The 71,857-nt window shown below is 42.9% G+C and overlaps 3 protein-coding genes and 1 non-coding gene across 4 annotated transcripts; 2 read left to right on the top strand and 2 right to left on the bottom strand.

The window, feature by feature from the left end:
* Nucleotides 1-40,855: 40,855 nt before the first annotated feature.
* LOC123445063 lies at nt 40,856-44,828 on the top strand. The gene is made up of 5 exons (XM_045121989.1): nt 40,856-41,064; nt 41,373-41,745; nt 42,490-43,616; nt 43,730-43,928; nt 44,189-44,828. Exons 2-4 carry the CDS (start codon nt 41,403-41,405, stop codon nt 43,796-43,798), a joined length of 1,539 nt encoding a protein of 512 aa, XP_044977924.1. The 5' UTR covers nt 40,856-41,064; nt 41,373-41,402; the 3' UTR covers nt 43,799-43,928; nt 44,189-44,828.
* A 117-nt stretch (nt 44,829-44,945) lies between these two features.
* Nucleotides 44,946-47,951, bottom strand: LOC123445064 (ribonuclease 2-like). The gene is made up of 9 exons (XM_045121990.1): nt 47,657-47,951; nt 47,451-47,479; nt 47,273-47,346; nt 46,996-47,097; nt 46,848-46,851; nt 46,622-46,713; nt 46,218-46,379; nt 45,521-45,617; nt 44,946-45,425 (listed from the first exon to the last, which is right to left on the bottom strand). The coding sequence occupies exons 1-9, from the start codon at nt 47,857-47,859 to the stop codon at nt 45,355-45,357; spliced, it is 834 nt and encodes a 277-aa protein (XP_044977925.1). The 5' UTR covers nt 47,860-47,951; the 3' UTR covers nt 44,946-45,354.
* Nucleotides 47,952-53,038: 5,087 nt separating this feature from the next.
* On the top strand, nt 53,039-53,235 carry LOC123445890. Its single transcript, XR_006631248.1, has one exon. It is a non-coding gene; the product is annotated as a U2 spliceosomal RNA (small nuclear RNA).
* A 1,406-nt stretch (nt 53,236-54,641) lies between these two features.
* LOC123445062 (ribonuclease 2-like) lies at nt 54,642-57,132 on the bottom strand. The gene is made up of 9 exons (XM_045121988.1): nt 56,786-57,132; nt 56,652-56,680; nt 56,280-56,356; nt 56,040-56,141; nt 55,888-55,891; nt 55,682-55,773; nt 55,432-55,593; nt 55,244-55,340; nt 54,642-55,046 (listed from the first exon to the last, which is right to left on the bottom strand). The coding sequence occupies exons 1-9, from the start codon at nt 56,992-56,994 to the stop codon at nt 54,967-54,969; spliced, it is 852 nt and encodes a 283-aa protein (XP_044977923.1). The 5' UTR covers nt 56,995-57,132; the 3' UTR covers nt 54,642-54,966.
* Nucleotides 57,133-71,857: the final 14,725 nt, after the last annotated feature.

Below are 71,857 nucleotides of genomic sequence, written 5' to 3'. Positions count from 1 at the left end.
TTTCGTGAGGATAACCATTTGTGATGCTTCTCACGATAATTGGAATAGTAATTGGTGTCTTCCCGTGACCCTTGTATGGGATATGTTTGATACATTTTGACACCATATGTCTCGAGGTATGTTGAAGGACAAGCAGTTTGCAGAAAAATGGGAAGAGAATCATAGTGATTGTGAAATATTAGAAAAGAAGGATTATTCAATATAGATAACACTCAATGCAACCTTGGAGACTTACTTTGTATGGCAATGATTCATTATCCAACATCACAAGCCTACATTGTTCAAGTCAACTTGTTCTATAATCCTTAAACAAAAGCTAGACCCACAAACCCTTCTTTCTCTCTCGCTTAGGATCCTTTCATGCACTTCCATATAAATTCCCGTTTCACCGACCTAGTTTTTCTCGACACATTCAGTCACAATCCCATAAGCAGCAGGGACCATGGGTTAGCCTACTTTTTATCCATTATTATATCCTCATTTCTTTGTCTCTATGACTAAGCATGTGTCTGGTGTGAGCCATGCAGAAGGAAAAGAGGCTCCTATGTAAAAAATCACATTGCCTCACAACTATAGGGCGCGCACAATGACTTTGAGGAAACAACCTTTGTTTGTTGGTATCATAATAGTTGAAAACAAAGTGGAAAAAAATGTGTAACTAAAAGCACAATTACCCCCGAAGGTGGTCTTGGTAATTAATAACAACATATGTATCATTGAACTAATGATTCTATCCAACTATATTTCCGAAAAGTTCAAGGATGCATTGGCCAGAAACCCCTTGATGCAATGAAAGGAATAGGATTGGCCAAGCTTCAAGCAAGAGGACTCTACATTTTATATTTTGTGAGAAATCACTTTTGAGTCTGTAGGAAAGCCAATACTATTAAAAGGGGATGAGGTATTTATGATGAATTGGTTGCTCAAGTGCTTAGGTATAGCCACCAAAAATACTCAGCATTTCTCTCACAACAATCTCTGTCCAAAGCCTACACATCAAAATTGGTGCCACCAAGAATTCCATTTCGACCCTACCGATTTTTCGAGTGACAGGACCTTTCCGAAACTCTAATCTCTTGGTACCACCAACTTTCATATCGGTGCCACCGAAAAACAGTGACCAACTTTCTGGTATGTCGATTTCAAGAATCGGAAATTCTGAGTTTTGAAATCGGTCTCACCGAGAATTGGAAACTGTCCTAGGTCATCGAATCGGTACCACCGAGATTGATATATCGGTCTCACCGAGAATTCAAAATTTGCCACATTTAGTGCAACTCGGTACCACCGAGATTCGTTTCGGTGTCACCGAGTTGGGCAATAATGTTGTAACTGTTGGATTTTTAGAGATGCCTATATATACCCCTCCACCACTTATCATTCACAGAGGAAGCACTCAGAACACATATACACTTGCCAGATCCAATTTTCCTGAGAGAGAGCCACCTACTCATGTGTTGAGATCAAGATATTCCAATCCATCCATTAGAAACTTGATCTCTAGCCTCCCCAAGCTGCTTTCCACCAAATCAATCTCTCCTGCCCATGCCAAATCTATGAGAGAGTGATTGAGTGTTGAGGAGACTATCTTTTGAAGCACAAGAGCAAGGAGTTCATTGTTCTACCGCATCTATTACCTTTTGGCGGGTGGTGCCTCCTAGATTGGTTAGGTGTCGCTTGGGAGCCTCCTACTTCGTGCTGTGGAGTTGAACCAAGAAGTTTGTACGAGCAAGGAGATCGCCTACTTCGTGAAGATCTACCCTGAGTGAGGCTAGTCCTATGTGGATGCAAGCCATGGTGAAATAGAGAAGGCCGCTACTTCGTGGACCCCTTGTGGGTGGAGCCCTTCGTGGACTCTCGCAGCAGTTACCCTCTGTGGGTTGAAGTCTCCACTAACGTTGACGTACAATAGCACCTCCTATCGGAACCACGCCAAAAATCATCATGCCAACCTTTGCATGTGATCTTCCTTCCCTACCATCTAGTTACATTTGCATGTCTTTACTTTCCACTGCTATACTCTTAGATATGCATGTGTAGGGTGAACTTGACTAGTCATATTTGCTAAAACTGGCCCACAACTAAATCAATAAAAGGCTAAGTTTTTGTTAGGTCAAGTAGTCTAATCACCCCCCTCTAGACTTACTTCACATCCTACAAGTGGTATCACAGTGTTGGTCTCCATTGCATTGGTTTCACAACCTAGGAGAGTATGACGTCTAGTGAGGGAAATTACCACCGTAGAGGTCCATATTTTGATGGTACAAACTTTGCTAGTTGGAAGCATAAGATGAAAATGTATATTCTTGGTCATAACCCTGCCATTTGGGTTTTTGTTTGTGTTGGTGTGCAAGGTGATTTTTTCGGTGATGGAAGGGAAATGAATCGCGATGCAACAGTGGAAGAATTGAAGATGTTGCAATACAATGCTCAAGCCTGCGACATTCTATTCAACTACCCGTGCCCCGAAGAATTCAACAAAATTAGTCGCCTTGTGAATGCAAAGAAAATTTGGGATGCATTGGTTGATATGCACGAAGGTACAAAATCTGTCAGAGAATCTAAGTTGGATGTGCTACAAAGTCAGCTTGACAAGTTCAAGATGAAGGATGGTGAAAGAGTCGCTAAGATGTACTCTAGGCTACCTCTCATCACAAATGAGATTGCCGGCTTAGGAAGCAAAGAGATGACCGACAAATTCATCACCAAGAAGATACTTAGAGACTTGCATGGAAGATACGACATAGTGTGCACATTGGTCCAAATGATGCCAAACTACAAGGATCTCAAGCCAACGGAAGTTATTGGAAGGATTGTCGCTCATGAGATGTCACTCAAGGACAAAGATGAGCTGCACAACAAGTCAAGCGGTTCTTACAAAGCTTCAAGTGATACCCCCGCTACTTCAAATGACAACCTTGTTACCAATGAAGATATAAGCCTCATGGTCAGAAAAATCAACAAGTTCTACGAGAGTAGAGGCAAAGAGAGAAGCTCTAGCTCAAGATATGAAGAGAAACGTTCATTTAGTCATGACAGAAACTGCTACAATTGTGGAAAGCTCGAACACCATTCCAATGAGTGCTCGGCTCCCCACAAGCGAAGAGAAGAGTCACGTAGAAGATGAAGCTCAAGAGAAGAGTCACCTCGCATAGAGAGAAGGAGTAGAGAAGATCGTTATGAACGAAGACACTCCTGGAGAAGTAAGCACTACTGGAAAACAGTTTTTTGCCATCTGCCTAGTCTTTGCCGTCTGCTAGCTGATGGCAAAGAGTGTCTTTGCCGTCAGCTTCAGCAAAACAGACGGCAAAGCACGGGCTGATGGCATACAGTCTTTTTGCCATCTGTCACATCTTTGCCGTCTGCTAGCGGACGACAAAGAATCCAGAGGCAGAGGACAAAGATATAGATAGGCCCACCTGACCGCGGGGTGGCTAGGTCAAACTGGAGTCGGACCTTTGCCGTCTGCTAGCGGACGACAAAGAGTCCGGAGGCAGACGGCAAAGAGTCTAGACTCTTTGCCGTCCGCCGGCAGACGGCAATGCTCTAACACCGTTAACGGCTCCTTCCCCCCCACCCAGCCCCTCTCTCTATCTGTAACGGTCACCCCGCGTGCCCCTCTCTCTCTCCCCACCCCGCGCGCCCCTCTCTCTGTAACGGCCGCCGCCACCACCGTCGCGCCGCCGCCCCTACCGCCTTGCCGCCGCCCCTGTCGCCCCCACTGCCGCCCATGTCGCCTCTGTCGCCCCATCGCCGCCCCTCTCTCTCTCTCCCCACCTCGCCCCCGCTGCCGCTGCACCACCACCGTCACGCCGCCGCCCCTGGCGCCCCCGGCGCCGCCCCGCCACCCCCAACACCCCAGCCCCTCCACAGCCGCCCCTCTCGGTGAGCCCCCACACCCCCACCCCCACCCCCCACCCGCATTGTTTTTTAGTAGTTTTATTATTTTTTAGTAGTTTTAGTAGTTGTTATTGTTAGTAGTTTTAGTGGTAGATTTAGTTAGGTTAGTAGTTTTAGTTAGGTTAGTTAGTTAGCTTGGTTAGTTAGGTGGAGGAGGAGAAGAGGAGAAGAGGAGGAGGAGGAGGACAAGAAGAGGAGAAGAAGAAGAGGAGTAGGAGTAGGAGGAGGAGGAGAAGAAAAATAAGAAGAAGAAGAAGAGGAGAAGAAAAAAAAAGAAGGAGAAGAAGAAGAAAAAGAAGAAGAAGAGAAGAAAAAAATAAGAAGGAGAAGAAGTAAAGAAGAAGAGAAGAAGAAGAGAAGAAGAAGAGAAGAAGAGAATAAGAAAAAAATAAGAAGGAGAAGAAGAGAAAAAAGAAGAAGAAGTTGATTTTTTATTGTTTGGTATTTAGTGGTAGCTAGATTCTTTTTTAGTTACTTAGTGGTAGATTCTGTTTTTGTTATAGTGGTAGATTCTGTTTTTGTTATTTTTTTGCTGTTTAGTGCTATCTAGGTTTAGCGATAGGTTTAGTTAGCTTGGTTAGTTAGGTTAGTTAGTTAGTTAGCTTACTAGATAGAATAGGAAGAAGAAGAAGAGGAGGATGAGGAGAAGAGGAGAAGAGGAGGAGGAGGAGAAGAAGAAGAAGAAGAAGAAGAAGAATAGGAGGAGGAGAAGACAAAAAGAAGATCACATGTTTGGTATTTATATTTTGGAATTAATTAGTAGTTTTAGTGGTAGATTCTGTTAGTTAATTAGTAGATTTAGTGGTAGATTCTGTTAGTTTATTCGCCCATCATTATTGCTTAGGTTCAAGACTACTTCAAAGAAGATCACATGTTCTTTTGTTGAAATCAAGTCTGTCAAAATAATGTATCGTCTATATTTATTGGTACCGGAGCAAAACATGACAACTTAAATAATATTGTCATCCTCAAATGTAGAAAATATCGAAAAGTTTTATATAACCTAAAAAGTAGTATAGGTAACCTGGAAAGTCCTCTGGACCAAAAGGGCAACTTTTGGACCAGCGAACTTTGCGTGGTAGGTGCATGTCCATGCACGAGGGTAATTAACCCAACAATGACATAATTAGCCCATTTAGCTCCAAAATACCATAATAAGCTCAAAATGGCATAAGAACCTTGGTTAGCTCAGTAATATTATGTACTTAGCTAGTTTTCCTCTAAAATGGGATAATTAGCCCATTTAGCTCAAAAAAGACATAATTAGGTAATTTAGCTCCAACAAGAGGAGAAGAGGAGAAGAAATAGGCAAAATGAAAAGAAAGAAGAAGAAGAAGAAAAAGAAGAAGAAGAAGAAGAAGAGAAGAAGGAGAAGGAGGAGGAGGAGGAGGAGGAGAAGGCCAAGGACCTTCTATCCTTCTCCTCCTCCTCCTCCTCCTCCTCCTCCTTCTTGATTTATTTTTCTTCTCCTCCTCCTCCTCTTTCTTCTCCTCTTTCATATTATCCTTGCTTTAATTAACCCAACAATGACATAATTAGCCCATTTAGCTCCAAAATACCATAATAAGCTCAAAATGGCATAAGAACCTTGGTTAGCTCATTAATATTATATACTTAGCTTGTTTTCCTCTAAAATGGGATAATTAGCCCATTTAGCTCAAAAAAGACATAATTAGGTAATTTAGCTCCAACAAGAGGAGAAGAGGAGAAGAAATAGGCAAAATGAAAATAAAGAAGAAGAAGAAGAAGAAGAAGAAGAGAAGAAGGAGAAGGAGGAGGAGGAGGAGGAGGAGGAGGAGGAGAAGGCCAAGGACCTTCTATCCTTCTCCTCCTCCTCCTTCTCCTCCTCCTCCTCCTTCTTCTTGATTTCTTCTTCTTCTCCTCCTCCTCCTCTTTCTTCTCCTCTTTCATATTATCCTTGCTTTAATTAACCCAACAATGACATAATTAGCCCATTTAGCTCCAAAATACCATAATAAGATCAAAATGGCATAAGAACCATGGTTAGCTCATGAATATTATATACTTAGCTTGTTTTCCTCTAAAATGGGATAATTAGCCCATTTAGCTCAAAAAAGACATAATTAGGTAATTTAGCTCCAACAAGAGGAGAAGAGGAGAAGAAATAGGCAAAATTAAAGAAAGAAGAAGAAGAAGAAGAAGAAGAAGAAGAGAAGAAGGAGAAGGAGGAGGAGGAGGAGGAGAAGGCCAAGGACCTTCTATCCTTCTCCTCCTCCTCCTCCTTCTTCTTGATTTCTTTTTCTTCTCCTCTTCCTCCTCTTTCTTCTCCTCTTTCATATTATCCTTACTTTAATTAACCCAACAATGACATAATTAGCCCATTTAGCTCCAAAATACCATAATAAGCTCAAAATGGCATAAGAACCTTGGTTAGCTCATGAATATTATATACTTAGCTTGTTTTCCTCTAAAATGGGATAATTAGCCCATTTAGCTCAAAAAAGACATAATTAGGTAATTTAGCTCCAACAAGAGGAGAAGAGGAGAATAAATAGGCAAAATGAAAAGAAAGAAGAAGAAGAAGAAGAGAAGAATAAGAAGAGAAGAAGGAGAAGGAGGAGGAGGAGAAGGAGGAGGAGAAGGAGGAGGACCTTCTAGTCCTTCTCCTCCTCCTCCTCCTCCTTCTTGATTTCTTATTCTTCTCCTCCTCCTCCTCTTTCTTCTCCTCTTTCATATTATCCTTGCTTTAATTAACCCAACAATGACATAATTAGCCCATTTAGCTCCAAAATGCCATAATAACCTCAAAATGGCATAAGAACCTTGGTTAGCTCATGAATATTATATACTTAGCTTGTTTTCCTCTAAAATGGGATAATTAGCCCATTTAGCTCAAAAAAGACATAAGTAGGTAATTTAGCTCCAACAAGAGGAGAAGAGGAGAAGAAATAGGCAAAATGAAAAGAAAGAAGAAGAAGAAGAAGAGAAGAAGAAGAAGAGAAGAAGGAGAAGGAGGAGGAGGAGGAGGAGGAGAAGGCCAAGGACCTTCTAGTCCTCCTTCTCCTCCTTCTTCTTGATTTCTTATTCTTCTCCTCCTCCTCCTCTTTCTTCTCCTCTTTCATATTATCCTTGCTTTAGTTAACCCAACAATGACATAATTAGCCCATTTAGCTCCAAAATGCCATAATAACCTCAAAATGGCATAAGAACCTTGGTTAGCTCATGAATATTATATACTTAGCTTGTTTTCCTCTAAAATGGGATAATTAGCCCATTTAGCTCAAAAAAGACATAAGTAGGTAATTTAGCTCCAACAAGAGGAGAAGAGGAGAATAAATAGGCAAAATGAAAAGAAAGAAGAAGAAGAAGAAGAAGAAGAGAAGAAGAAGAAGAGAAGAAGGAGAAGGAGGAGGAGAGGAGGAGGAGGAGGAGGAGGAGGAGAAGGACTACCTTCTCCTCCTCCTTCTCCTCCTTGATTTCTTCTTATTCTCCTCCTCCTCCTCTTTCTTCTCCTCTTTCATATTATCCTTGATTTAATTAACCCAACAATGACATAATTAGCCCATTTAGCTCCAAAATACCATAATAAGCTCAAAATGGCATAAGAACCTTGGTTAGCTCATGAATATTATATACTTAGCTTGTTTTCCTCTAAAATGGGATAATTAGCCCATTTAGCTCAAAAAAGACATAATTAGGTAATTTAGCTCCAACAAGAGGAGAAGAGGAGAATAAATAGGCAAAATGAAAAGAAAGAAAAGAAGAAGAAGAGAAGAAGAAGAAGATAAGGAGGAGGAGGAGGAGGAGGAGGAGGAGAAGGCCAAGGACCTTCTAGTCCTTCTCCTCCTCCTCCTTCTCCTCCTCCCCCTCCTTCTTCTTGATTTCTTCTTCTTCTCCTCCTCCTCATCTTTCTTCTCCTCTTTCATATTATCCTTGCTTTAATTAACCCAAAAATGACATAATTATCCCATTTAGCTCCAAAATGCCATAATAACCTCAAAATGGCATAAGAACCTTGGTTAGCTCATGAATGTTATATACTTAGCTTGTTTTCCTCTAAAATGGGATAATTAGCCCATTTAGCTCAAAAAGACATAATTAGGTAATTTAGCTCCAACAAGAGGAGAAGAGGAGAAGAAATAGGCAAAATGAAAAGAAAGAAGAAGAAGAAGAAGAAGAGAAGAAGAAGAAGAGAAGAAGGAGAAGGAGGAGGAGGAGGAGGAGGAGAAGGCCAAGGACCTTCTAGTCCTTCTCCTCCTCCTCCTTCTCCTCCTTCTCCTCCTTCTTGATTTCTTCTTCTTCTCCTCCTCCTCCTATTTCTTCTCCTCTTTCATATTATCCTTGCTTTAATTAACCCAACAATGACATAATTAGCCCATTTAGCCCCAAAATGACAAAAGAACCTTGGTTAGCTCATGAATATTATATACTTAGCTTGTTTTCCTCTAAAATGGGATAATTAGCCCATTTAGCTCAAAAAAAGACATAATTAGGTAATTTAGCTCCAACAAATGATATATAGTTCACCACACATATACTTAGCTTGTTTTCCGCTAAAAATGACATAATTAGCTGAAAAACATCATATTTTGTTCTTCTTCTAACTTCTTATTCACATTTTTGCAGATTGGATACACTACATGCATGGAAGCTGGCATTCATGGAGTTGAACAATGTCGATGGATGAACTTTATATGTATATCATCTAGTTTTCATTTGAGTTGATGAACAATGTCGAACTATATGTATATGTATATATGGATAAATAGTGCAATACTTGGTATGTTGGTTCTTTGGATATATGGGGATGTACATTGGTGAATCATATATGTGTGGTGAATTATATATATGTGTTGGCAAGTATATGTGTGGTGAATTATATAAATGTGCTGTCAAATATATATATATATATGTGTGTGTGTGTGTGTGTGTGTGTGTGTGTGCTGTGAAATAATATAAAACAAAAAAAGAGGAACTATATGGGCTCTTTGCCGTCTGCCAGCTGATGGCAAAGACCTGTGCCATCAGCTGGCAGACAGCAAAGGTGCCACATGGCACCCAGCTGTGCATCCTGGGGTGTCTATGTAGTCTCTTTGCCGTCAGCCTCCAGGGTGGGCAGACGACAAAGAAGAGGGAACAGAGGAGGGGGGGAGGAGGAGGCAGACGACAAAGAGTGGAGAGAGGGGGGAGGGGAGGAGCCGGCAGACGGCAAAGATGGACGGGGAGGCAGACGGCAAGGATGGAGGGGGAGGGGAGGGGAGGAGAAGGCAGACGGCAAAGATGGACGGGGAGGCAGACGGAAAAGATGGACGGGGAGGCAGACGACAAAGCCTCCGTTAACGCCTAACGGAGGCAACGCGTGTCGGCTGCCGTCTCGAGCACTTTGTCGACTGCTCCTAAGGAAAGCTGACGGCAAAGAGCTTTGCCGTCCGCTTTGCATGGGCAGACGGCAAAGAAGGTCCTATGTCATCGTAGGCTGAAGCAGAAATTTTGCCGTCCGTGAGAATCTTTGCTGTCTGTGATATTGTCTTTGCTGTTTGTGATGGCAGACGGCAAAGAAGCTGATTCCTGTAGTGAAGGAATCAGAGAAGAAGGTCGACTACACCAAGAGCCACTCAAGAAGAAGGCATAAAGCTCATGTTGGTGAATGGGTATCTGGCTCTGAGTCCGACAACCAATCCGAGAGAAGCTACCACTCCAACTCTGACCATAGTCAAGATGAAGGTGTTTCCGGTCTTGCACTCGTTTCCTTCAACTCCTATGACATATTCGATTCACCAAATGAAGGGATTGGAAACTGTTTCGTGGCAAAAAGGCCCCAAGGTATCACACCCCGGGTACTTTTAATTTTTTAGTGATGAGGATGACTTGTTAGGAGAACATGACTTGCTCTTTGATAAAACTAGTGACAGTGGTAAAAATGAACTTGATAATAATCATGCTAGTCAAGAGGAGTCGAATGATGATGATAAGAAAGAGATTGAACGACTAGCTAAAGAATTAAACACTCTTAAGTTAGCCCATAAACTACTCTAGAAGATCATAGAGATCTTGCAAGAACTCATGAGAAGCTACACTTCGAGAAGATAAACTTAGAGCAAGAGCATGAGTTTCTAAAAGCAATCAATGATGATCTTCGAAAGAAGAGTTCTTCTTATCTAGCCAAACGATTACTCTTGTCTACTTTTGTTCCATAAGTTAAACCTAAGAACACTATTAACAAAGGCAAGAAGGTTTCTTCATCTAGTAACAACAATTCTAAAGTTAAATCAAATGATGTTGCTGCTAGTAGCTCTCTTGATTCCACTAATAATGCTCTTAGCCAAGTTATACTCGAGGAAGAAAACGATTTATTGAAAGGAATTATAGAGAGAGGTGTCTTCAATAGTCTTGCCGGAAGTAAGCAATTCTAGGAAATTGTATGCAAGCAAGGAGGACATCAAAAGAAGCAATGTGTTGGGTACTTCAATGCCAACATAGTTGAATGGGAAGAAGGTCAATACCCCATCCCGAAGTTTGTTCCCCAAAAGGAGAAGTATGATCCTACTCTCCCCAAGGGAACAAGCTCTCAATATGACCTTCCACCACAAGACCACAAGGTAATGGCAAGCTTCAAGAGGAGATTAACTCATTTGAGGAATAACTTCAAGCCAAGATCAAGTGGATTCCTGATACGTCTCCAACATATCTATAATTTTTTATTGTTCCATGCTATTATATTATCAACTTGGGATGTTTTATATGCATTTATATGCTATTTTATATCATTTTTGGGACTAACCTATTAACTCAGTGCCCAGTGCCAATTTCTGTTTTTTCGTGTTTTTGACCTTTTTTATATAAGAATATTAAACGGAGTCCAAACGGAATAAAACCTTCGGGATGATTTTTTCCATAACAGAAGGGATCCAGAAGACTTGAGAACCAAGGCAGAGGGCCACAGAGGAGGCCACGAGCCCCCTAGGCGCGCCCTAGGGGGCGCGCCTAACAGGCTCATGGGCCCCCCGTGCCTCCTTTGCCCTACCTCTTTCGCCTATAAATTCCCTAAAATCTCCAAACCAACACACAGAGACACGAAAATACTTTTCCGCCGCCGCAAACTTCTGTTTCCGCGAGATCCCATCTGGGGACCGTTCTGGTGCCCTGCCGGAGGGGGATTCGGACACGGAGGGCTTCTTCATCAACACCATTGCCTCTCCGATGATGCGTGAGTAGTTTACCGCAGACCTTCGGGTCCATAGCTAGTATCTAGATGGCTTCTTCTCTCTCTTGGATCTTCAATACAAAGTTCTCCATGATCTTCATGGAGATCTATCCGATATAACTTTCTTTTGCGGTGTGTTTGTCGAGATCCGATGAATTGTGGATTTATGATCAGATTATCTATGAATATTATTTGAGTCTCCTCTGATTTCTTATATGCATGATTTCGTATCCTTGTAATTCTCTTCGAGTTATGGGTTTCGTTTGGCCAACTTGATCTATAATTCTTGCAATGGGAGAAGTGCTTGATTTTGGGTTCATACCGTGCGGTGTCCTCACCTAGTGACAGAAGGGGTAGCGAGGCACGCATCGTGTTGTTGCCATCAAGGGTAAAAAGATGGGGTTTATATCATATTGCATGAATTTATCCCTCTACATCATGTCATCTTGCTTAAGGCGTTACTCTGTTAGTTATGAACTTAATACACTAGATGCATGCTGGATAGCGGTCGATGTGTGGAGTAATGGTAGTAGATGCAGAAACTATCGGTCTACTTGTCTCGGACGTGATACCTATATGTGTGATCATTGCCTTAGATATCGTCATGACCTTGCGCGATTCTATCAATTGCTCGACAATAATTCGTTCACCCACGTAATACTTGATATCATGAGAGAAGCCTCTAGTGAACACTATGGCCCCCAGGTCTATTTTACACATTATATATTCAGATCTACATACAAAAATACCAAAAATACATTGTTGCACTTTTATTTATTTATTTATATTTACCTATTATCACTATCAGATCTCACTTTGCAAGTAATCGTAAAGGGATTGACAACCCCTTTATCGCGTTGGGTGCAATTTTGTTTGTCTTTGCGCAGGTGCCTTGGTGCCTCATCTTGATACTCCTACTGGATTGATACCTTGGTTCTCAAACTGAGGGAAATACTTATCTCTACTTTGTTGCATCACCCTTTCCTCTTTAAGGGAAAAACCAACGCAAGCTCAAGAAGTAGGAGGAAGAATTTCTGGCGCCGTTTCCGGGGAGTATTCAAGTGAAGCATATCTACCAAGTACCTATCGCAAACTCATCTCTTGCATTTACATTATTTTCCATTTGCCTCTTGTTTTCCTCTCCCCCACTTCTAAAACAAAATTTAAAAAAATATTTGCCTTTCTTTATTTGCCTTTTTCGTTCGCCCTTTCTTTCGCTTACTTTATGTTTGCTTGTGTGGGTTAGTCTACTTATCCTTATGGCTAGTCCTATCGCTATGATCATTACTCCCGAGAGCGAGGTTCTTAACTTTAAACAAAATGAGGGAGAAAACTTAAAATATGCTTGGTATAGAATTTGCAATGCTCGGAATAGATCTACTCGTAAGCAATCTACTACCGTTTTACTTCGCAATTTTTATGTGGGTATTTCCCCTTGGAATAGGTATGTTCTTGACACCATCGTAGGCGGAAATTTCTTGGGTATCCATACCGTTGATTCTTATGGTGCTTTAGTAAATTTGGTAGGCTCACCCCCACTCATGGTTAATGGAACTACTTTAACTGTGGAACATGTGATGCGTAGGCTGGATATTATTGAAAATAAAGTTGCTACGATAGAACTCATTGAAAATTTGGATAAAAATATCCACAATCAAATCACTCAATATGGATCCAGGGTGGTAATGACTTTAAAAAAATTAAAGGAGAAGGAACCCATAGTTAACGAAAAACTAGATCATGATTCCGCTAGAATTGGCAAACTAGAGGATGTTATAACCAACTTGGGTTCCGCTTTTGCTGCTGTTCAGAACACTCCAAATTTTGCCCACAATAAGGCCACTAAGCTTGTTTATGTTCCTAAAAACAATGGTGAACCATCTAGTAAGAGAGATGAAGATCTTAAAATGTTGAGTGTTCACCCTACCAATCTTGATATCTTAAAAAAAAACCTATCATCACTAATGATTATCTTTGTTGCCTATATAGGAGTATAATTATTGATAAAATTAAAGAAATCCCTAGTAATGATGATGGTATGAGTGGTTTGAGCACTAAAGATGACAATACTTGATTCTATTGCCTTATGCCTAGCTAAGGGCGTAAACAATAGCGCTTGTTGGGAGGCAACCTAATGCTTTCTATTTCGTTGAGTTCACACCATCATGATTCTGTTATGATTATATCTTTTATGTTTTAATTAGTGTGTGTGCCAAGTAGAACCTTTAAGATTAGTTTTGGTGATAGTTGTTTAATCATGCTGAAAAAGACAGAAACTTTGTGCTCACGAAATTATTTTTAATTCCTATCCAGAAAGAGATTTTGAGTTGATTCTTTTTTATTCTGATTGATATGCAAATTTCCCTAATTTTCATAATTGTTTTAGAATTTTTGGGATAGCAGAGTTATACGAAATGTACATATTGCTACAGACTGTTCTGTTTTTGACAGATTCTGTTTTTATTGTGTTGATTGCTTATTTTGATGAAACTATGGTTAGTATCGGGGGGTACGAGCCATGGAGAAGTGAGAATACAGTAATATAACATCAATCTAAATGGAAATTAAGTTTACAACAGTACCTAAAAAGTTGGTGGTTTGTTTTCTTATGCTAATGATATCACGAGTTTCTGTTTAAGTTTTGTGTTGTCAAGTTTTCAAGTTTTGGGTGATGTTCTTATGGACAATGGAATAAAGAGTGGAAAGAGCCTAAGCTTGGGGATGCCCAAGTCATCACAATCCAAATTCAAGGACACCAAAAAGCCTAAGCTTGGGGATGCCCCGGGAAGGCATCCCCTCTTTCGTCTTCAATCCATCGGTAACGCTACTTGGAGCTATATTTTTATTTACCACATGATATGTGTTTTTCTTGGAGCGTCGTGTATTATAGGAGTCTTTGCTTTTTGTTTTATCACAGTCATCCTTGCTGCACATCTTTTGAGAGGGACATGCACTCATCGTGAATTTGTTAGAATACTCAATGAGCTTCACTTATATCTTTTGAGTTAGGCAATTTAGCTCGCATGTGCTTCACTTATATCTTTTTGAGCTAGATAATTTTGCTCCCATGAGCTTCACTTATATATTTTGAGCTAGATAATTTTTCTCTGGTGCTTCACTTAAATCTTTGTAGAGCACGGCGGTGTCATATTTTGTAGAAATAAAAACTCCTGATCTTCACTTATATCATTTTGAGAGCGCTCTCTCTAAGTAGCATGGTAATTGGCATGTGTTATGAAATTAGTCCTAAATATGATGGGCATCCGAAGAGGATATAATAAAAACTTTCATATTCAAGTGTACTGATTAGTAAGAGAAGTTTGATTCCTCACAATTAGTTTTGAGATATGGATATGGTAATATTAGAGTTATGATAGTAGGGTGTTGTGAATCTAGAAATACTTGTATTGAGGTTAGTGATTCACGTAGCATGCACGTATGGTGAACCGCTATGTTAGGAAGTCAGAGCATAATTGATTTATTTATTGTCATCCTTTGTGTGGCGGTCGAGATCGCGCGATGGTTAACTCCTACCAACCCTTCCCCTAGGAGTAAGCGTTTAGCACTTTGTTTTGATTACTAATAAAACTTTCGCAATAAGAATATGAGTTCTTCATGACTAATGTGAGTCCATGGTATAGATGCACTCTCACCCTTCCACCATTGCTAGCCTCTCTAGTGCCGCGCAACTTTTGCCGGTGCACAAAACCACCATATACCTTCCTCAAAACAGCCACCATACCTACCTATTATGGCATTTTCATAGCCATTCTGAGATATATTGCCATGCAACTTCCACCGTTCCATCTCATGACATGTGCCATCACTTTCATATTGCCATTGCATGATCGTAAGATAGCTAGCGAGATGTTTCAACGTCATACACTAAGCTAGATCGTTGCACATCCCAGTACACTGCCGGAGGCATTTCATATAGAGTCATTATTGTTCTAAGTATCGAGTTGTAAGTAAATAAAAGTGTGATGATCATCATTATTAGAGCATTGTCCCATGTGAGGAAATAATAAAAGAGGCCAGCGAAGCCCAAAAAAAAGAGGCCAAAGATGCCCACCAGAAAAAACAAAAAAAAAATGAAATGAAAAAAGGGGCCAAAGAGCCCAAACAAAAAAATGAAAGAAAAAGAGAGAAGGGACAATGCTACTATCTTTTTCCACACTTGTGCTTCAAAATAGCACCATGTTCTTCATGATAGAGAGTCTCTTGTTTTGTCACTTTCATATACTATTGGGAATTTCATTATATGACTTGGCTTGTATATTCCAATGATGGGCTTCCTCAAAATTGCCCTAGGTCTTCATGAGCAAGTGATACGTCTCCGTCGTATCTACTTTTCCGAACTCTTTTGCCCTTGTTTTGGACTCTAATTTGCATGATTTGAATGGAACTAACCCGGACTAACGCTGTTTTCAGCACAATTGCCATGGTGTTGTTTTTGTGCAGAAATAAAAGTTCTCGGAATGTCCTGAAAATTTACGGAGATGGTTTTTGGAATAAATGAAAAATACCTCCGCAAAGATCCACCGGAGGAGGTGTGCCAGTGGGCCACAAGACCAGGGGCCGCGGCCACCCACTGGTCGCGTCGTGAGGGCTTGTGGGGCCCACGTGGCACCACCGCCTCCAAACTCAGCTCTATATATTCTGTTTTGCTCGAAAAAAAATAAAGGCGAAGAATTCATCACGTTTTACGATACGGAGGCGCCGCCACCTCTTGTTCTTCATGTGGAGGGAAGATCTGGAGTCTGATACGTCCATTTTGCATCATGCTTTCATGTTGATATTTATTGCTTTATGGGCTGTTATATTACTTTGTGGTACCATATTTATGCCTTTTCTCTCTTATTTTGCAAGGTTTATTTGAAGAGGGAGAATTCAGGCAGCTGGAATTCTGGACTGGAAAAGGAGCAAATCTTAGTCCACTATTCTGCACATCTCCAAATGCCCTGAAAAGTTACATGGAATTTTTGGGACTATATAAAAAATACTAGGCGAAAGAAGTACCGGAGGGGGGCCACCAGGGCGCCACAAGCCCTACCACCGCCACCCCCTGGTGGCGGAGGGCAAGCTTGTGGGCTCCCTGACGGCCCACTAGCCCCCTCTTTTGCTATATGAAGGGTTTCCTTCTAGAAAAAATCAATCGGGAGCTTTTTCGTGGTTTCGTCGGCGCCACGAGGCGGAACTTGAGCAGATCCAATCTAGAGCTCCAGCAGGACGATCCTGCCGGGGAAACTTCCCTCCCGGAGGGGGAAATCATCGCCATCGTCATCACCAACACTCCTCTCGTCGGAGGGGAGGCATCTTCATCAACATCTTCATCAGCACCATCTCCTCTCCAATCCCTAGTTCATCTCTTGTAATCAATCTCCGTCTCACGACTCCGATTGGTACTTGTAAGGTTGCTAGTAGTGTTGATTACTCTTTGTAGTTGATGCTAGTTGGATTACTTGGTGGAAGAGTTTATGTTAAGATCCTTGATGCTATTCATTACACCTCTCATCATGATTATGATTATGCTTTGTGAGTAGTTACTTTTGTTCCTAAGGCATGGGATAAGTCATGCTGATAATAGTCATGTGAATTTGATATTCGTTCGGTATTTTGATATGTTGTATGTTGTTTTTCCTCTAGTGGTGTTATGTGAACGTCGAATACATAACACTTCACCATACTTGGGCCTAGAGGAAGGCATTGGGGAGTAGTAAGTAGATGATGGGTTGCTGGAGTGACAGAAGCTTAAACCCCAGTCTATGCGTTGCTTCGTAAGGGGCTGATTTGGATCCACTAGTTTAATGCTATGGTTAGACGTTGTCTTAATTCTTCTTTTGTAGTTGCGGATGCTTGCAGGAGAGGTTAATCATAAGTGGGATGCTTGTCCAAGTAAGGATAGTACCCAAGCACCGGTCCACCCACATATCAAACTATCAAAGTAACAAACGCGAATCATATGAACATGATGAAACTAGCATGACAGAAATTCTCATGTGTCCTCGGGAGCGTTTTTCCTCCTATAAGACTTTGTTCAGGCTTGTCCCTTGTTGCAAAAGGGATTGGGCCACTTGTTGCACCATTTCTACTACTTGTTACTTGTTACTTTTTCCTTGCTACGTTTCACCTCACTACACCATCACTTGTTACCGCTACTTTCAGTGCTTGCAGTTATTTGCTGAAAACCGTTTATCAGAGCCTTCTGCTCCTCGTTGGGTTCGACACTCTTACTTATCGAAAGGACTACGATTGATCCCCTATAATTGTGGGTCATCAAGAATATTTTCTGGCGCCGTTTCCGGGGAGTGAAGCGCCTTTGGTAAGTGGAAATTGGTAAGGAAACATTTTTATACTGTGCTGAAATTTATTGTCACTTGTCACTATGGAAATTGTTCCTTTGAGGAGTTTGTTCGGGGTATATTCACCACGAACGGAAGCACGAGGAGTTGTTCCTCAACCTGAGGTACCTACTGAAAATATCTTTTATGAAATTCCTTCGGGTATGCTTGAGAAACTGCTGGCTAATCCTTTTACAAGAGATGGATCTTCACATCCAGAGTTGCATCTGATCTTTGTAGATGAAGTTTGTGGTTTATTTAAGCTTGCAGGTTTGCCCGAGGGTGAGGTAAAGAAGAAAGTCTTTCCTTTATCTTTGAAGGATAAGGCGTTGACATGGTATAGGCTATGTGATGATATTGTATCATGGGGCTACAATCGGTTGAAATTGGAATTTCATCAAAAGTTTTATCCTAAGCATTTAGTACATCGTGATCGGAACTTTATTTATAACTTTTGACCTCGTGACAGGGAAAGCATAGCTCAAGCTCGGGGGAGGCTTAAATCAATGCTATATTCATGCCCCAATCATGACCTCTCGAGAGAAATCATCACTCAAAACTTTTATGCTCGGCTTTCTCATGAAGATCGTACCATGCTTGACACTTCTTGTCCCGGTTCTTTTATGAAGAAGGATATTGATCACAAGTGGAATTGATTGGAAAGAATCAAACGCAACTCTGAAGATTGGGAGCTGGAGGAAGGTAAGGAGTCAGGTATGAATTTCCAGTTTGATTGCGTAAAATATTTTATTGAGACAAACACTTTTAGAGATTTTAGCGCTAAGTATGGACTTGACTCTGAGATAGTAGCTTCTCTATGTGAATCTTTTGCTGCTCATGTTGATCTTCCCAAAGAGAAGTGGTTTAAATATCATCCTCCTGTAGAAAGCAACATAGCCAAAACCAATCTAGTTGCGGAGAAAATCATAGTTTTTAGTGATCCTATTGTTCCTTTTGCTTACACTGAGAAACCACCATACCCTGCTAGGATAAAGGATTATTCTAAAGCTCCAACTGTGATACGTAGGTGTTACATTAGATCACTTGCACCCCTGAGGAGATTAGAGTTGAACCTAGTGTTGCTATTATCAAAGATCTCTTAGCCGAAGACATAGAAGGGCATGTTATCAAATTCTGTGAGGACTCCGCTAGAATTGCTAAACCTCATGCGAAAGACAAACACGGACCTGTAGTTGGCCTGCCCGTTGTTTCTGTCAAGATAGGAGGTCACTGTTACCATGGTTTATGTGATATGGGAGCTAGTGTTAGTGCAATACCCCGTTCTCTATATGATGAAATCAAAGATGAGATTGCACCTGCTGAGTTAGAACCCATTGATGTCACTATTATGCTAGCTAATAGAGACACTATCTGCCCTCTGGGAATTGTGAGAGACATAGAAGTCCTGTGTGGTAAGACGAAGTATCCTACTGATTTCCTCGTCCTTGGTACTACACAAGATAGCTTTTGTCCCATCATATTTGGTAGACCCTTTCTCAACACTGTCAATGCTCACATTAATTGCATTAAGCAGACCGTCACAGTTACTTTCGAGGGTGTGTCTCATGAATTTAACTTCTCTAAGTTTGGAAGACAACCCCATGAAAGAGAGTCGTTTGGGAGAGATTAAATTATTGCTCTTGCCTCTATTGCCGTACCTCCTACGGATCCTTTAGAGCAATATCTGCTTGAGCATGAAAATGATATGCATATGGAGGAGAGAGATGAGATAGATAAAATTGTCTTAGAACAATATCCTATTCTCAAGAATAATCTGCCTGTTGAACTGCTTGGGGATCCTCCCCCGCCAAAGGGTGATCCTGTGTTCGAGCTTAATAGTTGCTGGATAATCTTAAGTATGCCTATCTTGATGGGAAGAAGATATATCCTGTCATTATTAGTGCTCTCCTCTTAGAGCGCGAAGAGAAGAAGTTACTAAAAACTCTGAGGAAGCACCGCGCTGCTATTGGATATACTCTTGATGATCTTAAGGGTATTAGTTCTACTCTATGTCAGCACAAGATTAAAACCGATCCTGACTTTAAACCAGTTGCTGATCATCAAAGGAGATTAAATCCTAAGATGAAAGAGGTTGTTAGAAAAGAAATATTAAAGCTTCTGGAAGCAGGAATCATTTATCCTGTTGCTCATAGTGATTGGGTAAGTCCAGTACATTGCGTACCTAAGAAGGGAGGTATCACCGTCGTTCCTAATGATAAGGATGAACTAATCCCACAAAGGATTATTACCGGCTATAGAATGGTGATAGACTTACGGAAACTGAACAAGGAAACCAGGAAAGATCATTATCCTTTGCCGTTCATTGACCAAATGCTAGAAAGGCTATCAAAACACACACACTTCTGCTTTCTAGACGGTTATTCAGGTTTCTCGCAAATACCTGTTGCACAATCTGATCAAGAGAAAACCACTTTCACCTGCCCTTTCGGTACCTTTGCCTATAGACGTATGCCTTTTGGCTTATGTAATGCACCTGCCACCTTCCAAAGATGTACGATGGCTATATTCTCTGACTTTTGTGAAAAGATTGTCGAGATTTTCATGGATGACTTCTCCGTTTATGGGTCTTCCTTTGATGATTGCCTCAGCAATCTTGATCAAGTCTTACAGAGATGCGAAGAAACCAACCTCGTCTTGAATTGGGAGAAGTGCCACTTTATGGTTAATGAAGGTATCGTCTTAGGACACAAAATCTTTGAAAGAGGCATTGAAGTTGATAAGGCTAAGGTTGATGCAATTGAGAAAATGCCTTGCCCCACAGATATCAGAGGTATACGAAGTTTCCTAGGTCATGCTGGTTTCTATAGAAGGTTCATTAAAGACTTCTCTAAGATTTCTAGGCCTCTTACCAACCTCTTGCAAAAGGATATTCCTTTTGTTTTTGATGAGGATTGTGAGGAAGCTTTCGAAATACTTAAGAAGGCTTTGATAACCGCACCTATTGTTCAACCACCTGACTGGAACTTGCCCTTTGAAATCATGTGTGACGCTATTGAGTATGTTGTTGGTGCTGTTCTAGGACAAATAGTTGACAAGAAGTTGGATGTCATTCACTACGCTAGTAAATCAATATATAGTCATCCGAAGGTTTTGATCTCCGTATCGCGCAGTTTTCCTTTGTTTTCGTTTCGAGCTTGTTGTATGCCGCAGATTTAGAGCAAAGATGTCTCAGGAATCTGTTGGGGAGAATAATCTTCACCAAGTTCATGAGGAAGTAGATGCTGATCTGAAAAGAGTAGAAGTCACGGAAGCCAGGGACCAAGCTAAGGAGAAAACCCAAGCTAGGGAGGAAGTTCAACCTATGTTCAACATTGAAGACGTTGAAGGAGTAGATTTTCTCCAACCCTTCCTCCACGTGTTGTCTCCATCCTTGATTGAACTCTTGAGGTTTTGCGAAACAACTCGTGCTCGCAATATTTCTCTTTCTCATGAAGTTGTTTTGCTGGAAAACCATGTCACAGATCTCAAAGGTATAAATCAAAGGTTGATAGCTCTCTCGGAATCAAAGGCGACAACAACACCACCATCACCACCAAAGGAAGACGACTAAGCATTGGTATGGGCAATCCCCTTGGCTTCTGCCAAGCTTGGGGGAGTTGCCCTGGTATCGTATCACCTTTATATCTTTTGCTTTTACCTTTGTTTTAGTTCTTTCCTTTTCAGTTTTTATTTCTTCTCTTAGAGGAATAAGTCTTTAGTTTTTAGTTTGAGTCTTTTGCTTTTCTCTCTCCCCCGATGTATTCGAGCTTACGAGCTATATAATAAAGAATGTCTTAGTCGAGGGCTTTGCTTTGTGCCATGATCAAAAAGTATGAAAAGAACGATAGCATGAAAGATCATGAGACGATCCTATGGAAAGTGATAACTTCACTTATGACACGTATGATGATTGAAACTTGTTGAGAATAAATCAACATAGAACTCAGTCATTGTTGCAATTAATAAGAAGTAATAAGGAAAGAGAGGTTCACATATAAATATATCATCTTAGACACTTTTTACAATTGTGAGCACTCACCAAACTATTACATGCCTAGGAGTAGATGTTGGACAAGGAAGACAACATAATGAATTGTGTTTTCTTGGTTCCAAACAATGTTATATGATTACAGATCCCTTAGCATGCGACGATTGCTTCCACCTCATATTAGCCAAAACTCCCGCACCAAGTAGAGATACTACTTGTGCATCCATAAACCTCCAACCGTGTTTTGCCATGAGAGTCCACCATACCTACCTATGGATTGAATACAATCCTTCAAGTAAGTTTTCATCGGTGCAAGCAATAAAAATTGCTCTCTAATATGTATGATCTATAAGTGTGTGGAAAATAAGCTTTATACGAACCTGTGATGAGGAAGACATAAAAGCGACACACTGCATAATAAAGTTCTTTATCACAGGAGGCAATATAAAGTGACGTTCCTTCGCACTAAGAGGACACGCATTCGAACCTCAAAAGCGCATGAAAACCTCTGCTTCCCTCTGCGAAGGGCCTATCTTGTACCTTTACTTTTTACCCTTGAAAGAGTCATGGTGATCTTCACCAATTCCCTTTTTGCCTTTGTCTTGGCTACCGTCACATGTTTGGGAAAGATCTATATTCATATATCAACTTGGAGTTGAGTACATTTGCTTTATTGTTGTTGACTTTACCCTTGAGGTAAATCGTTGGGAGGCAAAACTATAAGCCCCTATCTTCCTGTGTGTCCAGCTGAAACTTTGACACCATGAGTACCACGTGAGTTGTAACAATTGTGGAAAACAAAAGAGATGATTGAGTATGTGGGTTTTCCTTACAAGCTCTTATTTGACTCTTTCTGATGTTGTGATAAATTGCAATTGCTTCAATGACTATGGACTATTGTTGGTTACTTCTCGGTAAGGTTTTTGCTTCATGCTTTGCTTTGTGAAGGAATTGTTACATTCCCATAAGAATCTTTATGATGTATTGCTGTTCTATGTGTGATCATGATGCCCTCATGTCCGTATTATGTTTTATCGACACCTTCGTCCCCAAACATGTGGACATGTTTATGGAACTTGGTTTTCGCTTGAGGACAAGCGAGGTCTAAGCTTGGGGGAGTTGATACGTCCATTTTGCATCATGCTTTCATGTTGATATTTATTGCTTGTGGGCTGTTATATTATTTGTGGTACCATATTTATGCCTTTTTATCTCTTATTTTGCAAGGATTATTTGAAGAGGGAGAATTCAGGCAGCTGGAATTCTGGACTAGAAAAGGAGCAAATCCTAGTCCACTATTCTACACATCTCCAAATACCCTGAAAAGTTACGTGGATTTTTTTGGAATATATTAAAAATACTGGGCGAAAGAACTACCGGAGGGGGGCCACCAGGGCTCCACAAGCCCCCACTCCGCCACCACCCCCCTGGTGGCGCAGGGCAAGCTTGTGGGCTGCCTGGTGGCCCACTAGCCCCCTCTTTTGCTATATGAAGGGTTTTGGTGTGGAAAAAATCAATAGGGAGCTTTTTCGTGGTTTCGCCGCAGCCACGAGGCGGAACTTGAGCAGATCCAATCTAGAGCTCCGGCAGGACGATCTTGCCGGGGAAACTTCCCTCCCGGAGGGGGAAATCATCGCCATCGTCATCACCAACACTCCTCTCGTCGGAGGGGAGGCATCTTCATCAACATCTTTATCAGCGCCATCTCGTCTCCAATCCCTAGTTCATCTCTTGTAACCAATCTTCGTCTCGCAACTCCGATTGGTACTTGTAAGGTTGCTAGTAGTGTTGATTACTCTTTGTAAGTTGATGCTAGTTGGATTACTTTGTGGAAGAGTTAATATTCAGATCCTTGATGCTATTCATTACACCTCTGGTCATGATTATGATTATGTCTTGTGAGTAGTTACTTTTGTTCCTCGGGACATGGGATAAGTCATGTTAATAATAGTCATGTGAATTTGATATTTGTTCGGTATTTTGATATGTTGTATGTTGTTTTTCCTCTAGTGGTGTTATGTGAACGTCGACTACATAACACTTCACCATATTTGGGCCTAGAGGAAGGCATTGGGAAGTAGTAAGTAGATGATGGGTTGCTGGAGTGACAGAAGCTTAAACCCCGGTCTATGCGTTGCTTCGTGAGGGGCTGATTTGGATCCACTAGTTTAATCTTATGGTTAGACTTTGTCTTAATTCTTCTTTTGTAGTTGCGGATGCTTGCGAGAGAGGTTAATCATAAGTGGGATGCTTGTCCAAGTAAGGGCGGTACCCAAGCGCCGGTCCACCCACATATCAAACTATCAAAGTAACGAACGCGAATCGTATGAACATGATGAAACTAGCATGACAGAAATTCCCGTGTGTCCTGGGAAGCGTTTTTCCTCCTATAAGACTTTGTTCAGGCTTGTCCCTTGCTACAAAAGGGATTGGGCCACTTGCTGCACCGTTGCTACTACTTGTTACTTGTTAATTTTTGCTCGCTACGTTTCACCTCGCTACACAATCACTTGTTACCGCTACTTTCAGTGCTTGCAGTTATTACCTTGCTGAAATCCGCTTATCAGAGCCTTCTGCTCCTCGTTGGGTTCGACATTCTTACTTATCGAGAGGACTACGATTGATCCCCTATACTTGTGGGTCATCAGCATACCACGGTGCACTATCTGAAGTGCGGATGACATTTAATTGCTCATCAGGAAAGCTGTCATCAATAGGTAGTGGGTCATCAAGGACATTCTCTAGCCTAGACAAGTTATCTGCTACAGGATTATCAGCACCCTTTCGGTCAACGACGTGCAAATCAAATTCCTGTAGCAGGAGAACCCATCTGATCAGCCTAGGCTTAGCGTCCTTCTTCTCCATAAGGTACTTAATAGCAACATGATCAGAGTGAATAGTGATTGGAGGCAACTATATAAGATCTGAACTTTTCACATGCAAACACGAGTGCTAAAAATTCCTTCTCCGTAGTGGCATAGTTTTTTTGGGCAGTGTCTAGAGTTTTACTAGCATAGTGAATAACATTCAACTTCTTGTCAACTCTGTGTCCTAGAACAGCACCAACAACATAATCACTAGCATCGCACATGATTTCAAAGGGCAAGTTCCAGTCAGGTGGTTTAACAATAGGTGCGGTTATCAAAGCCTTCTTAAGTATTTCGAAAGCTTCCTCAAAATCCTCATCAAAAACAAAAGGAACATCCTTCTCCAAGAGGTTGGTAAGAGGCCTAGAAATCTTAGAGAAGTCTTTAATGAACCTTCTATAGAAACCAGCATGACCTAGGAAACTTCGTATACCTCTGATATCTGTGGGGCAAGGCATTTTCTCAATTGCATCAACCTTAGCCTTATCAACTTCAATGCCTCTTTCAGAGATTTTGTGTCCTAAGACGATGCCTTCATTAACCATAAAGTGGCACTTCTCCCAATACAATACGAGGTTGGTATCTTCGCATCTCTGTAAGACTCGATCAAGGTTGCTGAGGCAATCGTCAAAGGAAGACCCGTAAACGTAGAAGTCATCCATGAAAACCTTGACAATCTTTTCACAAAAGTCAGAGAATATAGCCATCATAAATCTTTGAAAGGTGGCAGGTGCATTGCATAAGCCAAAAGGCATACGTCTATAAGCAAAGGTACCGAAGGGGCAGGTGAAAGTGGTTTTCTCCTGAACAGATTGTGCAACAGGTATTTGCGAGAAACCTGAATAACCATCTAGAAAGCAGAAGTGTGTGTGTTTTGATAGCCTTTCTAGCATTTGGTCGATAAACGGCAAAGGATAATTATCTTTCCTGGTTGCCTTGTTGAGTTTCCGGAAGTCTATCACCATTCTATAGCCGGTAATAATCCTTTGTGGGATTAGTTCATCCTTATCATTAGGAACGACGGTGATGCCTCCCTTCTTAGGTACGCAATGTACTGGACTTACCCAATCACTATGAGCAACAGGATAAATGATTCCTGCTTCCAGAAGCTTTAATGTTTCTTTTCTAACAACCTCTTTCATCTTAGGATTTAATCTCCTTTGATGATCAGCAACTGGTTTAAAGTCAGGATCGGTTTTAATCTTGTGCTGACATAGAGTAGGACTAATACCCTTAAGATCATCAAGAGTATATCCAATAGCAGCACGGTGCTTCCTCAGAGTTCTTAGTAACTTCTTCTCTTTGTGCTCTGAGAGGAGAGCACTAATAATAACAGGATATATCTCCTTCTCATCAAGATAGGCATACTTAAGAGTATCAGGCAACTGTTTAAGTTTGAACACAGGATCACCCTTTGGTGGGAGAGGATCCCCAAGCACTTCAACAGGCAGATTATTCTTGAGAATAGGATATTGTTCTAAGACAATTTTATCTATCTCATCTCTCTCCTCCATATGAATATCATTTTCATGCTCAAGCAGATATTGCTCTAAAGGATCCGTAGGAGGTACGACAAATGAGGCAAGAGCAATAATTTAATCTCTCCCAAACGACTCTCTTTCATGGGGTTGTCTTCCAAACTTAGAGAAGTTAAATTCATGAGACACACCCTCGAAAGTAACTGTGACGGTCTGCTTAATGCAATTAATGTGAGCATTGACAGTGTTGAGAAAGGGTCTACCAAATATGATGGGACAAAAGCTATCTTGTGTAGTACCAAGGACGAGGAAATCAGTAGGATACTTCGTCTTACCACACAGGACTTCTATGTCTCTCACAATTCCCAGAGGGCAGATAGTGTCTCTATTAGCTAGCATAATAGTGACATCAATGGGTTCTAACTCAGCAGGTGCAATCTCATCTTTGATTTCATCATATAGAGAACGGGGTATTGCACTAACACTAGCTCCCATATCACATAAACCATGGTAACAGTGACCTCCTATCTTGACAGAAACAACGGGCAGGCCAACTACAGGTCACGAGGCCAAAAGTTATAAATAAATTTCCGATCACGATGTACTAAATGCATAGGATAGAACTTTTGATGAAATTCCAATTTCAACCGATTGTAGCCCCATGATCCAACATCATCACATAGCCTATACCATGTCAACGCCTTATCCTTCAAAGATAAAGGAAATACTTTCTTCTTTACCTCATCCTCGGGCAAACCTGCAAGCTTAAATAAACCACAAACTTCATCTACAAAGATGAGATGCAAGTCCGGATGTGAAGATCCATCTCATGTAAAAGGATTAGCTAGCAGTTTCTCAAGCATACCCGAAGGAATTTCATAAAAGATATTTTCAGTAGGTACCTCAGGTTGAGGAGCAACTCCTCGTGCTTCTGTTCATGGTGAATATACCCCGAAAAAACTCCTCAAAGGAAAAGTTTCCATAGTGACAAGTGACAATAAATTTCAGCACAGTATAAAAATGTTTCCTTACCAATTTCCACCTACCAAAGGTGCTTCACTCCCCGGTAACGGCGCCAGAAAAGAGTCTTGATGACCCAGAAGTATAGGGGATCAATCGTAGTCCTTTCGATAAGTAAGAGTGTCGAACCCAACGAGGAGCAGAAGGCTCTGATAAGTGGATTTCAGCAAGGTAATAACTGCAAGCACTGAAAGTAGCGGTAACAAGTGAGTGTGTAGCGAGGTGAAACATAGTGAGCAAAAAGTAACAAGTAGCAATGGTTCAGCAAGTGGCCATATCCCTTTTGTAGCAAGGTACAAGCCTGAACAAAGTCTTATAGGAGGAAAAACGCTCCCGAGGACACACAGGAATTTCTGTCATGCTAGTTTCATCATGTTCATATGATTCGCGTTCGTTACTTTGATAGTTTGATATGTGGGTGGACCGGCGCTTGGGTACTGGCCTTACTTGGACAAGAATCCCACTTATGATTAACCTCTCTCGCAAGCATCCACAACTACAAAAGAAGAATTAAGACAAAGTCTAACCATAGCATTATACTAGTGGATCCAAATCAGCCCCTCACGAAGCAACACATAGACTGGGGTTTAAGCTTCTGTCACTCCAGCAACCCATCATCTACTTACTACTTCCCAATTCCTTACTCTAGGCCCAAATATGGTGAAGTGTTATGTAGTCGACGTTCACATAACACCACTAGAGGAAAAACAACATACAACATATCAAAATACCAAACGAATATCAAATTCACATGATATTATTAACATGACTTATCCCATGTTCTCAGGAACAAAAGTAACTACTCACAAGACATATTCATAATCATGACCAGAGGTGTAACGAATAGCATCAAGGATCTGAACATAAACTCTTCCACCAAGTAATCCAACTAGCATCAACTTACAAAGAGTAATCAACACTACTAGCAACCTTACAAGTACCAATCGGAGTTGCGAGACGAAGATTGGTTACAAGAGATGAACTAGGGATTGGAGAGGAGATGGTGCTAATGAAGATGTTGATGAAGATGCCTCCCCTCCGACGAGAGGAGTGTTGGTGATCACGATGGCGACGATTTCCCCCTCCGGGAGGGAGGTTTCCCCGGCAGGATCGTCCTACCGGAGCTCTAGATTGGATCTGCTCAAGTTCCGCCTCGTGGCGGCGGCGAAACCACGAAAAAGCTCCCTATTGATTTTTTTCCATACCAAAACCCTTCATATAGTAAAAGAGGGGGGCTAGTGGGCCGCCAGGCAGCCCACAAGCTTGCCTTGTGCCACGAGGGGGGTGGTGGCAGAGTGGGGGCTTGTGGAGCTCTGGTGCCCCCCCCCCTCCGGTAGTTCTGCCGCCCAGTATTTTTAATATATTCCAGAAAAAATCCACGTAACTTTTCAGGGCATTTGGAGATGTGCAGAATAGTGGACTAGGATTTGCTCCTTTTCCAGTCCAGAATTCCACCTGCCTGAATTCTCCCTCTTCAAATAATCCTTGCAAAATAAGAGAGAAAAAGCCATAAATATGATACCACAAGTAATATAACAGCCCAAAAAGCAATAAATATCAACATGAAAGCATGATGCAAAATGGACGTATCATATGCCGATTATGCAAACTATATTGTAGCCAAATACATACCACCCAGTTTCACCTATCAGCAAAATAAGAAATTCTGCTTTGATTTGAGACACTACTTTTGGGATGATCCTCACCTTTATAAGGAAGGAGTAGATGGTTTTATTAGACGTTGTGTACCTGAACATGAACAGGGATAGATCTTGCAGAAGTGTCATTCCGAAGCCTACGGAGGACACCACGGTGGAGATAGAACTGCCCATAAGGTATTGCAATCGGGCTTATATTGGCCCACTCTCTTCAAGGATGCCCGTAAGTTTGTCTTGTCTTGTGACGAATGCCAAAGAATAGGGAACATCAGTAAGCGTCAGGAAATGCCTATGAACTATTCACTTGTCATTGAACCGTTCGATGTCTGGGGCTTTGATTATATGGGACCCTTCCCGAGTTCCAATGGGTACACTCACATCTTAGTTGCTGTGGATTACGTCACTAAGTGGGTAGAAGCTATCCCCACTAAAAATGCTGATCACCACACCTCTATTAAGATGCTTAAAGAAGTCATATTCCCAAGATTTGGAGTCCCTAGATAGTTGATGACTGATGGCGGTTCACACTTCATTCATGGTGTTTTTCGCAAGATGCTAGCTAAGTATGATGTCAACCATCGAGTTGTATCTCCTTATCATTCTCAGTCTAGTGGTCAAGTGGAGTTGAGTAATAGAGTTGCAAACTTGACGATGCACTATGGGCTTATAGGACTGCTTATAAGAATCCCATGGGCATGTCACCGTATAAAATGGTTTATGGTAAGGCCTGTCATTTACCTCTTGAGCTGGAACACAAAGCTTATTGGGCAATCAAAGAGCTCAACTTTGATTTCAAACTTGCCGGTGAGAAGCGGTTGTTTGATATCAGCTCATTAGATGAATGGAGAGCCCAGGCATATGAGAATGCCAAGTTGTTCAAGGAAAAGGTTAAGAGATGGCACGACAAACGAATACAGAAAAGAGATTTCAATATAGGTGATTATGTCTTGCTATACAATTCTCGTTTGAGATTCTTTGCAGGCAAGCTTCTCTCTAAATGGGAAGGTCCTTATGTTATCGAGGAAGTATATCGTTTCGGTGCCATCAAAATCAATAACACGGAAGGAAATTTTCCTAGAGTGGTAAATGGGCAAAGAATCAAGCATTACATCTGTGGTACTCCCATAAATGTTGAGACCAATATCATCAATGTCATAACTCGAGGGGAGTACATAAGGGATGTTTATCAGCCTATTCTAGACCCTGAAAACGAAGAGGTATTTGTTTAGGTAAGAAATTGGACTCCGATGCTTTTCCAATAGGAAATTTCCTCCGTTTTGGAATTTTTGGAAATTAGAAAAATAAAAAGCAGTCCGGAGAGTGCATGATACGTCTCAAACGTATCTATAATTTTGATGGTTTCACGCTGTTATCTTGTCTTCTTTGGTTGATTTATGTACCTTTTATATCTTTTTTGGGACTAACTTATTAATTCACTGCCAAGTGTCAGTTCCTGTTTTTTCCGTGTTTTTGACTCTTTTCAGATCTTATTTTGGAACGGAGTCCAAACGGAAGAGAAACCCCGAAATGATTTTTTCCTGAACGGAAGAAGGCCAGGGGGCTTTTGGGCCAAGCCAGGTGGGCTCCAGGGAGCCCACAAGCCCCCACTCCGCCACCAGGGGGAGGCGGTGGTGGGCAGGCTTGTGGCCTCCGTGGCCGCCCCCTTACCTAGATCTTTGGCCTATAAATTCCCAAATATTCCGCAAAAAATCAGGGGAGCCTCAAAAATACTTTTCCGCCGCCGCAAGCTTCCGTTTCCGCGAGATCTCATCTGGAGACCCTTCCCGGCACCCTGTCGGAGGGGACTTTGGAGTTGGAGGGCTTCTTCATCATCATCATCGCCCCTCCAATGACTCGTGAGTAGTTCACTTCAAACCCACGGGTCCGTAGTTAGTAGCTAGATGGCTTCTTCTCTCTCTTGGATCTTCAATACAAAGTTCTCCATGATCTTCATGGAGATCTATCCGATGTAATCTTGTTTGGCGGTGTGTTTGTCGAGATCCGATGAATTGTGGATTTGTGATCAGATTATCTATGATATACATTTGAGTCTTTGCTGATTTCTTATATGCATGATTTGATATCCTTGTAAGTCTCTCCGAGTCTTGGTTTTTGTTTGGCCAACTAGATATTTGATTCTTGCAATGGGAGAAGTGCTTGGTTTTGGGTTCTGCCATGTGGTGACCTTTCCCAGTGACAGTAGGGGCAGCAAGGCACACATCAAGTAGTTGCCATCAAGGGTAAAAAGATGGAGTTTTTATCATTGGTTTGAGATTATCCCTCTACATCATGTCATCTTGCTTAAGGCATTACTCTGTTCTTATGGACTTAATGCACTAGATGCATGCTGGATAGCGGTCGACGTGTGGAGTAATAGTAGTAGATGCAGACAATATCGGTCTACTTGTTTTGGACGTGATGCCTATAGAAATAATCATTCCATAGATATCGTCACGACTTTGCGCGGTTCTATCAATTGCTCGACAGTAATTTGTTCACCCACCTCTACTTGCTTTCATGAGAGAAGCCACTAGTAAACACTACGGCCCCGGGTCTATTCACATCCATCGTTTACACCTCCGCTTTTACTTTGCTTTGTTACTTTGTTGCTTTCAGTTCTCACTTGGCAAACAATCTATAAGGGATTGACAACCCCTTCATAGCGTTGGGAGCAAGTTCTAGTGTTTGTGTAGGATCTTGAGATACTCCTCCATCGGATTGATACCTTGGTTCTCAAACTGAGGGAAGTACTTACCACCGCTGTGCTACATCACCCTTTACGCTTCGTGGGAACACCAACGCAAGGCTCCAAGGCCACGGGGGAAATCCTTTGCATACTTGCCTAGGAACTCCCTTAAGGCGTAGCCGCAGCTGAAGGATTCCTGGTGCCGTCGACACGACAATTTCCGGCGCCGTTGCCGGAGATCTTTTTGAGGTAGCAGAAGTATATCTGGCGCCGTTGCAAGGGAAGCACAACTGACATCAGCGCACGAGGCGGCCACAAGCCCTGCCACCGCCTCCTACCCCCTGGTGGCGGAGGGCAAGCTTGTGGGCACCTCGTGTGCCTTCCGGACTCCGTTTTCTTGCGGAGCACTCCTTCTGGTCCAGAAAAAATCAATATATACTCGCCCGAAGGTTTTGATCTCCGTATCGTGCAGTCTTCCTCTGTTCTCGTTTCGAGCCTATTTCTACTGCAGATTTAGAGCAAAGATGTCTCAGGAATCTGTTGGGGAGAATGATCTTCACCAAGTTCATGAGGAAGTAGATGCTTATCTGAAAAGAGTAGAAGTCACGGAAGCCAGGGACCAAGCTAAGGAGAAAACCCAAGCTAGGGAGGAAGTTCAACCTATGTTCAACATTGAAGACGTTGAAGGAGTAGATTTTCTCCAACCCTTCCTCCACGTGCTGTCTCCATCCTTGATTGAACTCTTGAGGTTTTGTGAAACAACTCGTGCTCGCAATATTTCCCTTTCTCGTGACTTTGTTTTGCTGGAAAACCATGTCACAGATCTCAAAGTTATAAATCAAAGATTCATAGCTCTCTTGGAATCAAAGGCGACAACTCCACCACCATCACCACCAAAGGGAGACAACTAAGCATTGTTATGGGCAATCCCCTTGGCTTTTGCCAAGCTTGGGGGAGTTGCCCTGGTATCGTATCACCTTTATATCTTTTGCTTTTACCTTTGTTTTAGTTCTTTCCTTTTCAGTTTTTATTTCTTTTCTTAGAGGAATAAGTCTTTAGAGTTTAGTTTGAGTCTTTTGCTTTTGTCTCTCCCCCGATGTATTCGAGCTTACGAGCTATATAATAAAGAGTATCTTAGTCAAGGGCTTTGCTTTGTGCCATGATCAATAGTATGAAAAGAACAATAGCATGAAAGATCATGAGACGATCTTATGGAAAGTGATAACTTCACTTATGACACGTATGATGATTGAAACTTGTTGAGAATAAATCAACATAGACCTCAGTCATTGTTGCAATTAATAAGAAGTAATAAGGAAAGAGAGGTTCACATATAAATATATCATCTCAGACACTTTTTACAATTGTGAGCACTCACCAAACTATTACATGCTTAGGAGTAGATGTTGGACAAGGAAGACAACATAATGAATTGTGATTGCTTGGTTCCAAACAATGTTATATGATTAGAGATCCCTTAGCATGTGACGATTGCTTCCATCTCATATTAGCCAAAACTCCCGCACCAAGTAGAGATACTACTTGTGCATCCATAAACCTCCAACCCAGTTTTGCCATGAGAGTCCACCATACCTACCTATGGATTGAATAAGATCCTTCAAGTAAGTTGTCATCGGTGCAAGCAATAAAAATTGCTCTCTAATATGTTTGATCTATTAGTGTGTGGAAAATAAGCTTTGTACAAACCTGTGATGAGGAAGACATAAAAGAGACAGACTGCATAATAAAGTTCTTTATCACAGGAGGCGATATAAAGTGACGTTCCTCCGCACTAAGAGGCCACGCATTCAAACCTCAAAAGCGCATGACAACCTCTGCTTCCCTCTGCTAAGGTCCTATCTTGTACCTTTACTTTTTGCCCGTGTAAGAGTCATGGTGATCTTCACCAATTCCCTATTTTGCCTTTGTCTTGGCTACCGTCACCTGCTTGGGAAAGATCTATATTCATATATCAACTTGGAGTTGAGTACTCATGCTTTATTATTGTTGACTTTACCCTTGAGGTAAATCGTTGGGAGGAAAAACTATAAGCCCCTATCTTCCTGTGTGTCCAGCTGAAACGTTGACACCATGAGTACCACGTGAGTTGTAACAATTGTGGAAAACAAAATAGATGATTGAGTATGTGGATTTGCCTTACAAGCTCTTATTTGACTCTTTCTAATGTTGTGATAAATTGCAATTGCTTCAATGACTTTGGACTGTTGTTGGTTACTTCTCGGTAAGGTTTTTGCTTCATGCTTTGCTTTGTGAAGGAATTGTTACTTTCCCATAAGAATATTTATGATGTATTGTTGTCCTATGTGTGATCATGATGCCCTCATGTCCGTATTATGTTTTATCGACACCTTCGTCCCTCAACATGTGGACATGTTTATGGAACTTGGTTTTCGCTTGAGGACAAGCAAGGTCTAAGCTTGGGGGGGGGGGGGTTGATACGTCCATTTTGCATCATGATTTCATGTTTATATTTATTGCTTTATGGGCTGTTATATTACTTTGTGGTACCATATTTATGCCTTTTCTCTCTTATTTTGCAAGGTTTATTTGAAGAGGGAGAATTCACGCAGCTGGAATTCTGGACTCAAAAAGGAGCAAATCTTAGTCCACTATTCTGCACATCTCCAAATGCCCTGAAAAGTTACGTGGATTTTTTTGGGATTATATAAAAAATACTGGGCGAAAGAAGTACTGGAGGGGGGCCACCAGGGCGCCACAAGCCCTGCCACCGCCACCCCCTGGTGGCGGAGGGCAAGCTTGTGGGCTGCCTGACGGCCCACTAGCCCCCCTCTTTTGCTATATGAAGGCTTTCGTTCCAGAAAAAATCAAGCGGGAGATTTTTCGTGGTTTCGCCGCCGCCACGAGGCGGAACTTGAGCAGATCCAATCTTGAGCTCCGGCACGACGATCCTGTCGGGGAAACTTCCCTCCCGGAGGGGGAAATCGTCGCCATCGTCATCACCAAACACTCCTCTCGTCGGAGGGGAGGCATCTTCATCAACATCTTCATCAGCACCATCTCCTCTCCAATCCCTAGTTCATCTCTTGTAATCAATCTCCGTCTCAAGACTCCGATTGGTACTTGTAAGGTTGCTAGTAATGTTGATTACTCTTTGTAGTTGATGCTAGTTGGATTACTTGGTGGAAGAGTTTATGTTCAGATCCTTGATGCTATTCGTTACACCTCTGATCATGATTATGATTATGCTTTGTGAGTAGTTACTTTTGTTCCTGAGGACATGGGATAAGTCATGCTGATAATAGTCATGTGAATTTGATATTCGTTCGGTATTTTGATATGTTGTATGTTGTTTTTCCTCTAGTGGTGTTATGTGAACGTCGACTACATAACACTTCACCATACTTGGGCCTAGAGGAAGGCACTCGGGAGTAGTAAGTAGATGATGGGTTGCTGGAGTGACAGAATCTTAAACCCGAGTCTATGCGTTGCTTCGTAAGGGGCTGGTTTGGATCCACTAGTTTAATGCTATGGTTAGACGTTGTCTTAATTCTTCTTTTGTAGTTGAGGATGCTTGCGAGAGAGGTTAATCATAAGTGGGATGCTTCTCCAAGTAAGGGTAGTACCCAAGCGCCGGTCCACCCACATATCAAACTATCAAAGTAACGAACGCGAATCATATGAACATGATGAAACTAGCATGACAGAAATTCCCGTGTGTCCTCGGGAGCGTTTTTCCTCCTATAAGACTTTGTTCAGGCTTGTCCCTTGCTGCAAAAGGGATTGGGCCACTTGCTGCACCATTGCTACTACTTGTTTCTTGTTACTTTTCACTTGCTACGTTTCACCTCACTACACCATCACTTGTTACCGCTACTTTCAGTGCTTGCAGTTATTACCTTGCTGAAAACCGTTGATCAGAGCCTTCTGCTCCTCGTTGGGTTCGACACTCTTACTTATCGAAAGGACTACGATTGATCCCCTATACTTGTGGGTCATCAGAGTCCGTTCTGGGCTCCGGAGAGGGGAAATCGTCGTCATCGTCATCATCAACCTTCCTCCATCGATAATTCCATGATGCTCTTCACCGTTCGTGAGTAATCTCATCGTAGGCTTGTTGGACGGTGATGAGTTGGATGAGATCTATCATGTAATTGAGTTAGTTTTGACGGGGATTGATCCATAGTATCCACTATGTTCTGAGATTGATGTTGCTACTACTTTGCCATGCTTAATGCTTGTCACTAGGGCCCGAATGCCATGATTTCAGATCTGAACCTATTATGTTGTCGCCAATATATGTGTGTTTTAGATACTATATTGCAAGTTGTAGTCACCTACTATGTGTTATGACCCGGCAACCCCGTAGTGACAATAGCCGGAACCACTCCCGAGATGACCATAGTATGAGGAGTTCATGTATTCACCAAGTGTTAATGCGTTGGTCCGGTTCTTTATTAAAAGGAGAACCTTAATATCCCGTAGTTTCCATTAGGACCCCGCTGCCACGGGAGGGATGGACAATAGATGTCATGCAAGTTCTTTTCCCTAAGCACGTATGACTACATACGGAATACATGCCTACATTAGATTGACGAACGGGAGCTAGTTACTTATCTCTCCGTGTTATAGCTGTTACATGATGAATCACATCTGGCATAATCATCCATCACTGATCCAATGCCTATGAGTCTTTTACTACTGGTCCTTGCTATGTTACTCTGTTGCTACTGTTGTTACTCTGTTGCTGCTGCTGTCACTACTGCTTTTACTTTGTTGTTACCTGTTGTAAGACTTTTCTGGAGCCGCAGCTGAGGAAGCATTATTCTCAAGAATAGTCCCCCGTCAACGTGCTATTTTCTGGTGCCATTGATACAACAAGTTAGGAATAGTCTGCCGTCAACAGATCTTTTTGTGGCACCGTTGCTATCATACCACTTTGCTACTGAAACTTTGCTTGCAAACACTAATCTTTCAGGTGTGGTTGAAACTGACAAACTCAACTGCTAATACTTGAGAATATTCTTTCGCTTCCCCTTGTGTTGAATCAATAAATTTGGGTTCAATACTCTACCCTCGAAAACTGTTGCGATCCCCTACACTTGTGGGTTATCAGCAAGCAAGTTGGGTGCACACCCACTAGTTTTTATTTTTGACCTTTCATACACTTATAGCTCTAGTGCATCCGTTGCATGGCAATCCCTACTCATTCACATTGATATCTATTGATGGGCATCTCCATAACCCATTGATACGCCGAGTCGATGTGACCATCTCCTCCTTTTTGCCTCACAACCTCCACCACACTCTATTCCACCTATAGTGCTATATCCATGGCTCACACTCATGTATTGCGTGAGAGTTGAAAAAGTTTGAGAAAGTAAGAGTGCGAAAACAATTACTTGGCCAATACCGGGGTTGTGCATGATTTAAATTCGTTGTGTGGGGATGATGGAGCATAGCCAGACTATATGATTTTGTAGGGATAACTTTCTTTGGCCTTGTTATTTAAAAAGTTCATGATTACTTTGCTAGTATGCTTGAAGTATTATTGTTTTCATGTCAATATTAAACTATTGTTTTGAATCTTATGGATCTGAACATTCATGCCACAATAAAGAAGTTACAAAGAACAAATATGTTAGGTAGCATTCCACATCAAAAATTCGGTCTTTATCACTTCCTACTCGAGGACGAGCAGGAGTTAAGCTTGGAGATGCTTGATACGTCTCCAACGTATCTATAATTTTTGATTGTTCCATGCTATTATATTATCAACTTGGAATGTTTTATATGCATTTATATGTTATTTTATATCATTTTTGGGACTAACCTATTAACTCAGTGCCTAGTGCTAATTTATGTTTTTTCCGTGCTTTTGACCTTTTTCAGATAAGAATATTAAATGGAGTCCAAACGGAATAAAACTTTTGGGATGATTTTTTCCATATTAGAAGGGATCGAGAAGACTTGAGAACCAAGGCAGAGGGCCACGGAGGAGGCCACGAGCCCCCTGGGCGCGCCCCAGGGCGGCGCGCCTAGCACGCTCGTGCCCCCCTGCCTCCTTTGCCCTACCTCTTTCGCCTATAAATTCCCTAAAATCCCCAAACCAACAGAGAGAGCCACGAAAATACTTTTTCGCCGCCGCAAGCTTCTATTTCCGCGAGATCCCATCTGGGGACCGTTCTGGTGCCCTGCCGGAGGGGGATTCGGACACGGAGGGCTTCTTCATCAACACCATTGCCTCTCCGATGATGCGTGAGTAGTTCACCACAGACCTTCGGGTCCATAGCTAGTAGCTAGATGGCTTCTTCTCTCTCTTGGATCTTCAATACAAAGTTCTCCATGATCTTCATGGAGATCTATCCGATGTAACTTTCTTTTGCGGTGTGTTTGTCGAGATCCGATGAATTGTGGATTTATGATCAGATTATTTATGAATATTATTTGAGTCGCCTCTGATTTCTTATATGCATGGTTTCGTATCCTTGTAATTCTCTTCGAGTTATGGGTTTCGTTTGGCCAACTTGATCTATAATTCTTGCAATGGGAGAAGTGCTTGGTTTTGGGTTCATACCGTGCGGTGTCCTCACTAGTGACAGAAGGGGTAGCGAGGCACGCATCATGTTGTTGCCATCAAGGGTAAAAAGATGGGGTTTATATCATATTGCATGAATTTATCCCTCTACATCATGTCATCTTGCTTAAGGCGTTACTCTGTTTGCTATAAACTTAATACACTAGATGCATGGTGGATAGCGGTCGATGTGTGGAGTAATAGTAGTAGTTGCAAAAAATATCGGTCTACTTGTCTCGGACATGATGCCTATATGTATGATCATTGCCTTAGATATCGTCATGACCTTGCACGATTTTATCAATTGCTCGACAGTAATTCGTTCACCCACCTTACGGTGAGAGAAGCCTCTAGTGAACACTATGGCCCCCGGGTCTATTTTACACATTATATATTCAGATGTACATACAAAAATACCAAAAATACATTGCTGCACTTTTATTTATTTATTTATTTATATTTACCTGTTATCACTATCAGATCTCACTTTGCAAGTAATCGTAAAGGGATTGACAACCCCTTTATCGCGTTGGGTGCAAGTTTGTTTGTCTTTGCGCAGGTGCCTTGGTGCCTCATCTTGATACTCCTACTGGATTGATACCTTGGTTCTTAAACTGAGGGAAATACTTATCTCTACTTTGATGCATCACCCTTTCCTCTTCAAGGGAAAAGCCAACGCAAGCTCAAGAAGTAGCAATTCCCAAGGACACTACCAACTCTACTTCATATATTGCTACCACAACTCTAAGGATCCTTATCAAGTTGATGTGAGTCCCCAAGAAGAAGAACTAGAGAAGTTCCTGAGGGGTGGTTCCGCCAATGAAATTCACTCTTACTCATTTTGGCAATAACTATATGCAACCAACTCCAACTGTCGTGGTTTTGTCACGACAGATGTCCTCATGAAAGGACTTGGTGGTGAATCCATCGCAGCTATGTGGCGACTCAAAGGGGTTGATCGGGAACGAGAGACGAGTTTACCCAGGTTCGACCCCTCTAGTGGAGGTAAAAGCCTACGTCCTGCTTTGTGTGTATTGATGCGTCCACTAGACTGTTAGGCATTAGTTCAACAACATCTAAGAGTCATTGTTGATCGCCAAGGCCGAGTATGTGAAGATCTATAGATCGCATTGGAGATCTACCGAGAGTTATTGGCCGAAGTTTGAGAGACTTAAGATAAGGGAGAATGGGGGGAAGATAGACTTTCTTCTGTGTTCATTCACAAGTCCATCCAACCAGATGTAGCATTGTGCCAGTAGTGTGGACTGGGCGAACAATTCTTGAGTCGCCATCGGGAAATATGGTTCTTGTACTTCCTGCATTTACTTTTTGTATTTTTCCTTTGTTTTCTAAGATCTTCTCCCCCCTCGAGGGGGAGGGGGGAGGGGGTTCTCTCTATGACCAGTTCTTCAAAATTGTTAAGTGTTTACCTACTCGCTATGTTGTCCTTAGTTTTCCCTCTTGTTGTACTTCAGAATGCATGCATATGTCTATCGTATGTTTTGATAATTTTATGACTTTATCTCTATTGCATTGTTTTGTTATTTCTCTAAGTATGTAGTTGTTGCAATTCTATCTTTGTTTAGTTTCTGTATTATAGATAATTTACATTGTGGTTCTTCGATAAACTTGTTTTTCTCAAAGAAACTTTCAAATTATCCTATTCAACCCCTCCCCCTCTAGTCAATTTCTAATCATAAACCTATATACTAGTACAAAGGCACCACCATGTCAAACATATATTTCATATCAATCATACCACCTTATTTACGCCGTAAGAACAAAACGAAACTACTCATCCAATGTATAAGAGATGAAAATAGCAATCTTTATTAACATCCTCTTCGGTATCAGGTGTTTCCCACTCTCATACTGAGACATGATGGATGCGATGGTAGGGATGATGGTGCCCCTGGTTGTGCTTCGAGGCGCTGAAAGTGAGGGGAAGGAGCCACTCTTCCCTCTTCTTCTTTAGAATTATCCTCTGCATAGAATGGGTCTTTCCCCTCTCGCTACCATAGGTGTAACGCCCAACATGTGATCCTAGTCTCAATGAAGACTTCGAAATTCTTGCTAAGGCTAGAAGCGCATATTGGTCACCCCAGCATATGACTTCATAACATACACACATTGTCATATGCCGGTGAACAAAAGGTGGGATATCACAACAAGTACAATTAAACAGGAAAGAAGAGTTTGATACGAGTGAACAATAGGGCAAACATATGCCAATATGATAACATGGTTATACACCAATTAAAGGTCGCGTGGCCCAATATTACAACATGCAGCGGAAGAATGAGAACACATGTCCGAGTACAGACAAGAACCAATGTTGCCTAGAGAGGCTAGAACATAAGCACAACGTCCCATAACCAACGGGTTCCACGCTGCCGACCGGGACCCTAATCTCTACTACATGTCATTGAAAAACGTACCATGCTCTCATCCTAGAGCAAAGCGTTAACTGAACAAGTGAATATGTACCTACACCCGCGGTAGTTTGGATGATGGGATTTCCATTCCATACAGTGGCAAGATGTTTGTGGGTTTCAAGAAGGAAGGAAAGCAGATGGATGCGGAGATTCACCGCAAGTACATCTATGAAGTTCATGTTTCTAACCAGATGGACCAAGCCCTCTTCGGCTGCGCTCACTAATGGTTGAGACACCACAACCTTGGCCAGCTATTGTTGTCTACGTGCCCTGACCGATGGCCTTCCCAACCGTGTCATCCCCCTTTTACGGACGTGCCTTGGCCACCACTCTCCACCCGGCAGCTACAACATTGTTTGGGTTGCCCATGCCACTCAGCCTCGTGCCACCGCCTACGACATTGTTGGGTTGCCCATGCCACTCAGCCTCGCGCCACCGCCATAGTATAACTAGGGCTGGGATTCGAGAGTTAGAGAGAGGGTTCAAACGGGGGAGAAGGAAACTTTTCAGTCGGTCGGTCTTCTCCTCTCATTTGTTGTTGTTAACACGGATAATTTAGTGCATGGAACAAAATACCGATACTGACATGCCAAATAGACAAAAGTGTAACGGAACCGACGGAAATGCCATTCAGGGAACAAAATGTAGATGCAGTGTCAAAAATGATTTTATTTGTTTATTTATGGGCCAAATAGGGAAGCAGACTTTGGAGAAGACCAGATAAGGAATTCTTTCTAGTCTAGAAAAAAAGGGTTATGAGGATTATGAACAGCAACTCCCGACCGCCCTGACATCCCTGGCCCTCCCTCTCTCTCTCTCGCCCGGATCCTTCCCCGCTGTCTGGTTCGATACAATTCGTTCCTCCCCCCATCGCAATTTGTTGCGCCGACGGCGACGAGCCACGGCGCCCATGCCCTACTGGCGTCGGCACCGGAGCGGCGCTAATTGATTCCCTCTCATGTTGGCATAGGTAAGGAACCCTAGCTCCACTGGCTGGATTTTGGAACCATGAGCTCGCACTGTTTCTGAGGATCTCCGTTGAGGGGGCTAGGGTTCGACGCAACCGTGCTTTCTCCTCCCTTCCGTTCGTTGCCGATTAGTTTGCTCCGTGTGGGCTTCCATCGATCCATTAGGTTCCTCTCCTTGCCCTTCCAAGTTCGATCCCCAAGGGCTTAGTGATAAGTTGTGGGCGGAGCTTATTTCCCTAAAAATGTTGGGGGGTTGAACTGAACTGAACGGAAGCTCGTTCTTGACCATCGGTATACTTGTGACCTTCAGGTTGTCAGAAATCACCAGCAGGGAAACAAAATGGTTCAGCTCTTTCTTCAAGTGCCGGCAGACGAGGGCAGTGTTGATACAGATGCTGTGAGAGCGAGGAGATCTCTGCTGGACAAGGCCGAGTCTGTGATCAAGTCGGTTGTAAGGTCTGGCGGCCGGTATGAGGCTCGGATGTGGCTGTGCAGTACGGTCTCGTCGATTCATCTGCTCGATCCGCGTGACCAGCGGGACCTGTTCCTCGATCTCCTGGAGATGAAGGACTCTAGGCGCGACGTTGCCGCTCGCCTGCTGCGGATGATTTTCGACAAGAAGCCTGCCAAGGCTGGCTCTGTTTTAGCGAAAAACTGTCATATGCTGGAGAAGTTTTTCGAAGGCAGGTTCACTAACTACTTGGTTCTCTATGTGTTCTCTGCTTCTACTCACATAGGTTTTACTTTATTTTGCTCGCTGCAATTCACCAGTTTATGTATCTAGTATCCAGAACTTACTTTATGTAGTTAAATATATTTATAGATATTATGTTCATATATATCATTAGTTCATTCGTTATGGTTCAGCAAATTATCTGTTCAACTTGTTCATAATGGTTCAGCAAATTAACTAATGCCCATCGCTTGTGGGCATTGCTTCAACAAGTTAAGTGTACGTCACATTAGTAGCATATCATGGCATTACAGTAATTCACTGCCATAAACTAACAGAAAAAAATGAAATTATGTTTTCATTACATCGTTACTGTAACACCGGCCTCTCTGCCCGTTTCTACGTGCCTTTGGGTAGTGATCACTTTTCTGATGTGGTGTATTTCTATAGTTCATCAAGAAACATCTTGGAATTATTAACAGGAATTTGCATATACATATGCTCTTGCAGAAATGTAATTTTCTAACATAAATAGTATGTTATGCTCTGCCTGCCCTTCACTCAAAATCTATTTACCTTTTTGTGCTGGACGGCTTTAATAAAATCGCAATCAAATTAAAAAAAACATGTTAGGGGTTAGAGCTTAGATATAATATTGTTTTGTCTTTCATTATGCAGTACAACATAATTTAGTTCTGATGCCATTTCTTACATGTGATCTATCATTGCTTACATTATATATCATGACCTGCAGGAAACCCTGAGCGGATACTGCAATGGTTTAGCCACTTTGCTGCTACTGGGGAGTCAGCACACAAAAAGGGTGCTCGGGCACTTGCTCAGTTTGCATTTGTGAATCGTGATGTTTGCTGGGAGGAGCTTGAGTGGAAAGGCAGGCATGGTCAGTCTCCTGCTGTTGTTGCTACTAAGCCTCATTACTTTCGTGATCTTGATGTTCTCCAGACAGTGGAAAATTTCCTTGAATATGTCCCAGACTTTTGGTCTTCAGAAGAGCTTGCTGATTCTGTCAAAGATGGTGAAATACTGCAAATTGATACAGAATATTTTGTAGATCAGTTTGTCTATTTGATGTATGAGGGGAATTTCAAAGATGTGTGGCAAGTAGTTGAAGATTTTCTGATGGAGGAGCAGTTTTCCACTCTGTCTCAGTATATTCTTATTCATCTTGACGAACAAAGGCTTCTTCGTTTCTTAAAAACATTAGGGAAGTTCATCAGTCCGAATGCACAGTGCAAAAAGTTAGCATTCCCATGCTGCTGGCTTGAGGTTCTTTTGTCGGCACATATTGATCAAATATCTCTTGATGAACTTATCCTATTGAACTGTGTCATTGTCAAGGGTAGGCAACTTTGGCACCTCATGAACGACGAAGAACATGAGGAAGAACGAGGGAGGATGGACGAGGTTGTGAGGACCATGAATGACTTGACTGATGCTGATCACTTTGCTCTCATAAAGGATTTCATGGGTACAAAGTTTCCTGATGCACTTAAGTGGATAGGCATCCTGTCCTGGGTAACTTTCTGTGGTTTGTCAAAATTATGCAAATCGGCTGATTCTTGTGAATCTCTGTTCACTGGTAACAGCATAGAATTTCGCAAGGCTTATGATTACTCATTGGTTCAGAAAGATGGGCACTCAGTTCCACATACTTCAGATATTGATGAGAAGGATCCGACTAGAAGTAGCCATAAAAGAAGGAAGAGAGATAAAAAGAGAAGACGACATAGATATGATTCTGACGAGGATAATGTTGATGAGCTGCTTGAACTTGGAACCTTCACTGGGAAGAGGGCTATTGAATCACAATGTGGAAGCTGGTACCTGTCAACTGATGATTTCTCTGCTCCTTGGGACATTGTATGCTATCTTCTTGCCTTCCCTATACTATTTTAAGTTATCAACCAATGTCTTCACTAGACAACTCATCGGTTTTTATTCGTATATTCATGGCTGTCATCTTACTCATGCAGGCCGACATACCGGATCACATTTCTACTCGTTATCTTAGAGTATGGCTGAAATGGGCTTGCTTTAGATGATCCTCCTCCTTGTGACGCATGTGTGGCAATCATACTAGCTTTTATGGTGAAGTAATCTTTCAGCATGGAGCTATTTATACATGCATTTTCCCACATGCCATGTGCAATCTTCTGATCATGCATCCTGATGGTGAGTGATCGCTTCCTATATGTCCTACTTGTTGAGTACCATGGCATTGACTTTTCTGTAAAATGCTCAAGTTCACAAAGTCCCTAAACTCTAGAACCTGTAGTTTTATGACTTCTGTATGATTTGAATGATGCTTCATGTGTTTATCTTATACTCCATAATATCCATGTGTCGTTATGTAAATTGCACATACTTCCAGCATTGTTTTACCTCCATATGAAGCTACCCTCACCTCTGCCACTTCTTTTTTTGTTTTGCAGATTCACGCATTTTGGATGTGTTAACTGTGTGAGTTATAATGAGATCCAAAACACAATGTTTCCTGAAGTTCATCCGAGTAGGTTGGGGCCGATGGAAATTCCACCCGCATGGACATCAAAATAGCTCAAGTTTTCCCCTGGAAACAAGTTTAAATGCTGTTTTTGATATTACAGATCTTAGTGTTGACTACGGGGTGGTATAAACTAGTCTGCAGTTCCTCCGTAACAGTATGGCCCAGCGATACAGCACAGTTTGTAACTGATCGCGGCTTTTCTGATTAAACGTGTTCTACACGTGCATCATGAGCACCAGCTAAGGACTTCGTACTGCATATGCATCTGTTATACTACGGGGTGGTATAAACTAGTCTGCAGTTCCTCCGTAACAGTATGGCCCAGTGATACAGCACAGTTTGTAACTGATCGCGGCTTTTCTGATTAAACGTGTTCTGCACGTGCATCATGAGCACCAGCTAAGGACTTTGTATTGCATATGCATCTGTTATTCTGTACTGGCTGCAGTTCCTGGGTGCGAACTGCGAAGTCCCCATTTTCCTCCTTCACAGATGGCAACTATGTACCCAAGTGATGATGACACATCAACTCAATTTTCATTCAAGAATGTATTGTGCCATGCTAACTAGTCACTCCGTCCCATAATATAAGACATTTTTTGGCACTGCACTAGTGTCAAAAAAGTCTAGTTTTTAGTGTAACTTGTATTGCATCTAAAGTCTGTGCTGGAAAACAAACAGTGTGCAGCGTAAACCGTTCATAACTAGACGTGCTTAGAACAGTGGCATACTGGCATGCCAAATCCTTTGGTAATCCAAAGAAGTATAAAGGGCCCTGGCCAGCTAAAGATCCAATGAAGTACAAAGGGCCCTTGCCCAGCTAAAGCGTGTTAGTATGTACATGCAACTTTCATTATTCATACAACGAGGCATCTGAGCTGAGTATTTGATTTCCAGCAGTTTTACAAATATTCAGAACATAATTGAACTAAGTTGTTCTAATGTGGAATGTTCTCCTTTACAAATAGCATGGACAAACCAGAGACCCATTTTACTGGGATCTTAGTGCCCAGCATCTGTGGCTACAGGTCTTGCAAGCAGTCGGGGCCGTGAAGGCATCTGTTTCCTCGTAACCCAGCAATGCTCAGTATCTTAGGATGTAAAGAAGTACAACCCATTGGCGCTGGCTTCTGGGACAATCTCCAGTGTTGAATTGGCGAGTACTGCAGATATTCAGAGATCAAGATTAGCATTGGCACCAGGGGTTGAACAACACATAAGCAAACTTATAAGCTTCTGTATAAGGGATAATACTTACCGATGGGATCATATGTTGGCAGGGAGATTTTTCGAGGGCAATGCTTTGATTTCGATAGGTTCTTGTACATTGCCGAAGTAGTAAGGCAATCACGAGGCTGGAATAAAACCAAGGTGAGCAGGGTTGTACTGTACAGCAAAAGAGACCGAAGTGGAGAATCGTGGGCATTGTGAAGAGAATTGCATTTTGATGAAGAGCAACTCAAATAGGTTGACTAGTTTTGAAATCCAATCAATGTTGGAAACTTATGCAACACTTGTTTACGACACAATAGGAGAAAGCAGCTTCGCTTTCTGAGAAATTTATAAGAAACGCAAGCTGGACAGCATACTAAGTACATACCAAAAAAATCCAGACACAACTGTGCAATTCCAGTATAATAAAACTCCACCTCCCTATTTTGTTATCAGGATTTAGAGGGGTAGTTGGGCGTATTCTAAAAAGTAACATGCTTCAAAATTATAGCCAAATGTAACTATAACTATCAGCCCCGTGGGGAAAAAGAATTGGAAACATGTTGCTGATGGTAATCAGTTTTAAGAACAGTGTGTTGCGGTAATCAGTATCACACTAATAGATCTCCTTTGCAAAAATTAAGACCTATCCGCCCTGTGCGGAGACATCATTCCTAAATCAGCGAAGCTCTGTCCCCGCAAATATAAATGAAAATTGAGGAGACCCAGAAAAGATAACTCACCTTCAAATCTTTGGTGAAGCATAACCTTAGTTCTTGAACTGAGCCCTTCTTGCAGATGATCTGCGGTGAGCCCCCAAAAGCATGCTTGATGGTGTCAATGACATCACTCAGTGCATATTCTTTACCGTTGGAGACCAGGATATCTCCAGTCGCCAACATTTCCTGCAATTCCAAACCAAATTATAACAATGCAAAAGAGACAAATTTCTATGACACGGTTTAGCATGAGTCAAATTCACACGAACTACAATTCAAGTGGTTTTAAGTTTGTTTTCTTCATCCAGAAACCAAGCTAACTGAAATAACAAAGGTTCAGGTGCTATAGCCAACAAAAGAAACCAATAATTCCTGCAAGAAATAACAATAATGCGCTACATCTAATGAGTCAGTGACCAGATGCTTACTGTCACGTTATATTTGAAGTAGAGATCAAGGGCAGTGCTGAAGTACTGTAATTCTTCCCGAACAGCAGGGGCCGAGCATGTTCCATGCTTCTCTGTAAAAAAATTAAAAACGACGGAAACTTAGCAATGGAAATGAGACAATGTTTGTGCAGATGGATCAAAACTAGTAACTCTCCCTTATAACAATATTTCAGTTCATTAAGTCGAGTGGATTGAAGAACATTACCCCACTAAAGACAATCCACGAATGATCAATCAAGCAGGGACAATGCCATTATGCAAAACAACAGGTAAGGGAACAGCACAAAAGGTTAGTAACAATTCCAATCGATGAATAATTTTTAGAGTCGAATCCATCAGTTGTGACACTATACCTCATGAGCCCAGAAGGGGCCCCTACCACTGAAACAAGTGGAAGAGGACGAACAGTAGAGGGACGGCCAGTACTTGTCCAGCGTGGGCTTCAGAGGCGTTATCTACACCAAATCAACCAAGACACGGCAGAACCATGCATCATTAATAGAATCTGAAAACGGAGTGAGTGCAAGTCGATCTTCGTGTATCGGTAACGAATGGAATCGAACTTGTGCATGATTAAATGAAGCTAGAGCGGCCGCGTATCAGTGTAAGCAAGGTCCCTGCGGCTAGCACCTTGTCCATGTCGAAACTGGTGCGGCGGCAGCACGACGGCCAAGTCCCGTCATCGTAGTCCGGCCACAGCCCGTCTGTTCCATGAGCGAAAATCCAACCACGCCAGTGAGGAACTCACATCCATCGACCAGGAACCGATAAAGCACAAAATTGAGCAGGATGGGCGCCGTGCACTTACGGATCGTGAACGTGTGGAGCGGCTCCTTCCTGCAGCGGTGAAACAAAGCAAAGCAGATTACGCGAGCACGGGTCAAGTCAAATCTCCGGAGCGCCAGAAACCCCCACCCGAGCCGAACTCGAACGGGACCGCGCGCGGGGGTCGATGGGGCGGTGGCGGTGGAGGGAGGGAACGAGGGGGAGGGAGGGCGGAGCAGTAGCACGTACCGGCAGCAGCCGTTGACGGCGCAGCAGTGGCGGGTGGAGGAGCAGATGGTGCCCGGCCACTGCAGCGCCAGCGCGAAGTAGTCGAACTCGCGCTGCTCCTTCCCGACGGCGGCCGGGGCGAAGGACGCCCGGGCGAGGCCCGTGCCGAACAGTCCGGCGGCGACCAGCGCCCAGGCCGCCAGCAGGCACGTCGTCGTCGCCATTGCCTCTCCGCCCGCCGCGGTGTCTCCTTCTCCCCCTTTCCCTCTGGCTGCTGGGTGGGTCGTGGTTTCAGAACCGAGCGTAGTACATACACAGAGTACAATCAAGACGCCATCGGGTGCTTTAATAATGGGCGCGGTTGGGGAAGGAGATGGTGTCGCTGGCAAGTGGGGCCAGCGCCGTCCCAGCAGGTAGGAGTACCTCTCCGTCTATTCTCTGTTCTGCTTTCGTCATTCAAGATATAGTCAGTTTTCTAGGGGATAAAATCCGTTTTCTACTAGTAGCTCTGCCGTTCAAAAATCTGAAGTACACCTAAGCTAAATAATCGATAGGGTCGATCTATAGATATATTCTGAAAGGTGGCTGCTACAAATCAGTCGATTGATTTGGCGCAGAAATAAGTCACCTTTTCCACCGTCAGATCTAATCGTCGCGAACCGTCTGGTCATTCTTGGCACTGAAGCGCCCCGCTTCGTCCTCCTCTTTTCCTCCGTAGCACACCGATGCCTTCTCAGTTCCCACACATGCCTCGCGCGGTGCACACCACCACACCCAGCAAGAGCTTGCAGCACGCCACCACCCAGCCAGCAAATCTCGACGGCCGCTTGCAGCCCAGCTTGCAGCAGTGTGAATGCACTGATGACCCTTAACATTGAAGCGTCATCGCCTGTTACCAGGACGACACCCATTCCGTCAAGGCTCCAATGCAAAATGTGTCCAATCCAACACCATGAGGCCGAGGCAATGCTCCATTACAACACCGCGCGTCCCCGGCGGCCCGACGATGCCCATGACAGCAATAGCCAATGGGACTCGGCGATGCTCCATCGCAGCAAGGGAGCTGCCCCATTTGCAGCACTAATGCTCCGGCGGTGTTTCACTGCTGCGCTGACAGCCCCCTGGCAATGCTCCATCGCAGCATCCGTGGTCCCCTCGGTGATGCTCCATGACAGCAACAGAGGCCCAACGAAGCTTCACCGCAGCGCGACGATGCCATCACCGTAAAGGAAGTGATGCATAACCCCGACGAGCCCCTGATTGCACCATCCGACACTCGCTTGAACCACGAGCATCTTCGACGACCCTGCATGATCCCCATCATAACATAGTTGCCACATAGTTGACACTTAGCTCGCCTTGCGCCTACACCAACAACGACTGTTGTGAGCCTGCGTAGGTGTGGCTGCAACCCTAGCGCCAACCTGCATCAGCGAACCATCGTGGAGGACGAGCCGTTGGAGCTGAGAGAAAGCCATAGGGATCGGGATGCAAGAGTAAAGGTAGGAGACGAAGCGGGGGCAAGGGAAAGACATGTGGTTGTGATTATTCTTACGATATAAGGGAAGGGAATTAGTAAAAACACTTTGTGAGCGTGATGCGGACGCGTGTCAAGCAACACATATGGCTTACGTCTCGAGTAAATCAGTCGGATGTTTTTAAACAGTTTCCATCTTGAAATGTGCTTCGGGAAACTTGTGAAATGCACGTTATTCTATTTATTCATCAACGTTAAGGATCACAGTGTATCAAATCAAATAACAATTTTTGTCCAGCAATAATATACTCCCTCCCTTCCTAAATATAAGTCTTTCTAAATGTTTCCCTAAGAGACTACATACATATGTATATAGACATATTTTAGAGTGTAGATTTATTTATTTTACTCTGTATGTAGTCATCTAATATTTTTTTTAAAAATACTTATATTTAGAAACGGAGGGAGTAATATCTTATATTGTCTTATTTTTATTTAAATAAATTAAATGATTTTTTACTACCGACCAACCGTTACAGAGGCTTTTTCCTCGTTCAATACATAATGACCGAGGCCAACTTTGGTTGGTTAATCCGATTAGTTCATCGATGGTCAGAATGTATGATGGTTTTAATGATGATCTTGCATGTATTTCATGTTTATCTCATTGGGGATTTAAAAAATGAATTAACTTGGGTCACAAGTGGGGCTTTTGCTGTTTTGATGCATCATCGTTCCAAATTAATGCCTAATAAAAAAGAAATTTGGATATAGTTTTCCTTGTGACGGCCCAGGGTGCGGCGGTACTTGTGATATTTATGCTTTGGACCCATTTTTTGGTAGTTTTCTTGATGTTAGATACAAGAGGAGCAAGCATATCACTGAGAATAGCAAGCTGAAATTAGAGATGCTATCACAATATTCAATGAAATCGTTGCATCGGAATAAGATAGACCCGCTTCGTTGTTGTATTCAGTATGTTAGCTAGGAGCCAGAACTCACTATGCCATAGTCATACAATCAACTTCTGTATTAACAACAATATCTAGACATGCGTGATGGACTAATTATATATAAGGTGCTCAAAGGGAAAGCACTCTTCATCAAGTAATGACCCATAGGGCGGGTACTACGAAAAGAAAGCAACGCATAAGCTCTTGTTCCTGATATGGTTCTAAAGTAGTGCAAAGAAAAGCGATACTTCTGTCAGAAAGAAAGCAGGAGGAGGGTTAGTGCTAAAATCTTTTTGTTCAGATGGTTGACAGAAGGAGGTGTGTCCTCTGGCAGATACACCGATTCATCGAGACACCTCAAGGCCATCAGAGGGAGAAATAGTGATAGCAATGCTTACAAAAAATGTTGGGATAAGATGGGAAGAATGCAAAGATACTAGCGACTAGATCCTTCTAGTAGATTGGAAGATGCCAATATCTTTATTTTAATTTGTTGATGTATGGCCTGGTTTGTTCTGATAGATCGAAAGGTTTCTATGAATAATAAGGGTTGACCTTTTTCTATCTATTGATGATATAAGATATTTATGGATCCATCAGAAAGAAATCGATATATATTTTTTTTCATTGAATCAATTCTACTTTATTAGATTATTGCTTAAAAGAATAAAAAATTCCAATAAAAATAAGAACACATAAAAAATAGCACCGAGGATCAACGCCATTACCAAAAGTTTCTCCCAAGGATCCTAGCCCATTGGGTATATGTTCCCTGCCTTTTCTCGCTAATATTGGAAATATTATATTTTCCATGTCCATATATCATTATTTTTTTTTGGGGGGGGGGGGGGGGTCCAAAATCTGCCTATTTTACTAGCCTTCGAAAACGGGAAACCCTCAACCAAGAAAAGTTGGGTATGTTTTTTTTACTTCCTCCGTCCGGAAATACTTGTCCTAGAAATAGATGTATCTAGACTTATTTTAGTTATAGATACATCCATTTTGTACATTTTTAGGACAAGTATTTTCGGACGGAGGGTATATTAATTTTATCCTTAGCTCTCAAGATATCCATATATACATATACAATATATACATAACGTCTCTCTCTATATATTTATAAATCGATTCCCACTCCATACTACTCCCTCCGTTCCTAAATATAAGTCTTTTAAGAGGTTTCGCTAAGGAGACTACATACGGATGTATATAGACATACTTTAGAATATAGATTCACTCATTTTGCTTTGTATGTAGCCCTCTAATAAAATCTCTAAAAAGACTTATATTTAAAAACGGAGGGAGTACTTCATATAAAAAGCCGGAACCTTCTAAGTAACAATAAATAAATAACATGTTTGATAATTGTAAGTCGATTTTCGCTGCAGAAAAAAGTGAGGACTAGAGCTATAATACGGAGGTAGGGCAACGCAGATGGTTCTGGTGTCTTCGTTCGGCGAGGTTGGAAGTGTCATAGTTGCACGTGCCATTCGCTTGTAAGAGCAAGTCCAAGACTTGGCGTTTCAGTGTGCGTGGTTGCATGCGGGCGTCGGAGAAGAAGAAGAAGGAGGGGTGTTAAAAGGACGGTCTGGGTGGTGAGGCGACGCACGATGTACCCGCCAACCAAATGGTTGGTGAGGGTGAGGGGCGACGTTAGGCATGAGTTAGAGGGCGGCTCGGCCCGAGGAGGGACGCTTCAAGATTTAATCAATTTTGCAAAAAAAATGGTTTGAATCTATTATAAAAAATCACCAGCAAAAATACAAAACCTCACAAACATGATAAAAGTGCATCGAGATCCGTGGACAATCAAAATGACCACTTACCTAGCCAGAAAGAATCGTCGACACATCATTGTCGCTTCTTGTTTATCGAAGCCGACCTGACTTTGTTGATGATAGCTGAAGAATCTTAATGCACGTGTCCCCAAGAATTAACATTTCAGTGTCGTTATTATCGTCGTTAAACCCTTAAATTGATTTGAAATCGTTTGACACCGTATATTTTACTACGGCGAACATACTAACACAAACATTCTGCAACTTTGTTCTATCAAGTCAAGGGGGTAAACCCCTTTCCCGCAAAAAAAAGGGGAGTAAACCCCTTAAATCATCCATCAATCCTCAGAATTAATCCTCACACCCGTGTTTTTTCCCGTCGCAAACATTTTTTCGGACCTGCAACTTGCGGGAGGGGTCGTAGAGATTACCACACGCATCACCTCCCTCGTGGAAAATTGCAAAGTGCTGTTACTTGAGGACGAAAAGAGCCCGCCGGATGCAGCAAACGCCCCGAGGCGGGGTGACTATTTTGCCCCGGCATATGTGGGCCTGATGCTCCCGAATCTCTCAGATTATTTTGCCATCATTAAACACCGTCGAAAGAGACAAGCAAGCGAGCACTTGTCTCTGGTAGTCTGATTAGAACCAAAGCGAGCAGCAGACACGCGTTTGGTCCAGCTCGTCAGGGCAGTGGGCGAAACACACTACTACGGTGCATTGAGAGCAAGGGCTGTGGTCGATCACTCCGATATCCTATGATGCCATCTTCACATGTACTACCTCCGTGGTCGTTCTTTGATGCCGTCTTCACATGTACTACTACAATGCATTGGGGTACATACACCCTACGTGGCTATGGTGTTAACGCCAATTTTCTGCCGCAGAAGAATGCGCTGAAGAACGAGATACAGAGCCAGGAGGCAACGGCTGCTGATCGATCGACGCCCGCGGGTCTCTTCGTGGCCACGGGGAACGTTTTGCTCGAAATAAAGGCCAGGAGCAGCACGGGCCCATCGGATCACAGGAAAAGGCCGTCCTGTTTGAGGCCCATGCAAAGCGGCTGGCTCGGGGCTCGGGGGCATGCACCGTCGGCAGACGCGACATCGATTCGTTTAGTCCCACCTCGCCCGGCGAGGAGGGAACGGGAGGGCGAGGAGGGTTCAAATAGAGGGGCTGGGCAGCGCTGCAACTCATACCTTTCTCGGCCTTTTGGCTAAGATCAAGTGTAGTATCTGTTCTTATCAGTTTAATATCTGATATGTGGGGTACACCCTCACAACGATATTAAATTTATTTTTTGTGGGGGTGGGCCCACCACGGTGGCTTGCCACTGGGGCTCATAGGTGTCTCCCAGTGCGTTGCACTATTGCCTGGGCAGGCGCACCCCAACCAAACCAGTTAAACTTTTTTACTATTTTAGTTCTTTGGAAATTTAATCGGGTGTTAACCGTTAATCCTAGCGCACCGTATCGAGGGCAATGTCTACAGGTCAGCCTCCGCCAAGCTTGTCCTGCTGAGTTCGACTTTTTCAAAGAAATTATGTTGGTCGATCTACCAGATTACGTACCTGAGCTTTCAGGGTGCAAATTAAGGCACATTTATCTTTATGCCCTGATGTTCAAAAAATCTAATCTTCACCAAATGGGCCGTACTAGTCTACTACCCATATAAATATGTATGAGTTTTGCGTGGTTTCAAGTTTGTATATGGATTTGTTAATTTTAAAAGTTGTTGTACCGTGGGTGTGATTAACTCTATAAATAACTACTACCTCCATAAATAACGAAACGGTTTTGTGGGGTTTTCAAATTTGTTTATGAATCTGTTAATTTTAAGCAAGTTGTTGTATCGTAGGTGTAATTAACTCTATAAATAATTACTACCCTCATAAATAACAAAACGGTATTGCTTGTACTTCCCGACCCACGACTCCTGCTGCCACCCAAGCGTTCGAAAAAACCCGCCCAACTCCACACGCGACCACGCCCCCATTAATCACTTCCACGCCCCACTCATCCAGCCGCGGCCGCCAATTGGTCGCGCTCCACATAGGCCCGACTGTCGCCGCCCCGTCTCATTGTTTAATACCATCGTCGCCCCTCGCTCCCGGCAACGCACCACGGCTCACGCACACACGTCCCTCACTCCAACCCCCTCGCTCCCAATCTAATCTCTTCCAAGCAAAATCACCAATACCTGCCATGGTGACTAGCAGTCGAGGACCGACATTCCTTCTCTCCTTTGCTACCCAGCCACCTGTCACGCGTCTTCCTAGCGACAAACTTGTGCTACTATACTATGAAAATCATCATATCTACGTGTAGTCCTCGATGCCGTATTAACTTTCGGTTGTGAGTTATCTCTTTCTTTTTAGTGCTCTCTCTATTTAGTTCATTACGTTGTTGTGATTGGTTCTGATTCGAAGTTCTAAAATAAAATTGAATCTTCTACTCACCGTCCTCTGGTCGATATTACTCTCGGTCCTAACATATGAGAACTTCGGTGATTTTTTGGTGTGCATTTCTATGTTCATTTGCTAATCTATATTGTTTTATTAACGTTGCATGTTTTACTGTGCGTATAAGATATGAGATACACGGATGTGGATGACATCATTTAAGAATTGATCGATCAATGAACAAGAACGCGTTCGCGGCGTTTGAGGGGGCACTTTTGATGACCACACGAACCCCAATTACGTGCAAAAAGGAAAGATGCTCTAACCAACACGCGTTCACTCCCATCCAGCTCATCCAGGAAAGAAAAAAAGAAAAGAAAATGACGCACACAAAGCATTGGCGGAAGATAAGCGACGTCTATCTCCCATTTTTTGTTGTACACATTATTCCTCGATGCTACCACAATATTGCTTGATACTCGATATCATCATATACGTACAGGACTGCAACGTCGATTCTTTGTGCAGACGAGGGCCTACACACACACACACACACTGCAAGCGAATGCGCAGAAGAACCAATAAATCACAGGGGCATGAACCGACGACTGCGCGCCTGTGGTCGATCGATGGCGCCTCGGCCATGCATGCGTCCGTCGTCAGGCCTCAGGACACACCTGGACGGAGCAGTACGACAGCAGTCGTCCGTCCGTGGCTGCTCGCTATACGTAGCTCTGCCCGTGTGCGCGCCGCTCGTTCTCCGCTGCGTTCCGCAGGCGCACCTCCGTGGCGTTCCCCAACGCTGCGACGGCAAAACAGCAAACCTTGAGAAGAGAAGAATCCACGGATTCCACGCTAGCCTAGTTTGTTACTACTCCCAAGTTCCAATCATAAGTTCAGATTCGTGCCGCAAAAAGGAAAGAAAAAAGACGAAATAACTGGGCATTTCAAAAATTCAACAGGCATTTCAGGCGAAGTAAGATGTTTGTTGGTTTGTACCAGACTGCAGGTAGGACGGGAGGTTGACGTAGCGAGGGCAATGGCTTCTCCTGCTCGACGACCACGCGTCGTCCTCCTCCGACCCGCAATCCCGGGGCTGCAATGGATGAGAACATCTGAGCTCCGTTTTCTTCTCCTGAATTTTGCTTCTCCGCTGATGGATCGAGATGCTACCACGTAGCACGTACCTGGTAGTCCTTGTGGAAGCAGAGCCTGAGCTCCTGCAGGGAGCCGTTCTTGCAGACGAGGTGCGGCAGCCGCCCGAATGCGTGGTCGATGGCGGCCACGATGTGCGCCACCGCGTACTTCCTGCCGTTCCGCGGGTAGATGTGCGCTTTCCTCAGTGCTTTCTGCGCGCAGATTTAACAGAACCCACTCACTGCCATGCCGAACAAAAACAATCTATCCGTACTCGTAGTATTAGCTTTGATTGATTACCGTGACGTTGTACTTGCTGTAGAGGTAGAGCGCCGTGGAGAAGTAGTCGTACTCGTCCTGTATCTCAGGGTAGCCGCACGTCCCGTGAGTCGCTGAACAACGGCGAGTCACTCGAATGTTAGATACTACAGATTATAGGATCAGGATAACTGCATCGCTAGTACTCCTAGATTCTACTGTAGTAGATTCAGAGAACGCATACATACCCCACTGACGAAGGTTGCACGCAATTTAGCGAAAGAAACATCAGCACATGCACAAGCAGAAACAAAATGAGGTCGTGAGTTAGTGTGCGGCAGTGCTGTCTGTTCTTCCCCCCTCAATAATCAGGTCCGGTTAACTGAACTACTAGCAGTACCTCGTGGGCCCAGAAGGGGCCTCTTCCGCCGAAGCAGGTGGAGGTGTCGCCGCAGTAGAGCGACGGCCAGTACCTCTCCAGGATCGGCCTCAGCATCGCGATCTGCGCCAAGCAAGGGATCCATTAACCGAAGCACATTGACTTAGTTTCCTTGCATACATGGAGAAACGAGCCCGGCATGTGCCATTCTGATGAGATTTTGACTGAATCGAGGTAGAGGGCTCTTCACGCGTACTGTACCTTGTTCATGTTGAATGTGGTGGTTGGTCTGCAGCAGGACGGCCACCCACCGTAGCTGTACTGCGGCCAAAGCCCATCTGTTATGTGCCCCAACAAAGAAAAAAATGAAATTGATATATATCGGCATCACTTGCAATTGGATATTGTCTCCACGGCTAAGTTTTTGGTATCTGGCACAACCGCACAAGCGTGCACGTGCAATCTATAATCCTGTGACTGCTTCTGAATTTTGTTTCTGGACTAGTACAAATGTAACTTGAGATTGAAAGCGTTCCAGGATGAGCAGAGCGGGTCAACACCAAGACAGACTGGTCATTGGTGGCTGCAATTTCACTGGAATCTGAAAGATAAACGAAGGATTGTGCAACTTACGGATTGTGAACCAGTTGAGAGGGTTTGATCTGCAGAGCGCACGCAAAAGGGAGAAAGCCAGATGAGAGGAAATTCGCAGGGAGGTCACAATGCGTACGCGAGAGAGAAAGGGAAGCGAGTGGTGGGCACCGTACCGGCAGCAGCCGTTGGAGCTGCAGCAGTGGTTGGTCTGGCGGCAGACGGAGCCCGGCCACTGCAGGGCCAGCACGTAGTAGTCGAACCCGGCCTGCCGCCGCTTCATCCCGGCCGCCGGCGACGCCAGCAGCGCGCCGGGGAGCAGCACGGCCAGGCAGAGGAAGCAGAGCGGCACGAGCAGGCGCCTCCCGCGCCTCGTCCTGTCCATTGCTATCTGCAGCACAAGAGTCTTCTTGGGCTCGGTCGATCGGGTCTGATAATCTTACGTGCTACCCACCACCATTAGCTTCCTGCCTGCTACCCCCCCATGTGATCCGCTGCCGCTGTTGCAATTTATGGCGCCTTCTTTGGAGTGGCTTGCGGGACATGGCAGCTATGCATGATTGGTCCACTCTGATTATTTAGCTTGACGTCGCTGAGAGAAACACGCTCCCCTCGTCTTTGGGTTTTCTTCCCTCTCGCGGTGTATCCTTGCTTCCATGGAGGGTGCAAGTTTACGAGAGTCACAGATTTACGTGCATTCTATTGACAAGGTATACCATGGGAGCGCCAGCAAGTCACACGTGTGTTTGAAAAACACGACTTTGATTTTAGCCAGATGAGAATATTAGTCTCGGTTCTGTTACGAACCGGGACTAATGAAGCATCAGTCCCGGTTCGAGCGGCCAGTACGTCGGCCGGGCCTCACGAGGCATCAGTCCCTGTTCAATTGGGACCTTTAATCCCGGTTTCACACATCAACCAAGACTAAAGGTCATCACTCCTCACGCAACCCCTTTAGTCCCGGTTTGTGTCTTTAGCCGGGACTAAATGTCTGTCTTTAGTCCTGGTTTTAGACATCAACCGGGACTAAGAAAATGCCTATATATACTCGCCTCTGCACCCCTATGGGGACCCCGGCTCATAAGTCGAAATCACCGAATGTACGTGCAAAGTAATCCAAGAGATCATTGCTCACTAAACGCACAGAAACTGAATAACAAGAGTCTTACATCCATTACGTACCGTTTATGCAGATATGGCCTCCATGGCCAAGTCTTCGTATACATTGCAGCGGAAAATCTTCATCGATGACATTAACTCATGTCATCAGCCTTAACCCTAAAAGCATTCTCACTCGGAAGCGTCCTAGCTTGCTCGAACGTCACCAAGATATTCTTCTCCATATCCTGCTCTCTCATTCCTGGTCAATGAAATAACTAGTGGCAAGCCAATGAGTACGTTGAATGTACTCGCAAGCAATCCATGTTTGGAACAAGGCAATAATAATGCATGGTATAGCACTGATAGGTAAATTGCGCAAAGCTGATTTTCATGTGCAACGTCATGATCAATTTCTTATGAGGCATGCTTCACGAGGTAAACGATGTCCATACAAATAGGTTACAAATATCAAAAATCATTTGAGGGTCGAACATCCCATGTCCACCTGTCATGCAAAGTCGTGTGACTTAGCTCATGAATCATACTACCATCTTTGTCACACAATCACCCTTCTCACACACACATACTTGGTTTATGCCAAAACTTCTGGACGTAGTTTAAGCAACACCACCCAACTGTCCTGGGCAGTGGACACGGTTATTCGAATAATTTTACACTTTGCACAGGTTGTGCGCTATACCCACAAGACTCAGGGAACTTTCGTGTCATCCACGATTTGCAGTATATTACATACCCTGAGGTATGCACTCGAACAATGTCTTTTCCCTGGTGACACTAAACAAAGAGTCCACTCATTGGTGCCATCCCTCATGATGTACATCATACGAGCCTTGCTCTAGATCGTACAATTCATGAGGGCACGCAACAGTGTGTCCAGTGCCTATGAAAACAGCTCGTGGCCTCCCTACCTGTCATGATCCCGTCTCGAGAGTGACCATGCCACTCCCTCCGTTAGTAATGTGGGCTCTCTGCTAGCATCGACCAAAGTAATCAACAAAGCCTCGTCCCGTAAGGGGTATCGTGATCGCACATGTAAGGTTGGGACGGTCGACAAATCTTAAATCTAATCCTATTTTCGATACAACACACACAGAGCTTGCCTCGGTACACCACTTCTTTATCAAGTGGTCACCTAGCTCAACACATCTCCCTCGGACTTTGGTGGCACCCGACGAGTTTTTCGAAAAGTCTTTGAAGTATTTTCCTTTCCGTCACCATGCATATTCGCATCCCAATTTGTGTAGCATCTACATAGCAACCTAACTACTTACCACCGACACAACCTTCATACGAAGGTAGGGTCATGCCCAAGTGCAAGTAACAACGAGGAGTTTTCCGGAGGCAACCCACCAAGGTGGTCAGCGATGCAACATGATTCAATGCATCAGAACGAAGTGCTATATGTCATGCATAAAAGTAGTTTCTTGGAAATGGTCAAAGGGTCGCTTGCCTAGTTTCGCAAAGTCTTCGAGATCTTCTCACACTTATCGTCCAACTCCAAGCACTTTGTCTATATCATCACTATCGTCAGAAACAACCACGATCAGCCACACAACAAGCAGAAACACAAAGTGCTCTATAAATAGAAGTTTTATTTTTCTTGGACATCTCTGGTCATATTTTTTTCCCCTAAAGCTTGTTCTAAGAGATTTGGACCACCACAGATTTTTGAATAGCGGAAATAAAGGCATCACTGACCCCCACAAGAAGTATACAGAAAATATTCTCATATAAATGAGTGGACGCATCCAACTGATAGGGCATAATTTTACTAGACTTTTGAAAGTGGTCTAATTGCATTTGGAGTTGGGATGATTTCCCTATCAATTTAATAAGTTGGGATAAATGGAAACGTGACTATTTATTTGGGGCTAGCAGAAATAGTGAATGAGAAAAATGTTAACTAAGGCTAGAAAAATAGTGCATGATTTTATAGACAACTAGGAACTTGAATCATTCCATTTGGAGTTGATTTGGATGCTCTAGGAATTTTGCAAGGAGGGGTTTGGATAATTCAAATCAAAATTTTATTTAGATCTCTACAGAAAATGTTTCAATAAAAATGTGCAAAGCACATATTTGGATAGGTCTTGATTTTAGGAACACCTAGGAATTTGAATCATAAAATTTGGCTTTACTATGAATTTCCTATGAATATTTGAACCAGTCTGAAAAAGAAAAAGAAAAAGAAAAGTTTATACCATTGGTCTATTTAGCGCGAGAGCGCATGATAAGCAAATGGGCCGCCCAATGGACCGACCGATTCCACGCAGGGGGGCACATTGAAGGCACCTTGGTGGAAGGCGCTTCCGCCACACGGAGCCGGAAACCCGCGGGGGCACGTCCACTTAAACGGCTCGACTTGGTGCATGGCTCGCTTACATGCAGGGCCAGGCCGTAAAGCCTTCCCTACCTCTCGCCCGACAAAGGAGGAGCTGGGGAGAGAGAGAGAGACCGAGCCCACCGATGTTTTCCCTAGTGGCTCCGGCCAGCCCCGACGATGCTTTGGCCACCAGTGGGCTCGAGGCATCATGACGCACCCGCCTGGGTGGTTTCCTCCCATCGAGGGGCGTCAGAGAGCGACGGTCTTGGCCGTGGCGATGCCGATGACGACAGTTGTGGTGATGGTGCTCCGGCCGGTGGAAGGAGAAAAGTGACATGGGGAAGGGCCACTGGTGGTCCTGGGGAGGTTCCTGTGAAGGCAAAAGGAGAGGAGGGGCTCGTAAGAGCTTGCATTTGATCTTGGACGAGGCGGAGCCATGGTGGCCGCAGGAGGAGGGAGAGGGCATGGGGAGCTAAGTGGGGAGGCCCGGGAGATCTACTGGAGGGAGATGAGAGCGAAGGGGAGCAAGGGGAGCTGAGGGCGAGGTAAATGGAGGGGGCGATGCGGTGGAGGTCGGGATGCGCTTCAGATGCTCTAGCCACGGCGGTACACGCATGCCAAGGCTGCTTGGAGCTTAGATGGCGTCGTGGAGGGGTCAGGGATGGAGAGAGGGACCTCCTGGCGTGAGTTGGCATCATGCAAAGGTCGGCCACGAGCTGAAGGGTATGGGCAGGCTAGAGAGCACCATTTTTGCATGTCAGCAGAGCGGTCACCATGCCCATTCATGTACACATTAAAAAAATTGGTCAGCAAAATATGTGTGTCATACAAGGCATGCGTGCAGGAGAGTGATGGAGGAGTTTGGTCTCATATGTAGCAGTGTAGGGGAGGTTTCAACATGGGCTAAGTTTGCAGCAACAAACTTGGGCTCTATCAAAAGGGGTTTTACTGTTGCGCATAGGGGATGAAACCTTGTCTGGAGGTATTAGGTATGGAAGGACTACAAGTACAACAAGTTTGAGCTCAGGGAGACGAGAATAGCTAGTACTTGTAGTTCAATGCTACATTTCTGCCAATAATCAAGTTTTAGAAGGGCTGCTCATATTTTCCACATGAGCATGCCATATCTTTCCTTGAAATGGTGCATTAGCACACTAAAGGTGTTTTGCAAAGATTTGGGGGCATTTGCTAGAACAGAAATAATGGAAGAGGGGTAAAAGAGGTGTTGCCATGGTAAAGAGGAGAGGTAAATAGAGGGAGTTACCCTCCCATAATTGATCACGGGCCATGGCAAAGTTATTGGAGGTAAAATAGGGTCAGAAAATACTATGGTAGAAATTATGAGGCAAGAGGAAGATCTTAGGGCCAACTTTGCTTGTCCTCTAGTTTATGGTAGAAGGTGTTTGATGCTGTCAGGGGCACCTAGGGGGATCCAATGTCCGTGAGATTTAACAAGTCCCTATGATAGGTAAAAATGAGACTGGACACCAAATTTGAGATTTGTTAAAGAAAGTTTCCAACGTAGACTTGAAAACCCCTAGAAATGGGCAGAAATGTCTTTCTTCAGATAAATGCATGCAAATTAATACCCATTAATGCACCACTTGGTGTGGTGGCATTATTTGAGTATTAGAGAAAGCCTCAAAAGTTTGGGACCAATAGGAGAAACATCACAATGTAAAGTTTCCCAATTCTATAAATCAACAAAGAAGGTTTTGAGGGGTTTTGGACAAGTTCATATATTCTCATTTATGCAACACTTGATTTGGATGTATTATTAGAGTATCAGAACATGTCAACAAAATTTGAGCACAATTTGAGACGCTTGGCAATGTAGAGTTGCTCAAATTTGGTTCTGGACACATCGGGTTTTGGAATATTTAGGTGATCCAAATCAACTTGTATTGAGATGAAACTTGGTAACATCATTACATATATCATATGTGACTTGCTATAATTTTCTTAGGATTTATTGAGAAAATTTCTTGTAGAAATATTTCAAAATCTTGAAATAGACAGAAAGGGTTTTGAAGGGTTTTGTCCAATATTTTTAACATGATCATGTGTTGAAAATCTTATATATGGAATATATATGTCCATTGAGTTTCCCTAAATTTTCTCAAATATTTTGAATTCAAGAAAAATAATTTTCCTTCATAAAAGACCATTTCTAGCCTCAGAAAAGGTATTTGAATAAAATAGTAAAATAAGTTTTAAAATAATAATATTGTAGTTTTAATAATGGGATTTAAATAAAATATTTGGTGCAAAACAACTTCCCTAATTTGAGGACTTGTAGTCCAAATCCCAACCGAGGGGTTTTTTAAAGCCTAAATTAAATAAATGTTAAAAGACTTTGGGCATGGAGGTGAGTCTAAAGAGTAGTAGGAACTCTTGTGATTTAAAACACAAGCAAACAACAATCACATCAAGCATCACAAGCACTCAAAAAAAAAATTGGTCCTAATTTTCGAGATATGTTAATTTAGTCAGGAGAGTCAAAACAGAGAGTGTGACAACCCCTCTCCTCTGTTTTTTTGGCCGTAGAGGTGGGAGGTGTGTGCTGCTTTGTTCTGTCTTTCTATGCACATGAGGTGTTCAACGAAATGCCGGAGGCACACTTAAGCATTCTTAATTGTTCTTTATCCAAGCTCGACCTCCAAGCTCCATTTCCCCCAAAATTTGTCTAGATTTGGCAGTGCACCTACTATCCAAGGGTTCTAAAAGGTTAGCAACTTCATCCTTTCATCTCCCACTACTAGTTTACTCATTTCATATGCTGTAGAAGTAGAGTGGTTTGTGAGTTTTAGTGGAGGAGTGTGTGTGGGAGTTTATTTGATTTAGATGTACAATTTGAGCTCAAATTAACTTCTTAGTTTGCACATGTGTAGGGTGTCGTACCGTCCCCGTCCTCGTCCTCACCGCCGTCGATCGTCTGCGCCGATCTCATCGCCGACACCACCGTGGTGAGCTTCTTGTTCTTATCTTTTTTTTAAATAAAAATTCTTACTTGTATGATTTAGATAGCTACTTGTATAATTTTCTTACTCGTTTTATTGTTCGTTATTATATAGTGCAATGGTTTGGTATCCGCCCCCGTCGGCTCTCGTCCGGTCTATGATTCGGATGTGGCATATTAACTTTTATAACTATTTGTTTCATTTAGTGTTTATGAAAATTATGCCGACCAACTTGACATAGATGTCTTTATCTAGGAGGTATGTGAACTGGAACTTCCAATCGACCCTCTTGTCGAGAGGTGAAATTTAGTTAAAAAACAATTATTACACCGACTCCTGCCTGCATCTACTACTATTACTCCACACATCGACCGCTATCCAGCATGCATCTAGTGTATTAAGTTCATGGAAAAATGGAGTAATGCAATAAGAACGATAGCACGATGTAGACAAGATCTATTTATGTAGAAATAGACACCATCTTGTTATCCTTAATAGCAACGATACATATGTGTCGTTTCCCTTTTTGTCACTCGGATCAAGCACCATAAGATCGAACCCATCACAAAGCACCTCTTCACATTGCAAGATAAATAGATCAAGTTGTCCAAATAAACAAATATCAGAGAAGAAATACGAGGCTATAATCAATCACGCATATAAAAAATCAAAGAAGACCCAAATAACTTTCATGGATAAAAACATAGATCTGATCATAAACTCAAAGTTCATCGGATCCCAACAAACACACCGCAAGACTTACATCATAGGGATCTCCAAGAGACCATCGTATTGATAATCAAGAGATAGAGAGGAAGCCATCTAGCTACTAACTACGGACCCGTAGGTCTACAAAGAACTACTCACGCATCATCGGAGAGGCACCAATGGACATGATGAACCCCTCCGTGATGGTGTGTAGATTGGATCTGGTGTTTGTGGACTCTGCGGTGGATGGAATTGATTTTCGTCCCCTCCTAGGGTTTCTGGAATATTGGGGTATTAATAGAGCAAAGAGGCGGTGCGGGAGGCCAACGAGGAGGGCACAACCCACCGGGGCGCGGCCCCCAGGCGCGTCCTGGTGGGTAGTGCTCCCATTGGAGCTCCCTTGAGATGCGTTCCTGGCCCACTGGATCTCTTCTGGCCCAAAAAAATCCACAAAAAGTTCCGCTACATTTGGACTCCGTTTGGTATTGATTTCCTGCAATGTAAAAACATGCAAAAAGCAGCAACTGGCACTGGGAACTATGTCAATAGGTTAGTACCAAAAAATGATATAAAATGACTATAAAATGATTGTAAAACATCCAAGAATGATAATATAACAGCATGGAACAATAAAAAATTGTAGATACGTTGGAGACGTATCAACATCCCCAAGCTTAATTCCTGCTCGTCCTCGAGTAGGTAAATGATAAAAACAGAATTTTTTATGTGGAATTTTGCCTAACATGTTCATCACGGACATCTCGTACTTCTGTGACATCAGCTTTCCAAACTTTTCACTAAAATGTGGGTTAGTAGAACCAAAGATAATATCATCCACATACATTTGACAAACAAAAAGTTTGCCAATTACTCTTTTAGTGAATAAGGTTGCATCAATTTTGCCAATCTCAAAACCCTTTTCAATGAGAAACTTCGTTAGGCATTTGTACCAAACTCTAGGTGCTTGTTTAAGGCCATAAAAAGCTTTGCGAAGTTTTTAAACATGATCAGGTTTCTTAGGGTTCACAAAATGAGGAGGTTGTTTAACATAAACTTACTCTTCAATTTCTCCATTGAGAAAGGCACTTTTAATATCCATTTGGTAGAGGGTTATATCATGTTGATTGGCATAAGCTATAAGAATACGAATGGCTTCAAGTCTAGCAACATGAGCATAAGTCTCACCATACTCCATACCTTCGACTTGCGTGTACCCTTGGGGTACGAGACGTGCTTTGTTGCATACAACTTGTCTGTCTTCATCTTGCTTGTTCCAAAACACCCATCTTGTACCAATGATATTCTGCTTGTCTTCTAGTTTTTCAACAAGTGTCCAAACTTGGTTCCTCTCGAAGTTGTGTATCTCTTCATGCAAGGCATTCATTCAATCTGGATCTTGGAGAGCTTCTTCTACCTTCAAGGGTTCAATGCTAGATATGAAAGAATAATTCTCACAGAAGCTAGCTAATCGAGATTTAGAGCGAGTGATTCTCTCGTTGTTTATGTTGTTGTAGATTTGTTTCAGCGGATGATCTCTATCCACTCTTGCTCTAACTCTTGACAGCTTCTTCTTGTTTGGTGGAGGAGCTTCTTCTTCTTGTTTATCATCATCTTGAGCATTGTCGTTGGCGTCATCTTCTCCTTGAGGTGGTGGTGAGGAATGTTGAGGTGGATCATCACAATGTACTTATTCCTCTTCTTCATCATGTCGTGTTCCGCTTGTGGATGCTTCCATGTCATTTTGCGGTTTGCCTTGATGCGAAGTAGTAGATTCCACTTGAGTTGATGAAGTGCTTTCCTTCACCTCCATGCGACGAATCTTGCCAATGGACAAATCTTCGATAGCTTCCGAAGGTTCCTTATCTCCTATATCAATTGGCAATTGTTCAACTTGCAAACCGTTAGTCTCATCAAACTTCACATCTATTGTCTCTTCAACTTTTCGAGTGAAGTTGTAGTACACATGGTAGGCGTGAGAGTTTGATCTGTAACCAAGAAGGAAACCTTCATAAGATTTAGGTGCAAATTTAGATCGATGATGCTTATCAAGAATATAGCACTTAGAGCCGAATAGTCGAAAGTATCCAACTTGGGGTTTGTTACCGGTGAGTAGCTCGTATGTCGTTTTTACCGAGAAGCTTGTGCAGGTAGATTTGGTTTATGGCATGGCAAGCTGTTTCCACGGCTTCTGCCCAAAAGTGTCTTGGAGTCTTGTATTCATCAAGCCTCGTTCTCGCCGTCTCTATGAGCGCCCGGTTCTTCCTCTCAACAACTCCATTCTGTTGAGGTGTGTACATCGCCGAAAACTCATGTGAGATACCTTCTTTGTCAAGAAAAGTATCCACATTAGTGTTCTTGAACTCCGTTCCGTTGTTGCTCCGAACCTTCTTGATCTTCACTTCAAACTGGTTTTGAGCCTTTCGAGCGAAGTTCTTGAAGATCATTTGTACCTGCGACTTATCATTGAGAAAGAATACCCACGTAAATCTGGAAAAATCATCAACAATAACTAGACCATAAGAATTTACACCGAAGCTCTTCTAAGCATTAGGACCAAAGAGATCCATGTGAAGCAGCTCGAGGGGTCTTCTTGTGGTCATGATGTTCTTCATGGGATGACTTCCTCCAACCTGTTTTCCTGCTTGACAGGCACTACAAAGTATATCTTTTTCAAAGATAGCATCTTTAACACCAAGAATATGATCACCTTTGATAAGTTTGTCAAGATTACGCATACCAACATGTCCAAGCCTTCTATGCCATAACCAACCTTTAGAAGATTTTGCAACAAGGCATGTACGGGGTTTGGAAATCTTAGAGAAATCAACAATGTATAGATCACCTTTACGAAAACCAGTAAAGACGATGTTATGATTGTCGCTATGGAATACTCGGCATTCAACTTTCATAAATACCACATCGAAACCAAAATCTGCTAGTCTAGATATGGAAAGTAGATTGTATCCAAGAGATTCTACTAGCATTACATTCTGAATAGAACTAACATGAGATACAACCACCTTACCGAGACCAAGTACCTTACCTTTGGAATTGTCTCCAAAAGTTACATATCTTCGAGGTCCATGATTCGGTGTGATTTCATGGAACATGTCTTTACCTCCGGTCATGTGATCAGTGCAACCACTTTCGAGAACCCACTCTTTTCCACCAGCCGTGTAGTCTTTAAGGTTAGCCATAAGACTGCCATTCTTCATGGTCTTCTCATACTCGGTGTCGAGGTTCTCATCTTCATCGTAGTAGCCATGTTCCGTATAGTCATCATTGGATGAAGTTTCCTCGTAAGAGACAAATGTTTCATCAGAAATTTGACTATTACAATATTCAAGTTTATGCATTCGAATGGCTTCAACAATGATGTTGTTGATGGTAATGACATTTCCTTTGGCACGCATGAGGTCACGAAGCTCAAATAAGCATTAATCGAAGTTCAGATCGGTTGGCTTCATTTTATGGAAAGCAATGTATTTGTGAACAATGATATCAAGATTTTTCAGAGAATAATTTGGATATGTTTCCTCTAAGTCTTTCCACAAAGTATGAGCACACTCAAAATTTTGCAACTTATTAGGCACGTTTCTTAGTAAACCTCTAATGAAAATATTGACGGTGTTGAGGTTGCCAAGCATGTTAACTTCATCATCATGAGAAGGATGTATGGGGTCAATGGGAGGCGCATAGGGATATTCAGTAACTTGCGTAAATGGAACTCATCGAATATAACAAGCATTTCATCTTTCCATTGTCTAAAGTACTCCCATCAAGAATAGGCACTCTACAACTAAAAATCTAGGAACTAGTCACATTCGTCTTCCTCCAATGGTTGTTAAACCAAGGTTTTGGAGACCTTGCTGTAATACCAATTGAGGGATCGATAGAAGATGTGTTTAGAGGGGGGTGAATAGACTACTTGTCAAGATAAAATTTCTAGCCTAACCCAATTTCTAGGAGGGCAGAAATCTAGCAGTTCTAACAAGTCTAGAGCACCCTACACATGCTAGTCAACATATATGGCAGTGGAAAAGTAAATACTTTGCACATGTAAAGGAGTAGAGTTTAGGAGATCAAACACAAGGGGTTGACACAATGATTTTTGGCATGGTTCCTGTAGGTGGCGCTGTCGTACGTCCATGTCAGTGGAGACTTCAACCACGGAGGTAACGACTCGAGAGTCCATGGAGGGCTCCACCCACGGAGGGTCCACAAAGAAGCGACCTTGTCTATCCCACCACAGCTTCCGTCCACGGAGGACTAGCCTTACTCACGGAAGAACTTCACGAAGCAGGCGATCTCCTTGCCCTTACAAGCATCTTGGTTCAACTGTTGGAAATATGCCCTAGAGCAATAATAAATTAGTTATTATTATATTTCCTTGTTCATAATAATCGTTTATTATCCATGCTAGAATTGTATTGATTGGAAACTCAAATACATGTGTGGATACATAGACAACACACTGTCCCTAGTGAGCCTCTAATTGACTAGTTCGTTGATCAAAGATGGTCAAGGTTTCCTAGCCATAGGCAAGTGTTGTCACTTGATAATGGGATCACATCATTAGGAGAACCATGTGATGGACAAGACCCAAATTATAAACGTGGCATGTGACCATGTCATTTTGTTGCTATTGTTTTCTGCGTGTCAAGTATTCATTCCTATGACCATGAGATCATGTAACTCACTGACACCGGAGGAATACCTTGTGTGTATCAAATTTCACAACGTTATTGGGTGACTATAAAGGTGCTCTAGAGGTATCTCCGAAGGTGTCCGTTGAGTTAGCATGGATCAAGACTCGGATTTGTCACTCCGTGTGACGGAGAGGTATCTCGGGGCCCACTCGGTAATACAAAATCACATACAAGCCTTGTAAGCAATGTGACTCAAGTTTAAGTCACGAGATCTTGTATTGCGGAACGAATAAAGAGACTTGGCGGTAATGAGATTGAAATAGGTATAGGGATACCGACGATCAAATCTCGGGCAAGTAACATACCGAAGGACAAACGGAATGATATACGGGATTATATGAATCCTTGGCACATAGGTTCAACCGATAAGATCTTCATAGAATATGTAGGATCCAATATGGACATCCAGGTACCGCTATTGGATATTGACCGGGGAGTGCCTCGGGTCATGTTTGTATAGTTCTCGAACCCGCAGGGTCTGCACACTTAAGGTTCGGGGACGTTTTAGTATAGTTGAGTTACATGTGTTGGTGACCGAAGGTTATTCGAAGTCCTATATGAGATCGCAGACGTCACGAGGGTGTCCGAAACGGTCCGGAAACGAAGATTTATATATAGGATGGTTTCATTTGGTCACCGGAAAGATTTCAGGCATTATCGATAGTGTACCGGGAATGACGAATGGGTTTCGGGTATTCATCGGGAGGGGCCAACCCACCCGGGAGTGAGCCCAGTAACCCTAGGGTGGCGCACCAGCCCTTAGTGGGCTGGTGAGGCCAGCCCAAGAGGGCTATGGCGCCACAAGAGAAAAATACCAAAGGAAAAAGAAAAACAAGGAAAGAGGGAGGTGGGAAGGAAGGAGTGGACTCCTTCCCCCAAACCGAATTGGGGTGGGAGTCCACCTCCTCCTCCTTGGCCGGCGCCCTTGGGGTTCCCTTGATCCCCAAGGCTAGCCTCTCCCCTCCTCCTATATATATATTGGTGGTTTTAGGGCTTTTGAGACACAACTTTGTCACGTGCAACTCAAACCTATACCACGTAGTTCTTCCTCTAGATCGGATTTCTACGGAGCTCGGGCGGAGCCTTGCAGGAGTAGATCATCACAACCACCGGCGTGCTGTCACGCTGCCGGAGGACTCATCTACTTATCTGTCTCTCTTGCTGGATCAAGAAGGCCGAGATCGTCATCGAGCTGTACGTGTGCTAAACGCGGAGGTGTCGTCCGTTCGGCGCTAGATCGGAACGGATCGTGGGACGGATCGTGGGACGACGGTGATTTGAATCACGAAGCTGTACCACTACATCAACCACATTTCTTAACGCTCCCCGCTTAGAGATCTACAAGGGTATGTGGATCTAATCTCCTCTCATAGATGAACATCACCATGATAGGTCTTCGTGTGCGTAGGAAATTTTTTGTTTCCCATGCAACGTTCCCCAACAGTGGCACCATGAGCTAGGTTCATGCGTAGATGTTATCTCGAGTAGAACACAAAAGTTTTTGTGGATGTTTATGCTCGATTTTATACCCTCCTTAGTCTTTTCTCGATTCAGCGGTATTGTTGGATTGAAGCGGCCCGGACCGACATTACTCGTATGCTTACGAGAGACTGGTTTCATTGACCAACATGCAACTCGTTGCATAAAGATGACTGGCGGGTGTCGGGGACCGAGGCGGTCCTTGGAGAGATGTTAAATAGAAATTTGCACATCTCCGTTTTGGTTTTTGCGTAAGTAAGATGCGATCATACTAGATACCCATAGCAGCCACGTAAAACATGCAACAACAAATTAGAGGACGTCTAACTTGTTTTTACAGGGTATGCTTGTGATGTGATATGGCAAACGACATGATGTGATATATTGGATGTATGAGATGATCATGTTGTAATAATTAATATCGACTTGCACGTTGATGCTACGGCAACCGGCAGGAGCCATGGGGTTGTCTTTAAACTAACGTTTGTGTTTGCAGATGTGTTTACTATATTGCTAGGTCGTAGCTTTAGTAGTAATATCATAGATAGCACGACAACCTCAATGGCGGCATGATGATGGAGGTGATATGATGGAGATCATGGTGTGGCGTTGGTGACGATGAAGATCATGCCGGTGCTTTGGTGATGGAGATCAAGAAGCACAAGATCATGGCCATATCATGTCACTTATGAATTGTATGTGATGTTAATCCTTTTATGCACCTTATCTTGCTTAGAATAACGGTAGCATTATAAGGTGATCCCTCACTAAAATTTTAAGATAAAATTGTGTTCTCCCCGACTGTGCACCGTTGCGACAGTTCATCGTTTCGAGACACCACGTGATGATCGGGTGTGATAGACTCAACGTTCGCATACAACGGGTGCAAAACAGTTGCACACACGGAACACTCGGGTTAAACTTGACGAGCCTAGCATGTGCAGACATGACCTCGGAACACAAGAGACCGAAAGGTCGAGCATGAATCATATAGTTGATATGGTTAGCTTAGAGATGTTTACCATTGAAACTATACTCAACTCACGTGATGATCAGACTTGAGTTAGTGGATTTGGATCATGCGCCACTCAAATGACTAGAGGGATGTATTTTTTGAGTGGGAGTTCTTAAGTAATATGATTAATTGAACTAATTGTCATGAACATAGTAAAAAGGTCTTTTGCGAATTATGATGTAGCTTGCGCTATAGCTCTACTGTTTTTAGATGTTCCTAGAGAAAATTTAGTTGAAAGATGATAGTAGCAACTTTGTGGACTGAGTCCGTGAAACTGAGGATTGTCCTCATTGCTGCGCAGAAGGCTTATGTCCTTAATGCACCACTCGGTGTGCTGCACCTTCTTGATAACCCACAAGTATAGGGGATCACAACAGTTTTCGAGGGTAGAGTATTCAACCCAAATTTATTGATTTGACTCAAGGGGAAGCGAAAGAATATTCTCAAGTATTAGCAGCTGAGTTGTCAATTCAACCACACCTCAAAGATTTAGTGTCTGCAGCAAAGTATCAGTAGCAAGGTAGTATGATAGTAGCAGTAGCAACAGTAACCAGTAGTAGCAAAGTAACAACAGTAGCAATAGAGTAACATCAGCAGTGACAGCATTAGCAGCAAAGTAACGTAGCAAGGACCAATAGTAAAAGACTCGCAGGCATTGGATCGGTGATGGATGATTATGCCAGATGTGATTCATCATGTAACAGCTATAACACGGAGAGATAAGTAACTAGCTCCCGTTCGTCAATCTAATGTAGGCATGTATTCCGTATGTAGTCATACATGCTTAGGGAAAAGAACTTGCATGACATTTATTGTCCATCCCTCCCGTGGCAGCGGGATTCTAATGGAAACTACTGGATATTAAGGTTCTCCTTTTAATAAAGAACCGGACCAACGCATTAACACGTGGTGAGTACATGAACTCCTCATAC

Source organism: Hordeum vulgare, chromosome 3H, assembly GCF_904849725.1.
Source record: "Hordeum vulgare subsp. vulgare chromosome 3H, MorexV3_pseudomolecules_assembly, whole genome shotgun sequence".
Lineage (NCBI taxonomy): Eukaryota > Viridiplantae > Streptophyta > Magnoliopsida > Poales > Poaceae > Hordeum > Hordeum vulgare.
This window is presented reverse-complemented; position numbering and strand designations above follow the sequence as displayed.

Excerpts from the sequence above, each read along its gene's own strand:
- LOC123445063 (XM_045121989.1), top strand. The coding sequence starts at position 41,403 with ATGGTTCAGCTCTTTCTTCAAGTGCCGGCAGACGAGGGCAGTGTTGAT. Across the intron at positions 41,746-42,489 it reads GCTGGAGAAGTTTTTCGAAG|GAAACCCTGAGCGGATACTG; the intron begins GCAGGTTCACTA and ends CATGACCTGCAG. Across the intron at positions 43,617-43,729 it reads TCTCTGCTCCTTGGGACATT|GCCGACATACCGGATCACAT; the intron begins GTATGCTATCTT and ends TTACTCATGCAG.
- LOC123445062 (XM_045121988.1), bottom strand. The coding sequence starts at position 56,994 with ATGGACAGGACGAGGCGCGGGAGGCGCCTGCTCGTGCCGCTCTGCTTC. Across the intron at positions 56,357-56,651 it reads TCTCAACTGGTTCACAATCC|ATGGGCTTTGGCCGCAGTAC; the intron begins GTAAGTTGCACA and ends GGCACATAACAG. Across the intron at positions 55,047-55,243 it reads CCCGTCCTACCTGCAGTCTG|CGTTGGGGAACGCCACGGAG; the intron begins GTACAAACCAAC and ends TTGCCGTCGCAG.
- LOC123445064 (XM_045121990.1), bottom strand. The coding sequence starts at position 47,859 with ATGGCGACGACGACGTGCCTGCTGGCGGCCTGGGCGCTGGTCGCCGCC. Across the intron at positions 47,098-47,272 it reads CCAGTTTCGACATGGACAAG|ATAACGCCTCTGAAGCCCAC; the intron begins GTGCTAGCCGCA and ends GATTTGGTGTAG. Across the intron at positions 45,426-45,520 it reads GCCAACATATGATCCCATCG|TACTCGCCAATTCAACACTG; the intron begins GTAAGTATTATC and ends GAATATCTGCAG.